We start from the raw sequence: 72,089 nt of genomic DNA on the forward strand, positions 1-72,089 counted from the left end.
TACTGTAAAGGCAATGGGCCCTGATCACATCCCAGCAATAGTATTGAAGACCTGTGTGACAGAACTTGCCACGCCCCTCTCCGAGCTCCTCTAGTATAGTTTCAACACTGGCATCTACACGACAATGTGGAAAATGGCCCAGGTATGTCCTGTAAACAAAAAGCAGGGCAAATCCAATCCATCCAATTACCGTCCAATCAGTCTACTCTCCATTATCAGTAAAGTAATGGAAGGGGTCACCAACAGGGCTATCATTGAGCTCCTGCTCAGTGATGCCCAGTTTGGGTTTCACCAGGGTCACCAGGTCCTGATCTCATCACAGCCTTGGGTCAAACATGGGCAAAAGAGCTGAATTCCAGAGGGCAGGTCAGTGTGGCAGCCCTTGACATCAAGGCTGCATTAGACCAAGTATGGCATCAAGAAACCCTGGCAAAACTGGAATCAATGGGTATCGGGGTGGGGGTTGGGGGGGCGGGGCTTGTGGTAGGGGGGTGGTAACACTCTGCTGTTTTGGGTCATACCTGGCACAAAGGTAGATGATCATGGTTGTGGAGGGTCAGTCATCTCAGCTCCAGGACATCTCTGCAGGAGTCCTTTATGATAGTGTCCTTGGCCCAACAATCTTCAACTGCTTCAACGATGACCTTCCCTCTGTTATAATGTCAGAACTGGGGATGCTCACTGATGATTGTGTTCAGCCTCATTCACGACTCCTCAGATACTGAAGCAGTCCATGCTCAAATGCAACAAGATCTGGACAATATCCAGGCTTGATCCGACAAGTGGCAAGTAACATTTGTGCCACACAAAAGCCAGACAATGACCAACACTAATAAGAGACACTCTAACCACCGCCCCTTGACATTCAACAGTATTACCATCACTGAAACCAGGACCATCCTGGACAAAGCAACCTGCTTGACTGTCACTACATCTACAAACATTCAATCCCTCCACCACTGGGACTTAGTAGCAGCAGTGAGTACTATATACAAGATGATTGCAAACATTCAGTAAAGATCCTTGGACAACACCTTGCAAACCCATTAACACTTAGAAGGACAAGGGCAGCAGGTACTTGGGAACACCATCAGCTACAAGTTCCCCTCCAAGCCACTCGCCATCCTGACTTGGAAATATACCACCGTTCCTTCGAAGTCATTGGGTCAAAATCCTGGAATTCCCTCCTTAATGCATTCTGGGTCAACCCACAGCAAGGGGACTGCAGTGATTCAAGAAGACAGCTCACCACCACCTTCTCAAGGGCAAATAAGGATGGGCTATCCATGCTGGCCAGCCAGCGATGCACGAGTCCCACAAATGAATATAAAACGAAGCTGTTTTTTCCCTCGATTGGCAGCATCAGCAATGCTGATGAGGATGGGAGAAAGCCTTATTTGTGACTGAATATCTGGGGAAACACATTTCGACAACGTCTCTATTCATCTGAAAGGACAGTTTCGATACCCATTCCCATTGGATCCCCCTCACAGCCACAAACTTTCTCTGAGTTCACTTCCCCCTTTCCCGTCTCCAGGCAGGGGATTTCCCTCACTCTGTGACTGTGTCTGATCCCCTAACCCTGTTGAGCGGTTTCCATCACTTCCCTGTCCCGTTCACAGCTGGTCAAGCTGCACCGGTCAACTCTTTGCTACCATCTCTGATTTACAGCTCTATTAGAATGACTGTGCAGCAGAGACTTTCAAGCTTTAAATTTGATTATCGTAACATCTTGCAATCGTTGTAACCTTTCAGCACCATGCCAATGTTATCATTCCCTCATTATTCCCCCACCCCACACCTTTAACTGCAGCTTCCATCATCTCCACCCCTCCTCCTGAAGAAGGGATCACCTCCGGATGCTGCCTGGCTTCCTGCGTTCCTCCAACCTCCTGCTTGTCTACTTTGGATTCCCAGCATCTGCAGTTTTTTTTCGGTCTAACTGAAGTTATTCACTTCAATTCATTCAGGTTGAACAACAGTTCTCTCCTCTGCACTGCTCCCATTCAGCCAGCAGATGTCAGAAGGCCACAATTGTTATTGGAAGTTGTTCTTTGTGAATATATTAGGGGGCCGATGAGCAGAGCCCTCCATTTCTGTTCCAGAGGCAGCTCTAACCACCAAGGATTCTCATGTGCTGTTAAGGTAAGGCTTTTCAATTTATATTTCTTGTGTATCGTGTGATTGATTAAAAGGTTAATTGAAAAAGACCATAGCAGAGAAGTACTAGAAATTATTTAACTCATAAATTTGTACAACTCAATGAAATAAGTAGAGATGGATGGTCAGGTGATGTGCTGTAGCTGTATAATGTGGGAGCTGGCTGATCCCATTGTGAATGGCAGTGACCACATCTGCAGCAAGTGTCGGTTCTGGATCAGAATTGATCATCTGGAATCTGAGCTTCAAACACTGCAACACATCCAGGAGGGGCAAAGGTACCTGGGCGCTCTGTTTCAGGAGGCAGTCACACCCAGTAGATTAAGTCATTCAAATTCACTTAGTGATCAGGGACAAATAGGGTGTGACTGTATGTGAGGCACGTAGGGGGATCCTGAGTTCAGAAGTGGAGGAGCCTCAGTCCTTGACATGTCTAGCAGTTATGAGATTCTTGCTCCCTGTACGGATGAGGGAAAGGGCTATGGACAAGATGACCCAGCTGACCACGGCACCATGGTGCAGAAAGCCATTCAAGGGGAGAAGCAAAAAGACAAGTAGTTATTATAGGGGATTCTACAATTAAGGGACAGAATGCAAGCCGTATCGGGAGTCCCACATGTGTGGTGCCTGCCCGGTGCCAGGGTGCAGGGCATCTCCGACCGTCTTGAAAGGATATTGGAGCAGGAGGGGGAGGACCCAGTTGTTATGGTCCATGTCAGGACTAACAACATAGGCAAAGCTAGGGTGGAGGACCTTGTTTGGGGATTATCAAGCGCTAGGAAAGAAATAGAAGTACAGGTCCCCAAGGGTCATAATCTCCCCATTACTGCCCGAGCCACGTGCCAATTGGCATAGGGATAAGGAAGTTAGGGAAGTAAACATGTGGCTAAGGGATTGGTGTGGGAAAGAGGGATTTCATTTCATGGGGCTTTGGCATCAGTTTTGGAACCAGATGGGATCTGTACCGATGGGACGGTCTCCACCCGAATCGATCTGGAACCAGTGTTCTAGTGAAAAGGATAAATAGGATGGTCAGGAGAACTTTGATCTTCTGAGTTGGGGGAAAGGGAAAGGGAAAGCGAGAGGGAGTGTGGAGTTAAATGGAAAGATAAGCAGCAGAATAGCTTGTGTGCAGGTGGGTTTCAAGTCAAGGCAGACCAGGAATGCAGCAAAAAGGAGCAATAACTTAGGGCATCTTATGATTTCCAATATCTCTAATAATGATAAGAAAATTAGCATTGGGGTATTTTACCTGAATGCTCATAGTATTTGTAACAAAGTAGATGAATTAACAGCACAAATCAACGCGAATGATTATGATGTGGTAGGCATCACAGAGACGTGGTTGCAGGGGCTTCAGGACAGGCAGTTAAACATCCAAGGATTTATAACATCAAAAGGACAGGGAGGTGGGCAGAGGGGGTGGGGTTGCCTGGAGTTAAGATTGAAATTAAATCTACGGCACTGAATGACATTGGGTCAGAGGATGTGGAGTCTGTGTGGGTGGAGTTGAGGAGTCACAAGGGCAAAAAAATATATAATGGGAGTTATGTACAGACCTCCTAACAGTGGTCAGAATCACGAGCGCAAGATGTACCAAGAAATAGATAGGGCATGTCAGAAAGGCAAGGTCATGGTGATCATGGGGGACTTCAATACACAGGTGGACTGGTGGATTCAAAGAAAGGGAATTCATGGAATGCTTACAGGATAGCTTTTTGGAACAACTTGTGATGGAGTCCACAAGGAAGCAGGCTATTCTGAATTTAGTGTTATGTAATGAGCCAGACTTTAGAAAAGATCTTAAAGTAAGGGAACACTTCGGAGGCAGCCATTATAATATGGCCGTGTTCGGTCTGCAGTTTGAAAGATAGAAGGCAAAATCAGAAAATGCACAGCAAGTCAGGCAGCATCCGAGGAGCAGGAGAATCGACGTTTCAAGCATAAGCCCTTCATCAGGAATGAGGTTTGTGGGCCTTAGGGGGGAGCGGAGATATAAATGGGAGGGGGTGGAGTTGGGGGTAAGGTAGCTGAGAAAGCGATAGGTCGATGAAAGTGAGGGAGAAGGTGATAGGTCGTGGAGGGGTGGAGCGGTTGGATGAGAAAGGTGATGGGCAAGTCAGGAGGGCAGTGCCAAGTTGGAGGCTTGGGACTGGGATAATGTGGGGGGTGAGGGGAAATGAGGAAATTGTTGAAATCCACATTCATGTTGTGTGGTTATAGGGTCCCAAGGTGGAATATGAGGCGTTCTTCCTCCAGGCATCGGGTATTAATGGTTTGGCAGTGGAAGAGGCCCTTGATGGAGTGGGAGTGGGAGTGTTCAGCCATGGGGCAGTGGGGTTGGTGGGTACGGGTGTCCCAGAGATGTTCTCTGAAACGATCCGCAAGAAGACATCCTGCCTCCCCGATGTAGAGGAGATCACACCAGGTGCAATGGGAACAGGAGATGACATTGGTAGGGGTACAGGTAAATTTCTGTCGAATGTGGAAGGATCCTTTCGGGGGTCCCATCTATCCTCTTCACCCCCAAGCCCAACCTATCACCTTCTCCCTCACCATCATCTACCTATGGCTTTCTCAGCTACCTCCTCCCAGCCTCACCCTTTCCCATTTATCTCTCAATCCCCACCCTGCAGCCCACAAGCGTCATTCCTGATAAAGGGCTCACGCCTAAAATTCCTGGTGTCCGGATGCTGCCTGATCTGCTGTGCATTTTCAGCACCACACTCTCGACTCTGATCTACAGTCCTCACTTTTCCCTCTCAAATGTGAAAGTAGGCTAGCCAGTAATATTAGAAATAATAGTAAAAGTTTCTTTCAATGCATAGGAAACAAATGAGAGGCAAATGTAGACATTGGGCCGCTCCAAATTGATGCAGGAAGACTAGTGCTGGGAGATAAGGAAATAGCTGAAGAACTTAATAAGTACTTTGCATCTATCTTCACAATGGAAGACATAAGTAATATCCCAACAATTAAGGAGAGTCGGGGGCAGAGTTGAGTACGGTAACCATTACAAAAGAGAAAATGCTAGAAAAGCTAAAAGGTCTAAAAATTGATAAATCTCCTGGCCCCAATGGACTACATTCTTGGGTTCTGAGGGAGGAGGCTGAGGAAATAACGGAGGAGTTGGTTGTGATCTTTCAAAAGTCACTGGAGTCAGGGAAAGTCCCAGATGATTGGGAAAAAAAAATCGCTATTGTAACCCCCTTGTTCAAGAAAGGATCAAGACAAAAAAATGGAAAATTATAGGCCGATTAGCCTAACCTCCGGTGTTGGTAAAATTCCAGAATCCATCGTTAATGATGAGATTTCTAAATTCTTGCAAGTGCAGGGTTGGATTAGAACAAGTCAGCATGCATTAAATAAGGGGGGATTGTGCCTAACAAACCTGTTAGAATTCTTTGAAGAGGTAGCAAGTAGGTTATCTATCCAGACTTCCAAAAAGCCTTTGGTAAGCTGCCTCACAGGAGGTTGCTGAGTAAGGGGAGGGCCCATGGTATTCGAGGTGAGCTACTGGCATGGATTGGGGATTGGCTGTCTGATAGAAGGCAAAGAGTTAGGATGAAAGGTTCTTTTTCAGAATGGCAGCTGGTGACAAGTGGTGTCCCACAGGGTTTATTGTTGGGGCCGTACTGTTCACTTTATATATTAATGATCTGGATGAAGGAACTGGGGGCATTCTGGCGAAGTACATCAATGATACAACATTAGGTGGACAGGCAGATAGTACTGATGAGGTGGGGAGGCTGCAGAAAGATTTCGACAGTTTAGGAGTGTGGTCCAGGAAATGGCTGATGAAATTCAACGTGAGCAAATGTGAGGTCTTGCACTTTGGAAAAAGAATACAGGCATGGACTATTTTCTAAATGATGAGAAAATTCATAAAGCCAAAGTACAAAGGGATCTGGGAGTGCTAGTCCAGGATTCTCTAAAGGTTAACTTGCAGGTCGAGTCCGTGATTAAGAAAGCGAATGTAATGTTATCATTTAACTCAAGAGGGTTGGAATATAAAAGCAGCAATCTGCTATTGAGACTTTATAATACTCTAGTTCAGCCCCATTTGGAATATTGTGTCCAGTTTTGGGCCCCACACCTCCAGAATCAACCTTATGACAATCCTCTTTCCCCTCTCTAGTCCAGTCTATCCTTTCTGAAGTAAGGAGACCAAATCTGCACACAGTCCTCCAGATGTGGCCTCACCAGCACCTTGTACAGCTATAGCATTACCTCTCTGCTTTTAAACTCCATCCCTTCAGCAATGAAGGACAACATTCCATTTGCCTCCTAATTACTTGTTGTACCTGCAGACCGACCTTCTGCAGTTCATGCACAAGGACACCCAGGTCCCTCTGCCCAGCAGCATGCTGCAGTTTTTTAACATTCAATAGTCTTTTTTACTGTTATTCCTACCAAAATGAATGACCTTTGCCCACTCACTGAAGCCATGTCCCTTTCCAAAGTTTCACAGTCCTCTGCACACTTTGCTCTACCACTCATCTTAGTGTCATCTGCAAACTTTGACACACTACACCTGGTGCCCAACTCCAAATGATCTAAGTAAATTGTGAACAAATCCCTGAGGCACATCACTAGTCACTGACTGCTAACCAGAAAAGCACTCATTTATTCCCACTCTTTGCTTCCTGCTAGTTAAACATTCCTCTATCTGTGCTAATACATTACCTGTAACGCTGTGCATCTTGGGGGTGGGGTGCAGGGGGCCAGGGCAGGGTCACGCATGTGCTCCTCTAGACAGGAACACCCATATCTGGGGTAGGGGAGAGCCTCAGATGTGCGCTCCTCTGGGCAGGAAGACCCGTCTCGGGGTTGTGGGCAGGGGGGAATGGGGCAGCGTCGCTCATGCTCTGCTTAAGGAAGCAGCTTGATATCATTGACATTGAACAGAGAGTGACAGCAGCAATGTTAAACCCACTCTGAGTATTGGGTGATTGTGATCTGAGCACAAAGATTTATTTCAACAAAAAAGAAATGTTGAAATGAGGAGAGCTCCCCCATTGCTGTCTCCATAATGCCATTAGACATAGGAGTGGACGTAAGGCCATTTGGCCCAGCGTGTCCACTCTGCCATTTAATCATGGCTGGTGGACATTTCAACTCGGCGAAAGTGAGGACTGCAGATGCTGAAGATCAGAGTCAAGATTAGCACGGTGCTGGGAAAGCACAGCAGGTCAGGCAGCAGCTGAGGAGCAGGAAAATTTAACATTTCAGTCAAAAGCCCTTCTCCCCATATCCCTTAATCCCTTGCGAGACGAAGAATTTGTCAATCTCTGCCTTGAAGACATTTAACTTCCCGGCCTCCACTGTGCTCCGCGGCAATGAATTCCACAGGCCCACCACTCTCTGGCTGAAGAAATGTCTCCTCATTTCCATTCTAAATTGGTCTCCTCTAATTCTAAGGCAGTGCCCACGGATCCTAGTCTCCCCACCTAATGGAAACAACTTCCCAGCATCCACCCTTTCTAAATCATGCATTATCTTGTAAATTTCTATTAGATCTCCACTTAAGCTTCTAAACTCCAATGAATACAATCCCAGGATCCTGAACTGTTCATCGTATATTAGGCCGACCATTCCAGGGATCATCCATGTGAATCTCCATTGGACATGCTCCAGTGCCAGTGTGGGATTATATTCATTGGAATTTAGAATAATGAGGGGGAATCTTATAGAAGCATATTAAATTAGGAATGGAATAAATACGATAGAAGGAGAGGGGATATTTCCACTGGCGGGTGAAACTAGGATAAGAGGGCATAGCCTCAAGACTAGGGGGAGCAGATTTAGCACTGGATTAAGATGGAACTTCTTCACCCAGCGGGTTGTGAATCTGTGGAATTCCCTGCCCAGGGAAGTAGTTGAGGCTTCCACAGTAAGTGCTTTTTAAAACAAAGATAGATCATTTTTTGAACAGTAAAGGCATTAAGGGTTATGATGGGAGGATGGGTAAGTGGAGTTGAAGACATGAAGAGATCAGCCGTGAGCTTATTGAAGGGCAGAACGGGTTCGAAGGGCTGGATGGTCTACTCCTCCTTGTTCTTATGTGACGCACATAGATATAATAATCAAGTGACTTCCAAGCACACATTGTGTGCCAACATTTGATAAAAACAGAAGAGAGAAAATGCATACATACACACGGACTCATTTAAAATATGTCCAAAATATACACACTGTCCCTGAGACACATTACAAAATCACACAGCAACGTTGCATCAACTGACAGCTACAGTGTGTTAACTACACTCTCATATTCACGGAGCAGAAGCTGACAGGCATAGATAGATAACCACACTCACGTATTCCTGAAGAAGGGCTCATGCCCGAAATGTCGACTCTCCTGCTCCTTGGATGCTGCCTGACCTGCTGCGCTTTTCCAGCAACACATTTTCAGCTCTGATCTCCAGCATCTGCAGTCCTCACTCTCTCCTAGATAGATAACCACACTCACGTATTGACATAGCCAAATCTGACAGGTATAAATTGATTAGGGGAAAGTGAGGATTGCAGATGCTGGAGATTAGAGTCGAGTGTGCGGCGCTGGAAAAACACAGCAGATCAGGCAATATCCGAGGAGCAGAGGAATCAAAGTTTCAGGAAAAAGCCCTTCATCAGGAATGAGGCTATGAGCTGAGGGAGTGGGGGTGAGGCTGGAGGGAAGGCAGTTAAGAGTGTGATAGGCAGATGTAAGTGGAGGTAATGGTGATAGGTCAGACAGGAGGGCAGAGCAGGTGGTGGGAAGGAAGATGGACAGGTAGGATAGGTCTTGAGGACGGTGCCAAGTTGGAGGGTTGGAACTGGGATAAGGTGGGGGAGGGGAAATGAGGAAACTGGTGAAATCCATATTGATGCTGTGGGGTTGATGGGTCCCAAGGCGGAAGATGAAATGTTCTTCTTCCAAGCATTGGGTGGTGAGGGAGTGGCAATGGAGGAGGCCCAGGACCTGCATATCCTCGGTGGAATGGGAGGGGGAGTTTAAGTGTTTGGCCACAGGGCAGTGGGGTTGGTGGGTGCGGCTGTCCCGGAGATGTTCTCCAAAGCGCTTTGTGAGTAGGCGTCTAGTCTCCTCAATGTAGAGGAGACCACATCGGGAGCAACGGATACAATAAATGAGATTGGTGGATGTGCAGGTGAAACTTTGATGGATGTGGAAGGCTCCTTTGGGGCCTTGGACAGAAGTGAGGGAGGAGGTGTGGGCGCAGGTTTTGCAGTGGCAGGGAAAGATCCCAGGATGGGAGGGTGGGTTGTAGGGTGGCGTGGATCTTATGAGGGAGTCATGGAGGGAATGGTCTTTACAGAAAGCAAATGGGCTGGGGAGCGAAATATACCTATGGTGGTGGGATGTGGTTGTAGGTGGTGGAAATGGTGGAGGATGATGTGATGTCAATGGAGGTTGATGGGGTAGATGGTGAGGACCGGGGGGGGGGGGGGTGGGGGTGGGGGGGTCATGTCCTTGTTGCGGTTGGAGGGGTGGGATGTGGATGAGATGCGCTGGAAATCATATTCAGCTGTGTGGGAGGGGAAATTGCAGTCTTGAAGAAGGAGGCCATCTGGTGCGTTTTGTGGTGGAATTGGTCCTCCTGGGAGCAGATACGGCAGAGGCGGAGGAATTGGGAATTCAGGAGATAGGGTGGGAGGAGGTGTAGTCCTGGTAGCTATGGGAGTCAGTGGGTTTGTAGAAGATGTCAGTGTTGAATTGATCACTGTTGATGGAGATGGAGAGGTCCAGGAAAGGGAGGGAGGTGTCTGAAATGGTCTAGGTGAACTTAAGATCGGGGTGGAATGTGGTGGTGAAGTTGACGAACTGTTCAACCTCCTCATGGGAGCACAAGGTGATGCAGAATCAGTCATCAATGTAGCGGAGGAAAAGGTGGGGATTGATGCCGTCATAACTATGAAAGATGGACTGTTCCTGGTAACCAACAAAGAGACAGGTATAGCTGGGGCCCATGCGGGTGCTCATGATCACTCTTTTCAGCTGGAACAAGTGGGAGGATTCAAAGGAGAAATTATTGAGGGTGAGGACCAGTTCAGCCAAACGTGGTGGGGACGTCGGGTGAGGAAGAAACAGAGGGTTTGGAGGCCTTGGACATAGCAAATAGAGGTGTATAGGGACTGGATGTCTATGGTAAAGATGAGGCGTTGGGGACTAAGGAAATAAAAGTTTTGGAGGAGGTGGAGGGCATGGGTGGTGTCCCGAACATATGTGGAGAATGTCAGGACCAGGGGGTATAGGAATGTATCAAGATATGTGTAGGTAAGTTCTATGGAACAGGAGCAGGCCAAGATGATGGGTTGGCTGGGGTAGTCAGGCTTGTGGATCTTGGGTAGGAGGTAGAAAATGGCGGTGGGGCTTTTCCAGACCATGAGGTTGGAAGCTATGGGTGGGAGATTCACTGAGTTGATGAAGTTGTGCATGGTCTGGGAGATGATAGTTTGGTGATGGGGGAATGAGGTCGTGGTCAAGGGGGCAGTAGGAGGAGGTGTCTTCTGGCTTTAATGGTCAGTACACCAAACTCCCAATCCTCCCCCAACCCCACTCCCCCTTGGTATAAATTGATAACTAGCCTGACACGTTCACTTCGGAGAAACTGTCAGGTATAGATTGTTAACACATTTATGCAATGCATGCAGCAAACTCTGACAGGGACAGATTTATAACTAAACTCACAGGTTCAAATAGAAGAAACTGCCGGGTAGATACTAATAATGCCTCTTGCATTCCCAGACCAAAAATAATTACAGATAGCATACAACAAATGCATTTACACATTCACAAATCCAGAAATGGATTGATGCATTAATCGCATGCACATAGCACAATCTGAAAGGAAGACATGGAGAATAACACTCATTCTTTCAGACAGTATAAACTGACATGTACAATTTGATAACTATGGTCACATATTGACAGAATCTGACAGGTAAAAAAAATTGATAACTGTGCTGATATTGACAGAGCAGAAACTGACAGGCATCATTAGACAACCACAATCACATATTGACATAGTCAAATCTGATAGGGAGAGATTAACTGCTACATTCACATATCCACTACAAACAGATTGACGAGAACAGATTGATTTGTATATTGATGTATTCATACAGCAGAGTCCAAAAAATACAGGCTGAGAACTCCACTCTCTCATTCACATTGCTGAAACTTACAGGGAAGAATAATAAATGCATTCACACCTTCACAAACCTGAAATTGACAGGTACAAATTAATAACTACATTCTCAGATACACAGAACAGAAACTGACAGGTGCAGGTTAGTAACAACACTCTCACCTGTAAAGCAGAAACTGACAGGGAGAGATTGATACCTACGCTCTCAGACATAGAGCCATAGAGATGTACAGCATGGAAAAAAACCCTTCGGTCCAACCCGTCCATGCCGACCAGATATCCCAACCCAATCTAGTCCCACCTGCCAGCACCCGGCCCATATCCCTCCAAACCCTTCCTATTCATATACCCATCAAAATGCCTCTTAAATGTTGCAATTGTACCAGCCTCCACCACATCCTCTGGCAGCTCATTCCATACACGTACCACCCTCTGTGTGAAAAAGTTGCCCTTTAGGTCTCTTTTATATCTTTCCCCTCTCACCCTAAACCTATGCCCCTCTAGTTCTGGACTCCCCGACCCCAGGGAAAATACTTTGTCTATTTATCCTATCCATGCCCTTCATATTTTTGTAAACCTCTATAAGGTCACTCCTCAGCCTCCGATGCTCCAGGGAAAACAGCCCCAGCCTGTTCAGCCTCTCCCTGTAGCTCAGATCCTCCAACCCTGGCAACATCCTTGTAAATCTTTTCTGAACCCTTTCAAGTTTCACAATATCTTTCCGATAGGAAGGAGACCAGGATTGCAGGCAATATTCCAACAGTGGCCTACCCAATGTCCTGTACAGCCACAACATGACCTCCCAACTCCTGTACTCAATACTCTGACCAATAAAGGAAAGCATACCAAACACCTTCTTCACTATCCTATCTACCTGCGACTCCACTTTCAAGGAGCTATGAAGCTGCACTCCAAGGTCTCTTTGTTCAGCAACACTCCCTAGGACCTTACCATTAAGTATATAAGTCCTGCTAAGATTTGCTTTCCCAAAATGCAGCACCTCGCATTTATCTGAATTAAACTCCATCTGCCACTTCTCAGCCCATTGGCCCATCTGGTCCAGATCCTGTTGTAATCTGAGGTAACCCTCTTCGCTGTCCACTACACCTCCAATTTTGGTGTCATCTGCAAACTTACTGTTTTGCACATCAGAAACTGACAGGGACAGATTGGTAAAAAGAATCACTCATTCACATATCAGAGACTGACAGGTACAAATGTACTGTTTCACACAGCAGAAACTGACAGGTTCAGATTGATAACTACACTCTCATATTCACACAGCCGAAATTGACAGGGACACATTGATGATTGCACGTGGTAAAAACTAACATAAGTAGATTGGTAACTAACCTCACATATCTACATCCCAGAAACAGTCAAGGTGTGATCATTTTGCGAATATGTAAATATACTTCTCAATCAATCTTTATTAGTTTCTAATATGTGGACACATGAGTGTTGTTATGAATGTGCACCTGTCAGTCTCTGCTATGTGAATATGCCACCAGAGAGGACAGATTGATCACACACATGCACAATGCATATCCTGACAGGCGCAATTGGATATGCAGACTCACATATTCACCAAATGGGAACAAACTGGTATGTATCAATACCGAAACTCATTTCCACGTAGCCACCTAACGTCGGGTAATCACAATCATGGAGCAGTGCGGGTGTTGGTTTCTTTCTAGATCTTCCTTAATTGTATGGAATAATTATTTTTAAATCTCCAGACAAAAAGCAGTTCAGGGCTAGGGTGGAACCTGTTCAAATTGCTGCCTTTAAATAAACAATCCTAATGATTATTAACTGAATACTACATCAATCAGACTTAGATATTGTCAGACTTAGGTAATGTTGATAACGCTCTGTCTTCCTCCAGGCAAATATTTGAAGGATGAAGACAATGTCGTATTTCTTTGATACAAAGCCAAGTGTGAGCAGCACCTTCTAACAAACAGCAGGTATGTTCCCACTGCCAGAGTGGAGACTGTCCTTCCCATTGATACTGCACAGATTTAATCAGACTCACATTGAGCTCAATTTCCAGAGAGGTATGTTCAAACCAAGGGCCAAACACCATGAAGGGAAATGCAAGTTTATTGTTTGATTTCCTTCCATTCATAATGCAGACCAACCCATTTCCAATAAGTTTCAGCATTTTTCGTCTATTGATACTTTGAAGGGGGAAGACTGAATCCTCATCCATGATATATACTCAGCCAATGAATCAAATCTACATTTATTAAGAGCATTTTTAAACTAACAAACAAGGTTTAAAATAGCAATTCTGCTATGACATGGATTCAACAAACTTACGTGAGATAGTTGTTAAATACAGACACAGAACGAAACTGCACTCACACAAATGAAGAGATTTAACAAAAATAAAGAACAAATCACACTTTCATTTTGTTTACTAATAACTGCAAAGGACAGAATTACTCCATTATCCCATACATAGACACAATAAATCAATTGTGGCGGTACAGTGCCTCACAGCACCAGGGTCCTGGGTTCAATTCCCGCCTGTCTGTGTGGAGTTTGCACGTTCTCCCTGTGTCTGTGTGGGTTTCCTCCGGGTGCTCCAGTTTCCTCCCACAGTCCAAAGATGTGCAGGTCGGGTGAATTGGCCATGCTAAATTGCCCGTAGTGTTAGGTGTATTAGTCAGGGGTAAATACAGGGTAGGGGAATGGGTTTGGGTGGGTGTCTCTTCGGAGGATCGGTGTGGGCTTGTTGGGCCGAACGGCCTGTTTCCACACTGTAGAGAATCTAATCTAATAAATGACTTCCATACACAAAAACAGAAATAGCTGGAAAAATGCAGCAAGTCTAGCAGTATGTGTGAAGAGAAAGCAGAGTTAATATTTTGGGTCTTTCAGCCCATTGAGTCTGCACTGGTCTGAAACAACCCATGAACAATTCTATTTTTATTCCATTTCCATAAATATATAACAGTGGCAGAAGCGATGCCATTTTTTCTTTATCCCAACTTTATCCCTCAGTTTCTTCAACTTGCAGGGATTGATTTTTCTTTTGTTCTCTCTTCAACATAAAGACACATTTTAATAAATGTATACCTTTATTTTCAAATTTGCTTAATTGTTCTTCGAAGGGCCTTGTTTTCCTCTTGATCCTCCCTATGAAATATTGCACAAAACCTGATGTCATGTTATCACATAATCAGTATAATCAAACACTCATCTTTCAAAACAGTGGGGAAAGACAGATTTAGCCAAATCAAGAAGATTAGTCAAGCTCCTTATATTGTTTTTTACTAGAAGATTCCAACAGTATTGTTTCTTCAATAAGTTTAGTTTCACTGTTCCAAATTTCTCGGCTGCATGGCTGCCTTTCTTCCTCCCCACCATAAACCAACACCAGCATATCAGGAAAGGAAAGTAACAACACTGTACACGGCAGGATAATGTCCCAGCTACAGAAGAAAGGAGAAGTGAATGAGCCAAATCTCTTTCCGTTATTGGGATCACTGTGATCAGTCAGCCTCAGTGCAGTTTATTTGTTCATTACAGTTTCCCTTTCATACTAACATTGAAAATTAACATCCGCCTTTACTTCTGCAGTATTCAATAAATGTGTCACTATGCATAGTTAACATAGGTCTATTCAGTTTAAAGTTGTGACGGAGAGGGACAAAACTGGTCCACTGGTTCAAGTCGTACACTGGGGCAAGATGAACTTTGATGGAACTAGACAGGATCTTGCAGGGTTTGGTTGGAGAGGTTTATTTGTCGGCAAAGGGACCTCCGGCAAGTGGGAGGCCTTTAAAAGTGAGATAGCTAGGATTCAAGGTCTATATGTTCCTGTGAGGGAGAAGGGCAAGGCTGGCAGGAGAAGGAACTCTGGATGATAAGAGATAATGGAAGAGGAAAGGGCGGGATGAAAGCGCGCACCAAGGCGAAGTCTCGGTCGTCCCGGGCTGGCCTGCAGTTCCCGGTGGGCCGTATTCACAGGCTCCTGAGAAAGGGCAACTATGCTGAGCGGGTGGGGGCCGGAGCGCCGATCTATCTGGCTGCGGTGCTGGAGTATCTGGCGGCTGAAGTCCTGGAGCTGGCCGGGAACGCGGCCCGGGACAACAAGAAAACCCGCATCATCCCCAGGCACCTGCAGCTGGCCGTGCGCAACGACAAGGAGCTCAACAAGCTGCTGGGAGGGGTGACCATCGCTCAGGGAGGGGTGCTGCCTAATATCCAGGCCGTGCTGCTGCCCAAGAAAACCGCCCCCACCAAAAAGTGAAGAGGGACTGTTCTTGATTCTGACAACCTAAAGACTCTTAAGAGCCGCTCACAATATCAGAAAAAGAAACTAGACCCCCACCTCTGTCAGGTTAATCTTATTTTTGCCTTAAACCAGCTGTACATTTCCATAATCTGCATCCCCTGCATTTTCCTACCCCATTCTATGCATCCTAATTCTTGCCTAACCTCATTATAATTGCCCTTGCCCCATTGGTAACTCTTGGCCTGTGGCATTTACCTAACGCTTTTCATCCCTAAACTAAACATAACTGAATTATGGCCACTCTCTCCAAAGTGTTCACCTACAACTAAATCAAACACCTGGCCTGGTTCATTACCAAGCACCAGATCCAGTGTGGCCTCCCCTCGTGTTGGCCCGTCGACATACTGTGTCAGGAAACCCTCCTGTACACATTGGACAAAACTGATCCATCCGACGTCCTAGAGTTATAACATTTCCAGGAGAGAGTGAGGACTGCAGATGCTGGAGATCAGAGCTGAAAATGTGTTGCTGAAAAAGCGCAGCAGGTCAGGCAGCATCCAAGGAACAGGAGAATCGACGTTTTGGTCATAAGCCTGAAATATTCCTGAAGAAGGGCTCATGCCCGAAATGTCGATTCTCCTGCTCCTTGGATGCTGCGTGACCTGCTGCGCTTTTCCAGCAACACATTTTCAGTTATAACATTTCCAGTCAATGTTGGGGAAGTTAAAGTCCCCCATAATGGCCACCCTGTTCCTTTCACTCCTACCCAGAATAATGTTGCTAATCCTCTCTTCCACCTCCTTGGAGCTCTGCGGAGGTCTATAAAGAACTCCAAGCAGTGTGACCTCTTCTCTCCTATTCTAACCTCAGTCCACACTACCTCGTCAAATATTTTTCAGTCACCATTATATTATCTTTGACTAATAAGGCCATGCCTCCACCTCTTTTACTGCCTTGCCTGTTTTAAATGGAAACTCTAAACCCTGGAACCTGCAACATCCATTCCTCACCCTGCCCCATCCGCCGCCAAATCCATAGAGTGCGGCCCTTGCGGTTCAGAGTGTACAGCACATCCATGGGGGGTAACCGTCTTGCGTTCAGCGTGTTCAGTATAGATGACTACATCCCTGATCACACTCTCCAGGAAAACCCTTTAATACCCCCTGGCTCTCTCCGTCGATGAACCTCGAGATGCGCTTGACCCCGCCACGGCGAGCCAGGCGCCGGGTGGCTGGTTTTGTGATGCCCTGGATGTTATCCCGGAGCACTTTGCGGTGTTGCTTCACTCCACCTTTCCCCAGGCCCTTTGCCTCTTTTACCTCTCCCAGACATCGCACTTCTTCACTCAAGCCGCTGCTGAATGAGAGCGGAGCTGCCTCCCCTTCCCTGATGACACAGCCCGGCCCGGCCCTGACTCAGAAAGGGACAGAGAGTGAGAGACAGTCCCAGCAGGAAAGGGAGGGACAGACTGAGCCCAGAAATGGCTCTAACCATCCAGCTCCTCCTCCAGCCCCGAACTGTGTCTGTAACTGAACCTTTCCCCACAGTGGTCGGGAACTCAGTGCTCAGCGGCAAACCGACAAACTTCAGCCTCATGTTCATAGAGAGGAAAAACAAGAGCTTCCTAAAAACAGTTTGTTCCAATTAATCGCCATGTGCCGTCCTCTCTCTAACAAGAGGAGAGAGTGAGAACTGCAGATGCTGGAGATCAGAGCTGAAGATATGTTGCTGGAAAAGCGCAGCAGGTCAGGCAGCATCCAAGGAGCAGGAGAATCGATGTTTTGGTCATAAGCCTGAAATATTCCTGAAGAAGGGCTTATGCCCGAATCGTCGATTCTCCTGTTCCTTGGATGCTGTGCTTTTCCAGCAACATATTTTTAGCTCTCTCTAACAACACAACACCGCTGTTTCCATTTCAATACCAGCTTCTCCTCCTGCTGCTGAATTCAACCAAGTAATTTCTTCGGGATTATGTGTGAAGCGGGGTTTCTGCACCAGTGTTCCTCTCTTAAGACACTTTCTCTGAATGTGGGAAATGGAAACACTGGAAGTGTCCCTGAGCTGGTGGTCAGTGACAGTGACAGTGAGAACGGGACCTCACGCTGAATCATTGTGGAGTGTGGAAGAGGGGTAGGATGTAAAAAAAAATTGCAAGGAAGTGCACATTCGAGCTTTTCAAAAACACCCAGAGGATTTCAGCGAGCCCTCTGAAGAAGGCTCAGTGGTTAGCACTGCTGCCTCACAGCGCCAGGGTCCCAGGTTCGATTCCAGCCTCAGGCGACTGTCTGTGTGGAGTTTGCACATTCTCCCCGTGTCTGCGTGGGTTTCCTCCGGGTGTTCCGGTTTCCTCCCACAGTCCAAAGATGTGCAGGTCAGGATGAATTGGCCATGCTAAATTATCCACAGTGTTAGGTGCATTAGAGGGGAAATGGGTCTGGATTGGCTACTGTTCAGAGGGTTGGTGTGGAATTGTTGGGCCGAAGGGCCTGTTTCCACACTGTAGGGAATCTAATCTAAACTTTGGACGTGAAATCAAACATTGGGACACCTCCCCTGTTCCACCAGAGCCCCAGTTTGTTTTTGACACAGTCTGCTCGATCAGCAGGGCTCAGGACTGACAGTCTGGTCCCCGGGCTCTGTCTGTTAAATAGAGTTGGCTGTAATTCCTGATGAAGGGCTTATGCCCGAAACGTCGAATTTCCTGCTCCTTGGATGCAGCCTGACCTGCTGCGCTTTTCCAGCAACACATTTTCAGCTCTGATACTCCAGCATCTGCAGACCTCACTTTCTCCTGTGAGAGCCAACCGTCAACTTTTAGTTTATATTGAGCTCAGAAATCAATCATTATTGTCGAGCATAAAAAAGACATTAAATGTCCATTCTTGGGGCAGGGTGGTGTTTACCTCAGGAAGGACAGACCTGTCCTGGGGGGGAGTATTCGAAATGTTCTCTACACAGGATCCTGGGATGAGGGGAATTATCCAGCCAGGAGAAACTGAGCAAACTGGGCCTATAATCCAGAGAGTTTAAAACCATGGGAGTTTATCACAGTGAGATGTCATTTTATTGAGGGGGCCGATTCCCTTCTTAGAATCTCCAGAGTGTGGAAACAGGCCCTTTGGACCAACAGGTCCACACTGACCTTCCAAAGAGTATCCCACCCAAACACATTCCCTTATCCTATTATTTTAAACCTCCTTGGTCTAATGCATTTCACAAAGGGGTTCCATTCTGCATGGAGGGTCCTTCAATCAGGCGGTTGTCAGTCTATGCAATTGTCTCCCCCAAGGGAGCTGTTCTGTTGTTGATTATATTTAAGACAGAGGTCAATAGAAATTTGGGTATGAAGAGAATTAAGGGACGTGGGGGTATGGAACTGACCGAGAAGATCTGTTAGCGGGCGACACAATGGCTCAGTGGATAGCATTGCTGCCTCACAGCACCAGGGTCCCAGGTTCGATTCCAGCCTCGGGTGACTGTCTGTGTGGAGTTTGCACATTCTCCCTGTGTCTGCGTGGGTTTCCTCCCACAGTCCCGCAGCTCAGGTAAATCAGCTATGCTGAATTGCCCCATAGTGTTCGGTGCACTAGTCAGAGGGAGATCGGTCTGGGTGGGTTACCCTTTGGAGGGTCGGTGTGGGTTGGTTGGGCCAAAGGGCCTGTTTCCACCCTGTTGGGAATCTAATCTAATCTAAACTGAATGGCACAGCAGCTTGAAGGGCAGTACAGATAACGGAGGGGGCTTCACAATAAGAAGTTCAGCCTGTCCTTGTGACTACGCCAAACACACGCATAGTCCATGGCGACACAGTATGATCATCCTGGGCACTTAGGATGAAAGCTGCTCAACACAAAGAGGTGGGTCTTTTGGCAAGAGATGCAATTATTGTCCCAGATTGGTTACTTCCATCCCATAATTGGCAAGATGGAGGTGCCGTTAGGGATCTCATACCACAAAGAGCCTGTACACCTGTAATAACAGGGACACATTCCTCCTGTAGGCATACACATGTGATGCAAGGACCCATAGGGGAGCAGTGGCAGTTGGTAAGTGCACCCCCATCCTAATATTAGAGGAAGTCCACAAGCAACTAAATAATAGTCAAAAGAAATGTTATGTCTGGCAAACGCCTTACAAGTATTCCATACTCCTTTGTTGGGATTTGGAAGGGGAAAGAGGTAAAAGAGTAAAGTTTCTGCCTTTTCTCTTTAGCGATGTGCAGATTTAAACCTCTTTGAATAGAGGCAAGGCTTACCTGGGCCACAAATAACACAACTGAAATCAAACCAGCAGAAAACACCTTGACAGGGTAAAGGCCATTGACAATTGTCCTGTAAACGAACTGTCCGATCTTCTTAATGCAGGTGACCATTGCGACAGTCACTCTTGGTAACGTTACATGCATTGAAGGAATCAGTCTCTCGGCACACAAGAACATCTTTTCGGCATGAATGATGGACAGAGTCTGGTCGCTCAGGATCACACGGGTAACTCCCTTCTTCAGCACCAATGCCAGCGATGATGAGTCCATAGTGCAGGGTAAGTTCGATCTTCATCATCTCCCCCCCCCTTGCAAGGGGCTCATCTGATGACCTTGTAATGATGGAGGTGCCCGGCGACCTTATCAGCGGTAGGGGTGATGAGGACAACTTGGAAGGACCCCTCCCATCATGGTTGGACACTGGGGTGTATCCATTGTAATAGAGTCTAAGCCCAAGTGTGTACAAAATACAGAATCAACTAAAATACTCAGCAGCAAAAAAGAAACGCAAACGTGTCCAGCAGGAGTGACCCACATTTTGGTTTGCGTATTGAGTGAGTACCCTATTTGAGGCCAGAGTTTGTGCTCTTCAGTAGGGGGCTTCCCTTGTGATTTTGTACCTTTCCCATGTCTGGCATACCTCCCCCCATATTGTCTCTATCTGGGCTTTGCTGGGGATCCAATGGGACCATAGGTTTGGGTGTAAGGCTGGTTGCCTGGCAGCAGCATCCACCTGCTCATTACTTTGGAAACTGTATCAGTTGCCTCAGCATGAGGTGAACATCTTAATAACTGTGAGATTGATTGGACAAAAAGCATTACTATAACGCAGCCCCATGGAGGTTAAAAATCCTCAATGTTCCCACAAGGTTCCAACATTGTGGGTCACACCAAAAGCACAACGAAGAGTCAGTGTACATTCGCAGATTTTCCTGTTGCTAGAACGCAAGCATGTCGATTCCCCATGTTAGCTCCAAGGTAACATTAAAGACACATCACTCCCCAGTGGCCACATTCCCATAGTTAGAGCAAGGGCTAGCCATTTGTCCCTAGGGGATTTTGCTGTCTGTTCCCAATCCCAAAGGTGTAATATTAAACCTGCCTGTCCCCATTTCCAGGGTCCCCCCAGGAAAAGGTTGCTCAGCAGTGGTCGGTGAGTGGGCATCTGAGGTAGGTTACACCCCCAGTGGGTATCCTGGACTGAACCAACCCTGTCAGGGCTGGCACACAGCATTTGGGTTTGCGAGGGCGCTGGATATAATTGGTTTTACCTGTAACTTGCATTGTGGTTCAGTCTGGTTCTGGCAATCCCAATAGAAAACTAACCGCTAACCTCATTTGTGACTGGAAATTCCTGGACTAGTTCATACTGTTTGTCTGGTTCATGTCAGTGACACCAGGAGGAAAACATTGCAAAAACATAGGGTTAAACAAAGGTGATCAAGCTTCTTGATTATTTTTCAATTGTATACCACTTCTGTTAGACAGATAGCCACATATTTCAGTATTTTAACACAAGCCATTCATATTCAGGCTAATCCCAGAATTTTGCTGCATTTACATCAGTATCACCCCTTGGACACACTGAGCAAATTGGGCCGGTTTCTTCTTGCAGTCAGGGGCATGCTTCATTCACATTACTCTAATTGTCAGGATGGGCCCTGGTTTAGGATGGCACAGGCCACTCACCCCCATGATATCAGCTATGAAAACCAGATAGTTTCAAAAGGAGGAAAGGTTTGTAATGGGGAAGGGGGCAGTGTGCTGGGGACAATCAGGAGATGTTAGGAGCTCAGGAATAAAATCCCCATCCTCAAATCAAGTCGGTATGCCAGACATATATTCTACTTGGAATCAGTGGCCTTACACTGTTTCTCCTGTCCCTTTTATTTTTTCATGTACCCGTTCAGTACATGAACACCTCCCAGCTTTTGGGAGTTCCATCTGCAATACATACCTCTATTCCCCAATCTCATGGCCAGGAAGGCATCTTTCCATTCTTCAGTTAGCAAAGAATGAATGCAGCAATGCTTCAAATTAACCATGAGGCAATGAGAAAGGTCACTGACAATCTGTAAAGGAATAAAACGAAGCAATCCTGCCAGTTAATTCTGATTTTGTGATTCAGGGCTAATACAATTGACTAAGTTTTTAAAAATTATTATCTGTAATTCAGAGGTGCAAACTGAACAAGTGACTAAGACATTTTAAATGTCATCAATATAAACCGGAAATTCATTTATTCAGTATTCACTATTTAAAATGTAAAATGTGTACAGTTTTCCAACTCTGAAATCCATTGTAATTACCCAGTTCGAGTTTCTTAATTTAAATTCCAGATTAGGTTCTATAAGTGGTTCTGACCGGTCATTGCTCATTGACAATGCTATAGGGCTGTGAAATGACTGCAGCTGCCTTCAAAGGTGTTGTCTACTCACATGGTAACAAAATACTTCCCATGTACAAATAAGGGCCGACTCCAAACACAGAGTAACCATAGGATGTTAACTTTGTTCCATGGTTTATCACAACCTAATGCTGAACTGAAACTTCAACTGTCATTGAGGGAGGGGAATTGATATAAAATAAAGGTACGACTTGCACACCATAATCGCCAATGAAACACAGAAAAGTAAGTGGAAATAAACGAATCTGAAACAAATTAAATCTTTTAGTATAATTTTCTGAAAACAATGCTGTTGGTTTGGGATATTTTGGATCTGTCTTTATGCTTCAGTTTTACAACATTTAACTAAATTAAACAAGGTTCATGCAATTCCTCCACTCAATGAGCAAGCGTTAAAGTCTGAAGTGATTTTCCTCAATGTTAGGTTTAGATTATAAGTAAAATTGAGCAGAGACCTGCTCTCCTACTGGAAGGGAATGATTCTGCACCTGAGGCCCAGGTATAGTGCTACTGCTTTACTTCCTTTAGTCAATTATTTCATTAATACAACACGTAGGGGTGAAATTGTGGGGAATTTGAGAGCAAGTTTATACTGATATCAGATGGTGCAGAATCAAAGGAGAAATTTTTTTTAAGATTATAATGTCATCTTCTCCGTATTAAACTGATTTGAAATTGAGTAAGATTAGCTTTGATGTGAGCATAAAAGTGATTAGTTAGAAACTGACAGTAGGGCAGTCATGGCCTGTACGAAGAACAAGGGTTAACATTTCATTTCATAATCACTGATGGATCCTTAAACTTCAAAGAAATCTTGTTAAATTCTCAAAATGCAAATCAAACTCAAAAGTCCCCGATCTCGAGCTCCGGGGTAAAAAACACAAACAAGCAAACGTGCATCCAAACCGAATGTGAAAGGGTTAAACTTTCTGCAAGCTGCAGGGATTCAGTGCTGATTTTCTCACACACACACAAACATTTTAAGGTAATGAAGCACTCACATTCCAGGAGTCAAAGTTAGGGAGTTTTAGCCTCATAAGTCTTGGCTGTAGCACACAGCTGCTGAACCAACTGTACAAGGATTGTATCACTGGCCAGCTTTCTTCCTTTTAAAACACGACAAAAGCAACCACCCTCTATATTTCATAAGCAAAGAACAAACACCAAAACAAACAGACAAACAAGACAAGACAAGCCAAACAAATACAGAGAAGATAATCTCGACCTAAAACTTTCACCAGTCAACAACCTGACAACAAACAACAAGACTAATGATTTCTCCAAAACATTCAACATTTGTGCGTTAGCACTGCTGCCTCACAGCGCCAGAGACCCAGATTCAATTCCCGCCTCAGGCGATTCTCTGTGTGGAGTTTGCACATTCTCCTTGTGTCTGTGTGGGTTTCCTCTGGGTGCTCCGGTTTCCTCCCACAATCCAAACAAAAAACGTGCAGGTTAGGTGAATTGGCCGTGCTAAATTACCCGTAGTGTTAGGTGAAGGGGTAAATGTAGGGGAATGGGTCTGGGTGGGTTGCGTTTCGGCGGGTCGGTGTGGTCTTGTTGGGCCGAAGGGCCTGTTTCCACGCTGTAGGTAATCTAATCTAAAATTCTAAAACCCAGACAGTTTCGATATAACATATACTTCGTTGTTTCATCTATCACAGTACAATTTGAGAATCAATTTAAACAACACCAATCCAATCAAATCCGAGTCCCTGACTTCTCTCTCTCATTTATTTTAGAAAGAGTCCCTGACTCTATTTCGGATCCGCAGGTCCCCGACCTGTCAGTGGGGGTCCCTGACTCCCTGAGGTCCCTGACTCCTCTTTAATCTTTTCTGAACGAATTCTTACCAAGGCCGATCCTCCTCGGGCTGGCCTGAGATGATGAGCAGCGAGGGGTTGAGTCAACCGCGACCTGAATGAAAGGAAAGCCAAGCGGGTAAAATACACCTGTCTGGTTGGCCGATTCCTCTAAACTCAATAGTGGAGGACTCAAGACTCTTCCACCGCTGCCTACAATCCATCCCTGCCGAGTCCAAGTCACAACACCAGATGAAGATCTGGACCCCTGGAGGGCGGTGGGGGTCTCTCTGTTCCATGATCGGTCAATAAACAGTCACAACTTAGATCTGGTCCTTTAACACTTTATTTCTCATACGGCCGGGCACAAATCATCCAGAAACACAGACCTTAAACACTTCGGTGTTCCTCAGAGGAGCTGCGCACATGGCTTAAAACAAAGACATTTTTATACTTTTCTTACAGAAAGATACAGGCCATAATTGTATAGTACGTTACCAATAAACTTACAAAATAATCGTAACTGACAGCTACACGACCCAATGATGTTTCCTAGGAACCAACTTTGTTTTCGAACACTTAAGCGACCCTTAGCTCACAAACCGAGTCTTTGCACCTGCACTTGAAGGTCAGTTCGGATGGCCAGTAATGTCTGATCTAATCCAGTTATTTCTATGCTGTAAAAAAGTATTGCCTGCTAATCTTTGTTGAGGCAGACTATGGTTAGTCTTTCCTCCCACAGGCTGTGGTTAGTCAATTATGCAGCTATAGCAGGATTAAAAGCAATTTTATGCAGCTTTTAGCAGAATTGTCAATTGGCAGCTTAGAAGCCATTTTGTCATATTATTTGCATTGAGAAGCCATTGTATTTCCACCTAAGTTAGTCAGAGCATGTTGTTCCTGACAACAACTGGTTACCTCAGCCTGTATTCAGATTTCACACACACACAAACCCTCTCTCATACACATGCTCTCTCTCTGGCATGCATACCTCCGCCGCCCCCCCCCCCATCACACCCATGCACACACACTATGCGCACGCACACACTCTCCCACACTTTCTCTCTCTCTGTAATACATACACACACACACACCTATGGGTAAATTTGCATTTGGATAATTGTATTTGCGGATATTCCATTTTGTTCAAAAAGCACACAATCAATAGGCAGTCAATATTTTTTATAATCCATGTGACATTTTATAAGTTACTCCTCTGGAAACAGAACCAGTGATTCAAGATTGGAATACATACAGACTCTAACCGCACACCTTTAATGCATTGTCTGAGCTGAGTTGTCACTTTGTTTTGTAAAGCCATAAATTATCTCGGAAATTTAACTTTGTGAGAAACGAAGCTCACTCACGTCAATAATTTCAGTCCGAGACAAGATCTGAATCAGTAGTGTCATTTATTTTGCTCTTGCAAGAGGGGTGTGGTGTCCACCGTCCACAAGGCAGGGACAGACACACACTGAATTCAACTAGTACACAATATTTATGTAATTTGGTTCCTATTCTTTCATCTCATTACTCCTCCCCTGTTGACATCTCCCACTTCTCTGAGACCGGCACCCATTACTCTTGTTTATCTCTTGCCTTATCCGGCCTTGACTATGACAAAATGCTTATTTCTGGCCTCAAGGCCGTTTGGCCACAATGTGGTGCATTGTTAGGTATATCCTCCTTTACTACTATCTGTTTCCCTCATTTATTATGACCTTATGACCTCATGATAGTGGTTTGTTCTCGTTTTTGCAGAAGCAGGAACCAGATGTTTATAACTCCTGTTTGTACATGTATACCTGGCTTCACCCCCTCCCCTCACAGCACCTTGTCTATTTGTCTGTAACATCTACCATTGTTTGCAGGCACATTTCACTCTTGTATGCATATTTTAGCTAATACAAAAACAATTATATGTTTCTTTCACGTAGTTTTCATTCTTGTTTACTCAGCTCTAGGCTGAAACAATTATACACTGGTGTGAGTTCATTTACCTTGCAAAAGTAATTATGATTGCAGAAGTAACACTGTTTTACCTGTATCCCACAACTTGAAAGAAGTTCTGGGATTTACATATTAATAAACCGAAACCTGCAACCCATGCTAAAAGATGAAAGACTGAACAACAATCTAGATTTGTTCAATACATCGCATCACTTGTATGACAGTATGACCTTTTGCTATAAATTCTGTGTCCTATGATCCTGCTGCTGAAGGAGCAGCGCTCTGAAAGCTTCCAATTCCAATTAAACCTGTTGGACCTGTTGGTGTTGGGTGAGTATTTTAAAAAACTTTACCTTATTTACAGAATAGCACAGCCTGCGCAGGCGCAGTACCATGTGTGAGTGGAGCATGCGCGACCTCACTCATGGCGACGGGGCAGTAATTTCTCCCGCGGCTCCGGCACTGATAATAGGACGAGGAAGCCGTCGGATAAACAGAAAAGTGTCGTTAACGTATTGGGTAAGCCGCGACTTCCCGGTGTCGAAACTCGACATCGCCGTCGCCATCTTAATTGGTAACGACGGGCGATAAGGCGCAGGGGGAAACCACGTCATGTGAGGTGAGGCGCATGCGCAGCGGCCATGTTCGCGGGCCCGTGATCACATGACACCAGGTTAGACGCTAATAGGTCTATTTAAAATCACGAGCTTGCCAACGGCCGGCCCCTCGTCACGTGACAAGTGACCCCGACCAGAATTAATGGACACAGAGAGGGAGATACCGGACAGATAGTGTGAGTATCGGCTGTTGTTCCTACTCAGTAGCAGGCCAGCCCCAATGTTAGCTGGGCTCGGTATAGTGTGAAAGGGTTTAGAGGGGGCGGAATTCTCCAACAAACATCCCGTGTGTCTGTTCAGGCCCCTCTGATGGAGGCCGGGCCGGACCCCGCTTCAGGGGGAACTGAGGGCGGCGGCTGCTGCTGCTGGAGGCCACCCTCCAACCCCCTGTGCTGCTGCGACAGCTCAGGCAGCACCCGAGCGGCAGGAAAACCGGCCCGCGGTCCCGGGGAATGACCTTCAGCAGGAATAGAGGCCGGGAGCCGGCAGGGAGCAGGGGGGAGGGGTAAAGGGAACAGTAGGTGGATGGGGGAGGGGAGGGTAGCAATGAGTACGGTAGGGGGGTGGGGGGGTTATAGGTCAGAGGGAGGAGGGTGGGGGAGGGAGTAAAGAGTACAATGGGGGGGTGGGGATGGAGGTGATAGGTCAGAGGGGGGAGGGTGGGGGAGGGAGTAAAGAGTACAATGGGGGGGTGGGGATGGAGGTGATAGGTCAGAGGGGGGAGGGAGTAAAGAGTACAATGGGGGGGTGGGGATGGAGGTGATAGGTCAGAGGGGGGAGGGAGTAAAGAGTACAATGGGGGGGTGGGGATGGAGGTGATAGGTCAGAGGGGGGAGGGAGTAAAGAGTACAATGGGGGGGTGGGGATGGAGGTGATAGGTCAGAGGGGGGAGGGAGTAAAGAGTACAATGGGGGGGTGGGGATGGAGGTGATAGGTCAGAGGGGGGAGGGAGTAAAGAGTACAATGGGGGGGTGGGGATGGAGGTGATAGGTCAGAGGGGGGAGGGAGTAAAGAGTACAATGGGGGGGTGGGGATGGAGGTGATAGGTCAGAGGGGGGAGGGAGTAAAGAGTACAATGGGGGGGTGGGGATGGAGGTGATAGGTCAGAGGGGGGAGGGAGTAAAGAGTACAATGGGGGGGTGGGGATGGAGGTGATAGGTCAGAGGGGGGAGGGAGTAAAGAGTACAATGGGGGGGTGGGGATGGAGGTGATAGGTCAGAGGGGGGAGGGAGTAAAGAGTACAATGGGGGGGTGGGGATGGAGGTGATAGGTCAGAGGGGGGAGGGAGTAAAGAGTATAATGGGGGGGTGGGGATGGAGGTGATAGGTCAGAGGGGGGAGCGGGTTGATGGGAACAAAGATTGGCAGGTAGGACAGGTCATGCGGGCAGTGCTGAGCTGGAAGGTTGGGATTGGGGTGAGGTAGGGAAAGGGCAATTTGATGCCCTGGGGTTGAAGTGTTCTGCGGCAGAAGATGAGGCGTTCTTCCTCCATGCGCGGGTGGTGTGGGAGCGGCGGTGGAGGAGGCCCAGGACCTGGATAGTGGAAAGGAAGATAGGCAGGTAGGACCTGGGGGTTGCAGTGAGAGAGACAGAGACTCAGAGATTCTTGTAGAGAGAGGAGGAAAACTTCAAGGCAGCCATCCTTGCAAGAGGATTTGCAGTAGGTCAGGCAGCACCCAAGGAGCAGGATAGTCGAGTATAAGCCCTTCATCAGAAATGTGGGGCTACCCCAGCACTGCACGTTTTGACCTTAATTTCAATTAATGAAGCTGAACAAGTCGTTGCAATGTCGGTGGGGGAATAATTTGCAGACTGAAATTGTAGCTGTTACAAAATGGTAAAGTACAAGAATTGGCATGGAATCAAAGTTCTAAACAGGCAGAAGGTGGGTTTGAAGAAGATTAAATGTTATTTGGCCAGAGCGGTCTGGGAGCAGATTCCTTTAATGTGAATGTGTATCAGATCAGTGGGATATATTTAAGGAAGAAATTGGGAGAGTTCCAATAAAGTCAAAGGGTGGTTAAAAATAAATCCTGGTTACACAGGATTGAATAAAGAGAAAAGTGGAGGTATTTGGCAAGTACCAAAAGTTCAAAATAACAGAAGTACAGAATGTGTAGAGCAAAAAGGTGGTGTGAAAGGATAATGGCAGGCAAAATGAAGGAAAGTGCTAAGCTGTTTTACAATAAAAGCAAACCTTTTATGGTCCACAATAGAAAACTTGCCATGAAACCAGATGATGTAGGTCGCAATCAAAACAAATACTTTGTCAGTGTTTACCAGTTAAATGGATAGCGTGGGTATATAAATTAGGAAGAAGGCCCATGATATAAATAAAACAAATTAGCATAGAAAGAGCGATCTGATTTGTCTTGCAGATGTAAAAGCAGAAATCTCCAGGGGCAGATGCAATCCACCTCAGGCTATTGAGAGAGGCAAAAGCAAAAATAGCAGGGACATGAACAATAATTTTTAATTGTTTTATGACCTCAGGAGGGATGCTAAAAGACTGGAAATCAGCTAATGTGATATCATTATTCAAGGAACAAGGGATAAAGCAGGAAGTTACAGGCCAGTCAGCCCCATCTCAGTGGTGGGGAAACTATTATCAGCAATTCTGAGGGGCAGAATTAATCTGCACTTGGAGAGGAAGGAATTAGTCAAGAACGGGGGCACACTGCTCCCTCACAGCGCCAGGGACTCGTTTTTGATTCCATCCTGGGGTGACTGTCTGTGTGGAGTTTGCACGTTCTCCCTGTGTCTGCATGGGTTTCCTCCCACTGTCCAAAGATGTGCAGGTTAGGTGAATTGGCCATGCTAATTTGCCCATAGTGTTCAGGGATGTGTAGGTTCGGTGCATTATTCAGGGGTAAATGTACAGTAATAGGGTATGGGAATGTGTTTGGATGGGTGACTTGTTGGGCTGAAAGGCCTGTTTCCGCACTGTAGGGATTTGACGATTCTATAACTTTAGGGATGGTTTAGTTAATGGGAGGTCATGTCTGACCAGCTTGATTTTTATTTTGAAGAGGTAATCAGGTGTGTTGATGTGAGCAATGCATTCAACGTAACCTACTTGGACTTCACCAAGACTTTTGATAAAATCCCCCGTAGAAGACTGATGCAGAAGGAAGAGTCCATAATACCCAAGGAAATTTGTCTGGTTGGATCCAAAACTGGCTGACTGGTAGGATGCAAACTGTGATACTTGAGGCATGTTTTTGTGACTAGGAGCCTGTGTCTTGAGGGACTTCTTCTGTTTTTGATATAAATAAACACTTTTCTGAATGAATGTTGGAGGGTTAATCGGTAAGTTTGCAGGTGGTAAATAGTGTGGCAGACAGCCTTCTCTGGCACAGAGCGGTTGTGCAATTTAGGCCAATACTTTCTGAAACGTGAAAGAATGCGAAATATCTAGTATGCTGAAGAGAATTGACAAAGTAGAAAGGATATTTCTTCATGTGGAAGAGTTCATAATGAAAGGTTGTAGTTTTGGGATAAGGTTTGGTATATTTAACAGATAAGGAGAAATTACTTCTCTTAGAAGATAGTGAATTCCACAGGTTCACAATCCCGGAATAATGTGAATGGTGCAACATTGAGTAAATTTAAGGAGGTAATTTAAAAAAAATAATAATGGGTTGAAAGTTTATGGGCAGCAGGCAGGAGAGTGAAGTTAAGGTGAGATGAGATCAGCCATAATTTTATGAATTTTATGACTGAATTGCCAGTCCTCCTCCCAGTTCTTATGTTCTTAGATTACAGGAAGGCTGGTCAGATAGGCTGGTCAGTAGCAATTGGAATTCAATCCAGATAAGTGTGAGGTGATGCACTTGGGCAGAGCAAACGAGTCAATGGAATCCATGACAAATAGCTTTGATCCTCAGTCCTACAGGGTTCTGAGGGGCCTTGGTGTGCATGTCCACTCATTCCTTAAGGTAAGAGGACCGGTTGATAAAGGGCTTAAAAGGCACATGAGACAATTGGTTAGATCACAGCTAGACTGTTGTGTGCAGTTCTGGATTCCACATGATAGGAGGGATGTGATTGCACTGTAAAGTGCACAGAGGAGCTTTACCAGAATGGTATCTGGGCTGGAGAGTTTTAATTATGAAGAAAAGTTGGATAGGCTGGGATTGTTCTTTTTGGGGCAGAGGAGGTTGAGAGGGATGTGGTCGAAATGTACAAATTACAAAAGGCTTAACAGAATTTGAATCTGGATTCCCAAAACATTCCCTGGATCTCTGAATTAATAGTCTAGCATTGATACCATTTGCACTAACACATTCTCCAGATGTTTGACTAACCAACAATATAGGAACTGAGACATTGTTCTACATTTGCAGTAAGGAGACCTTTATAAGACAGATGAGGGTAGGTGTGCCATTGTTGTTGCTTCTGCCTAGGTTGATGCTTGGTGCTGTGTCCAGTTTCATTCCTTTGGACTTTTTTCTGTAGTGGTTTGGTATTTTATAAAATATTTTAATAACAGATCACTTGGAAAACAGTGGCTGGGTTAGACAGTTAGCAAAGGAATGAGGTAGAGTTGATTGGGGTGGGGTGTGGTTGGGGTGTTTCTTAGATAAGGTTTTTGACAAATTCCAACAGAAGATATAAGAAGTGATTTGGGCGTTGGGTAGTTGTATTGAAATCTATCAAAGACCATTTGCAGGTAGAAAGAAAGAGTAGGAATACATGGTCTTCATCTGAATGGCAGTGGGGTGCCATCAGACAATAAAATGTAGGAGTAGAATTAGGCTATTCATGCCACTGAGTCTGTTTTGCCATTTAATCATGGCCTATATTTCTTATTCCATTCTTCTGCCATATCCCCATAACTTTTGATCCCCTTACTAAGCAAGAACCTATCTGTCTCTGTCTTAAATACAGTCACTGATTTAGCCTCCGCAGCCCCCTCTGCAATGAGCTCTACAGAGTCACCGCCCTCTGGCTGAAGAAATTCCTCCTAATCTCAGTTCTAAAGGGACATCCCATCACCCTGATGCGGTGCCCTTAGGTTCTAGTCTCTCCTGCTTGTGGAATCTTCATCTCCAGGCCTTGGAGTAGTCTGTAAGTTTCAATCAGATCGCCACTCATTCTTCTAAACTCCATAGAGTCCTCAACTGCTGCTCATATGACAAGCCCTTTATCCCCAGGATCATTCTTATCAACCTCCTGTGGACCCCCTCCAATACCAGCAATTCTTTTCTTAGAAAAATAGGTCTTAAGACTGCTCACAATATTCCAAATGTGGTCTGTCCAGAGCTTTACACAGCTTCAGCAGTTCTTTGTTCTATTCTAGCCCTCTTGAAATGGAACAGTGGTTAGCACTGCTGCTTCAGTGCCAGATACCCGGATTCAAATCCTGCCTTGGGTGACACTGTGGGCTTTGCACATTCTCCCCATGTCTGCGTGGGTTTCCTCCACGTACTCCGGTTTCCTCCCACAATGCAAAGATGTGCAGGTCAGGTGAATTGACCATCCTAAATTGCCCATAGTGACAGGTCATTTGTTAAGGGTAATGAATCTGTGTGGGTTACTCTTCGGAGGATTGGTGTGGACTTGTTGGGCCGAAGGGCCTGTTCCCATACTGTAGGGAATCTAATCTAAATGAATGTCAACTTTGCTTTTGCCTTCCTAACTGCTAACTGAACCCACATGTTAACATTAAGAAAATGCTCAACAGGGCCCCCAGGGTATCTTGCAATTCAAATTTCAAAGTCATTTCCCACTTGGAAAATATTCAAGGTCTCTGATATTCACTAATGTGTATAACCTTACACTTTGCCACATCGTATCCCAAATGCCACTTCTTTACCCATTCTGCCAGCCTGTCCAGGTTCTTCTGCAGCTTGCCTGCTTCCTCAGTACCACCTATCTTTATGTCACCTGTAATCTTAGCAGCAATGTCCTGAGTTCTTTCTTCCAGATCATTGTGTGACCTGAGTCATTGCGGTCCCAACACGGACCCTGTGGAACACTACTGGTCACTAGCTGCTATCCTGAAAGAGAACCTACTCTCTACCTTCTGCCAGTCAGCCAATCCTTCTCTCCATGCTCCTTCCTTGCCCCTAACAGTTTTCATCTAGTTTAGCAGCCTCCTATGCAGCACCTTGTCAAAGCCTTTTGGAAATCCAAATAGGTCACGTCCACTGGCTGTTCTTCATCTAGATCAGAGTGGTGGTGGAAAAGCACAGCAGGTCAGGCAGCATCTGAGGAGCAGGAAAATCGACGTTTCGGGCAAAAGATTCCTGATGAAGGGCTTTTGCCCAAAACGTTGATTTTCCTGCTCCTCGGATGCTGTCTGACCTGCTGTGCCTTTCCAGCACCACTCTGACCTAAACTTTGGTTTCCAGCATCTGCAGTCCTCACTTTTGCCTGTCTTTTGAGGAGGTAATGACCAAGGTAGACAAAGAATTCTAGCATCTGTCAAGGATGGCCTGCAGTGATTCCTTTACAATCCTCTCCATTATTTCCTGCAGAAATCTGGGGTGTAGTCCATCTGATCTGTGTAATTTATCCGCCTTCTGACTTTTCAACTTCCCCAGCACTTTCTCCTTATTAATGGCCAGTAGACTCACCTCTGACTCTCCAAGTTGTGGTATGTTGGTGGCAGTCTTCCACTGAGAAAACTGGAGAGTATGTATTCAGTTTGTCAACCGCTTCTTTGACCCCATGACTAATTCTGCAGCCTCACTTTCCAATGCCCACCGTTGCTTCTCCCTTAACTCTTGCAGTCGTCTTTTATATTACTAGCGAGCTTACTGTCACATTTCACCACCTCTTATTGCTCTCTTTGTGATCCTCTGTTTTTTAAAGGCTTCCCCATTGATAAGTTGTGTAACCGCTGAGATTTGGTTCTCAGCCCTGATCCCCTTGCAGCTAGGGATAAGTGCTAGGACCTGAGCTATTTACTGAATATATTAACGATTTAGATAAGGGGAACTAAATGTAATATCTTCACATTTGCAGATGGCACAAAGCTGTGCGGGAGGGCAAGCTGTGAGGAGGATGCAGAGATACTTCAGTGTAATTTGGACAAGCTGAGTGACTGGGAAAATGCCTGGCACATGCAGTGTAATGTTGATAAATGTGAGTTTTAGTATCCTTGTTTTGAGGAAGGGTATTCTTGCAATAGAAAGAATAGATAGTAGCGAAGCTTTACTGGGCTGATTGCTGAATGACAGCTGACCTCTGAGAGGTGGTGGGTGAGGGTTGGGGGTTCTCATTGAAACATAAAATCGTAACAGGATTAGACAGGGTCGATGCAGGAAGGTTATTGCTGATGCCAGGGGAGTCCAGAACAGGGGATTACAGACTAAGTGTACAGGGTAAACCATTTAGATCTAAGGCAAGGAGAAATATCTTCTGTGATTAGCCTGTGGGATTTGTTCTTTTACTCATTCACAGGATGAGAGCATTGCTGGGTAACTAGCATTTATTGTCCATCCCAACAGGCAGTTAAGAGTTAGCCACATTGCTGTGGGTCTGGAGTCACATGTAGACCACACCAGGTAAGAACAACCGTTTCCTTTCCTAAAGGACATTAGTGAACCAGGTTGGTTTTTACAACGATCGACAATGGATTCCTGATCATCACAGGGCTCTTGATTTCAGATTTTTATTGAATTCCAATTCCCATCCTCTGCTGTGGCAGAGTCGAACCTGGGTCCCCAGAACATTACCTGGGTCTCTGGGTTAAGGGTCCAGCGATAATACCACTAGGCCATTGCCTCCCCATTTACTCCCACAGAAATCAGTCAATTTCAAGCAGGAGTTAGATATAGCATTTGGGTGAAGGAATCAAAACATATGGGCAAGTAAACAAGAATATGCTCTTTGAGTCGGATGGTCAGCCATGATCATATTGACTGGCAAAGCAGGGCCAAAAGGCCCCCTCTTACTATGATATTCTATATCCCTATAGACAGGGAGCCAGGAAGAAACTTCTCCCCTTGTTGGAGGGGGGCTCATTCCTGATAAAGGACTTATGCCCGAAACATCGACTCTCCTGCTCTTTGGATGCTACCTGACCTGCTATGCTTTTCCAGCACCACACTGCTCAATTCTGATCTTCAGCATCTGCAGTCCTCCCTTTCTCCTTGCTTAAGATTTAAGGTCGGGGAAAGCAGTTTTAGAAGGGATGTGAGGCAAATGTTATTGAAGGATGTTGTGGAACTTGAAAAGGTTCAGGAAAGACTTACAAGGACGTTGCCAGGATTGGAAGATTTGAACTACAGTGAGAGGCTGAATAAGCTGGGGCTGTTTTCGCTGGTGCGTCGGAGGCTGAGGGATGACCTGATTGAGGTTTACAAAATCATGAGGGCCATCGAAAGGATAAATAGACAAAGCCTTTTCTCTGGGGTCGGGGAGTCCAGAACTAGAGGGCAAAGGTTTAGGGTGAGGGAAAAAAAATATAAAAGGGACCAAAGGGACAACTTTTTCATGCAGAGGGTGGAATGAGCTGCCAGAGGAAGTAATGGAGGCTGGTGTAATTGCAGCATTTAAAAGGCATCTGGATGGGTATATGAATAGGAACTGTTTAGAGGGATATGGGCCAAATGTTGGCAGATGGGACTAGATCTGTTTGGCATGGACGAGGTTGGTGGGAATCTGGAACTCCCTGTGAAGGTAGTTGGATCGGAAACAGTCATAACATTGAAGAAGTATGCCAAAGAGTCTAGGCCAGTGCTGGAAAATGGGAGAATAGTTAAGTGGCTGTTTCTGACTGGTACAGCCTTGATGTACTGAAGACCCTCTCTGTTTGTCCACCTCTATGACTGTCGGAACTTGTACAGTTCTGTTTACCCTATATGTCCTTTGTCCTCCTTGGAGGATGAATGTAACGTTGCAACTCAAATCCGCGATCCCTCAAACCATTTTGATAAAAGCCCAAATCATCCACTCAGGGACCCTCGCGTTGTTAAAGTAGATATTTTGAGACGCCCCAGGGAATCCCTTGTGGACTCAGACCAATAAGCCTCTCGTGGTTCGTCCCAGAGATCGTACTCTTTGGAAGTCTGGAATGAATAAAAACCTCTCCTGGGCAGTTTAATTTTAGTTATCCCCTTTGCTTGCTAAAACCATCCCTGTTACAACAGAACACTGATGCATGTAAGCTAAACTAACTAGATTCTAGTACCAGCTCAAGTGCCTGAGCAGGCAACTCTCATGTCCTGATATCAAGTGGCTTCCTTTATACAAAAGTTTACAAAAACACTGCATGTTCTTAATTAGACAGGTAACAGTGAAACAATAACTTGTAAGAAAGAAAAATTAATAGACAGGACTGTGTAAGCTTGACTAATCACTCCTACAGGCCCTAAGCCATTCATCAGATGGGAGAAAACATACCCAGCCAAGTTAGGCACCTGTTAGCGAGATAAACTCCTATCATAGAAGTATCAGTCTGAGCTAAATGGAGAGTTCACAAGGTAACCTTGCATAGCTTGCATGTCAGATACAATTGTTTTACAAAATGGCTTCTTAGCAAGGGGAGCAAACTTTTGATAATAAAACGGCTTCCTGACACATTGTGCCAGAACTGCTTCGATGTTATGCCGAGAATAATTTCTAAGCTTGGAGCAGACTCCTGCTTTTTAAACACTGAATCATTCTGTACCTGAGGTTGAGATGTTACCATAGGGTTGCATTTAAGCTGATTCATTAGTCTGAATTGAACATGCTTTCTGTTCAGGGTTGTGATTTAAATTCAAATAAGGCATAAGATCTGATTAGTTAGAATTGACAGTGGGGCAGTCTGTAAGGTCTGTAGAGTGGTCTGCAAGAACAGCAAGTAAGTTAAAGCTTCATTAATATGATCTTTTACAGAGTTTGTGTTTAATAACTGGTATTGGCTACTCAATATCATGCAAAAAGCAATTAAGTTCAGCTGTGAATGCTATCACTTGGTGACCTGTTTTACAGATTCAGTGATGTTCAGGCAAATGTTCTTCATTGCTTTAGAGCATCTTGTTATCACTTGGTGAGCACAGGTGTTTTAATCTTCTACATGCCTTGGGTTCTTTCTCCCCCCCCACCCCACCCCTTTTTTCTGACCCTCCCTGCCTGTCCTGTCTGTTTTCTAGTGTGCAGCAAATGTGTTCTATGTCATTATTAGATTAGATTACCTACAGCGTGGAAACAGGCCCTTCGGCCCAACAAGTCCACACTGACCCTCCGAAGAGCAACCCTCTCAGACCCATTCCCCTACATTTACCCCTTCACCTAATACTATGGGCAATTTAGCATGGCCAATTCACCTAACCTGCACATCTTTGGGTTGTGGGAGGAAACCGGAGCACCCAGAGGAAACCCACGCAGACACGTGGAGAATGTGCAAACTCCCCACAGTCAGTTGTCCGAGACGGGACTTGAACCCGGGTCTCTGGCGCTGAGTAGAATTACATTTTAGTCTAAATGTTTAAAGACCAGTTTTAAGGCTGTAGACTTTCTTACCATCCTTCGGAATGTGTGGGTGATCACCAGTTTGTACACACCCAGATGCTGTGTGCTTGTTGGGTGAAGACATCACACCCACAACAGTTGCACAATGCCATCACCTGCTTCCCATGGATTTCCTCAAATGTGGGATTTTTCTGACTCTAGTGCTTCTGATATCTTTACAGATGCATGCTCCAGCGGGAGACTTTCACATTGTAGATTGTTTGAATGGTGAGTAGTTTTGACTATTTTTCTATAAGTTTCAGCTTTTTGGTGCTGCCAGTTATCTGAGAGAGGATTCAATTCTCTGGGATTCCTGGAACTTCCTTATTCATATTCGCCCATTGCTCTGTTTCCTATCAGACATCCCTGATCAGCTCCCTGCTATTGTCTCACTTCCTCTGTTGAATGTTTCAGCGCTTGTTTGCTGAATCTGAGGTTTCTATCATCATCTATCACCCAACTAAGTGCTGCTGACTTACCCGCTTCATCTTCCCTCCGTATCTCTCTCTGTCGGGAATTAGAGTCATAGAATCATACAGTTTGGAAGAGGCACTTAGATTTCATGGTGCACACTCAATGGATCAATTTGATTTACAGTAATCCCACTTTCCAGCACTTAAGTTATGACATTTCAAGTCTGTTCAGAGTATCTTTTTATTAAAGCTTGTGAGGTTTACTGTTTCAATTACCGAATTCTGAATACCCACCACCTTCTGGGTGAAAATACCAAAGTTCATGAGATTCCTTTGATCTCCTGTCCATCACCTTGAAATTATGTCCTATTGACCCTTCAACCAAAGGGATCAGATGTGTTCCATCCACATTGACCTTGCCCCTCATAACCTTACAGGAACGGGAGTAGGTCATTCAGTCCCTCAAGCCTTCTGTTTTTTTATATTTTAATTAGATTAGATTACTTAGTGTGGGAACAGGCCCTTCGGCCCAACAAGTCTACACCGACCCTCCGAAGAGAAACCCACCCAGAGCCATTCCCCTATATTTACTCTTTCACCTAACACTATGGGCAATTTACCATGGCCAATTCACCCTAACCTGCAAGTTTTGGAGTGTGGGAGGAAACCGGAGGAAACCCACGCAGACACGTGGAGAATTGCAAACTCCACACACAGTTGCCTGAGGTGGGATTGAACCCGGGTCTCTGGCGCTGTGACCTGCATTCAGTCCATAGACTACAGTGTTCTGACTTTAAGTGTTCATCAAGATGCTTTTAAATGTTGAGAGAAACTCCATCCACTACCCCCTCAGCCAGTGCATTCCATATTTCGCCTACTCTTGGGGTGTATTTTTGTTTTCTTCTTAGCTCTCCTATAAACCACTTACTCGTCACCTTTAAATTATGCCCTCTGGTGTTTGACATGTCTGCAATGGGTAAAAGATTCTCATGCTCTACACTGTCTGTCTGTAATGTCAGGTTTATATATACCTGAAACAGACCCCCAGCCTTCTCTGCTGCTGGGAAACCAAACCCAGTCTCGCCTTATAACTGACTTTCCACGCTAGGCAACATCCTTGTGAATCTTCGCCACATTAACAAAAGGATGTGGACAGGGTACAATGGGAGTTCACCAGGATGTTGCCCGATATGGAGGGCGCTAGCAATGAAGAAAGGTTGAGTAGATTAGGATTATTTTCGTTTTGAGATCAACTAGGTGGCATGGTGGCACAGTGGTTAGCACTGCTGCCTCACAGTACCAGTGATCCAGGTTCAATTCCTGCCTCGGGCAACTGTCTGTGTGGAGTTTGCAAGTTGTCCCCGTGCCTGGGTGGGTTTCCTCCAGGTGTTCTGGTTTCCCCCCTCAGTCCAAAGATGCGCAGGCTAGGTGAATTGGTCATGCTAAATTGCCCGCAGTGTTGGGTGTAGGGGAGTGGGTGGGTTGTTCGTTGGAGGGTCAATGTGGACTTGTTGGGCCGAAGGGCGTGTTTCCACACTGTAGGCAATCTAATCTTTTTTTTAAAAAAATGAAAGTAGGACTGCAGACGCTGGAGCTCAGAGTTGAGATTGGAGTGCTGGAAAATCTGGAAGGGCTTATGCCCAAAACATCGATTCTTCTGCTCCTTGAATGCTGCTTGACCTGTGCTTTTTCAGCGCAAAAACTCTCGATTCGGGGAACCTGGTTGAATCATACAAAATCATGAGGGGGCAGACAGGGTGGCTCGCAAGAAGCTTTTTCTCCAGAGTGGGGGACTCAATGACATGAGGTCATGAGTTCAAGGTGAGAGGGGAAGAGTTTTAAAGGAGATATGCATGTGGGAGAGCTCTTTACACAGAGTGATGGGTGCCTGGAACGCATGTCCAGCTGAAATGGACAGTCAGGCACGATAGCATCCTTTCAGATGTATCGAGACAGATACATGAATGGGTTACAGACCCTTAGAAAATAGGTGACAGGTTTAGGTGGAGGATCTGGTTCGGCGCAGACTTGGAGGGCAAAAGTGGTCTGTTCCTGTGCTGTAATTTTCTTTATTCTTTGTTCTAGAATCTGGATTGGCTCAAAGTTTCCATAAAGCTTTTTAGCTCGGATGCTGGCTGTCGTACTTATGGGTAAGTTGCCCAAACTGGGAAGTTGATTTGCAGATGTTTTGTCCCCTGTCTAGGTGACATCTTCAGTGCTTTGTAGCCTCCTGTGGAGAGCTGCTGTCCTGTCTCTTCTGGAATTTGTTTGGTTCCGTTCCCGCTACTTCTGGTTGCCGGTTCCTGTTGTTCGTTGTAGTGGCCAATTTATTGGGTGAGGTCGATGTACTTGTTGATGGAGTCCATGGATGCCTTGAGAAATTCTCTGGCTGTCCTCTGTTTGGCTTGTCCTATGATGGTTGTGTTGTCCCAGTCGAATTTCTGGTACTTGTCATCTGTGTATCTGGTTACTAGGTACAGCAGGTTATGGCGTTGAGTGGCTCGTTGGTGTTCGTGGATGCAGATTGCTAGTTGTCTGCCTGTTCTTTATAGCGTTTCATGCAATCTTTGCATGGAATCTTGTTAGTTAGTCTTGCACTTGATGGGTATATGGTCTTTTGTCCTGCTGTGTTGTTGTCTGAGCTTGGCTGTCAGTTTAGGAGCTGTCATTAATCCCAGTGGTTGGAGAGTCTGGCTGTCAGTTCTGAGATTTTTAAATGTAAGATGATGTAACATGTCCTCATTACGTTGTTTGTCTGTTAGGCAGGTGCGGATGAAGTTGTGGGGATAACTGTTTGTAGCGAATACTCTGTAGAGGTATTGTTCTTCCCTTCATAGGTCAGCAGTGCTGCAATGTGTTGGAGCCCTTTTGAGCAGGGTCCTAATGCTGCAGCTTTTGTGTGTTCAGTGCAGGATCTGGTTAGCGTGTATGGTACACTTGTGTTTTATGTTCTTTCGACCATCCCATCCAGGAATGGGAGTTGATTGTTGGTTTCCTCTTCTCTCGTAAATCTGATCCCTGTGAGCATAGTGTTATCATCTGGTGTGTTCTCGGTTTTCTGTTCTCTTAATCATTAAACACAAGGTTGGCAGAAAAGTGTGTTCGTAAATGGGTCTCTTTTAGATTGTGACAAGTTGGGACCCACAAGGTTTTGCTGAGCCACATCTTTATACAGTTTATATCAGTGACTTCGATGAGGGAAATGAAGTCATGGTGGTTACATTTTGTGATGATACAAAGCCAGGCCGGAAAGGTGATTGTGAAGAAACCTTAATTTCCTGACATCAGTCTGCAGTCGTCTTTTTCGAGTGATCTTTTCAGATGAAGTATGATACAGCAAAAAGTGATCTTGTCCACTCCAGGAAAAAGCAACAATCCAGAGAACATGTGCAGGGAGATCCAAGGGGCCTAGTGGGTGACACTCAAAACAATAATATGTAGTCACAGCAAATGATGAAGAAAGCTCATAGAATGTTATCCTTTGTCAGGAGAGGACTTGAGCAGAAAAATAAGGAGTTTATGATTCAGTTGTATAGGACAGTAGTAAAACAACAACTCAGCAACAGTGTGTAGTTTTGGTCTCTTTATTGAGGAAAGGATATAAATGCAGTTGAGTGGGCTCTTACTGGACTGATACCTGAATGAGTGAGTTGTCCGATATACTGGATAGACTATTATATTAAGACGCGTGTAGAAAAGAGAGAGAGGTGACTTGGCTGATGTGTTTAATGGGTTTTAACAAGTGAATATGGGCATATTTCCTCTTATGGGTAAGTCCAGAATGGAGGAAGACTGATCTAAAATGCAAAGTCTTTGTTTTAGGACCAAGATGAGGAGTTTTCTTTTCCCCTGAGAGTAGTGCACCTTCTGAGCTCTTCGCCTCAGAAGACGGTGGAGACTGGGTCATTGAACAGTTTTTTAAGGTGCAGGTGGATAGACTGTTCTTCAGCCAGGGCATCACTGGTTACTGAGTGTAGCTGAGAATTCAGAGCATGAACAGATTGGTCATGGTCTTATTGTCTGGAGTAGACAAGAGGGGCCTGTGGTTCATATGTTGACTTTTGTGTTCATACATTTCACACTGAACCATTTTGGGACAGATACATGACTGTGATTTTGTGGGGTGACTCTCTCTTCCATTATTTTTATTCTAAATTAATTCCACAGGATATTAGGAGAAGATTCACTGTCAGGAAACTGCAACCAAACATTACATCAGGATTTCATGGTGTCGCCCACTTTGTTGTAACCTGAATCTCATTGGGTTTTGAACATGGAAGGAGAAAGCGTTGCTAACAGAGATGAGAAACTGTACGCATGTTGCCTGTGTACACAAGCATTCAGCCGATCATCTGACCTCTCGAAACATAAACGGAGCCATAAGGAGAAACCATGGAAATGTGGGGACTGTGGAAAGGGATTCCGATCTCCAACTGAACTGGAAACTCATCGGCGGAGTCACACTGAGGAAAGGCCATTCACCTGCTCAGAGTGTGGCAAGGGATTCACTCAGAAATCCCACTTGCTGCGACACCAGCGTGTTCATACTGGGGAGAGACCATTCTCCTGCTCTGAGTGTGGGCAGGGATTCACTAACTCCTCCAACCTGCTGATACACCAGCGAGTACACACTGGGGAGAGGCCATTCATCTGCTCTACATGTGGGAAGGGATTCACTTTGGCATCCAGCCTCCAGACGCATCAGCGAATTCACACGAGGGAAAAGCCATTCACCAGTTCCTAGTGTGGGTAGGGAGCCCCAAGCAGCTGTAGAGCCCTGTGTGGACTTATGGGAAATTGGTCCGATTCTGTTGATTTACAACACATTGGATATTGTTTTCAGTTCAGAATAATCAAGGATTAATTTTAGTTGAAAAATCTAGAGATTGAAAGTTTTATTCAGTTTGAAGGAAATCTGACTGGGCTCAGAATCCAGTTCAGTTTCTGTGCGGCATAGAGCTCGGAACAATTCAGGAAAAGCTGCCACCTCCAGTAGAATAGTGTAGTTTGTGCAACCTGCCATCCAGGAGTGTCTGATTTTAGTTCTGAAAGTTTTAGAGACAGAAAATATTTAACATCTGAAATTTGAGAGTATTTGTGAAAGAAACTTCTATAGTTTACAGGGAAAGTCTGGGCCAAATTAATTTGGATACAGATTTGATAGTGAGGTGTAATTTCTCTGTGTACATTACCTGTGTGCTGGCATCAATCAGGAGGGCTAATCGAATATCTGTCCTTATTTCATGAGGGGTGGGGGGGGGGGGGGGGGGAAGGTGTTGACGTATACAAATAGGGCAGTCTTCCTGCAACTGTAGGTGGTGTTAGGGGAACCTAATGTCAAATACTGATCGTAGTTTTGGTTCCCTTTTTAAAAGAAAGATCATTTTGGAGGCAAGTTCAGAGAATGTTCTTTAGGATGACCCTGGTATGGAGGGATTGTCTTGTAAGAAAAAGCTAAATGGATTGGCGTTTTGAAGTGGTGTTTCAATGAATGAGAGGTGATTTCATTGAAATTTACTGGATTTTTTTTAGGGTTATGATAGGGTCAATGCTGAGATGAATTTTTCCCCTCATGGAAGAGCTTGGAGTCAGACGCCATAGTTTCCAAATGTAGGGCTGCCAATTTAAGGCAGCTATGAGGAGGCATTTCTTTTCTCATTGTGTGTGTTTGGAATTGGTTGCCACAGAGAATCCTAATCATACAGGATGAAAACAGACCCTTTAATCTAAATTGTCCATGCCATCACATCCCAAACTGAACTGCCTTTGGTCCATATTCCTTGAAACCTTTCCTATACATGGTGGCACGGTGACACAGTGGTTAGCACTGCTGCCTGACAGCGCCAGAGACCTGGGTTCAATTCCCACCTCAGGCAACTGTCTGTGTGGAGTTTGCACGTTCTCCCCGAGTCTTCGTGGGTTTCCTCCGGGTGCTGTGGTTTCCTCCCACAGTCCAAAGATGTGCAGGTCAGGTGAATTGGCCATGCTAAATTAGGTGAAGGGGTAAATGTAGAGGAATGGGTCTGGGTGGGTTGCTCTTCGGAGGGTCAGTGTGGACTTGTTGGGCCGAAGGGCCTGTCTCCACACTAAGTAATCTAATGTACCTGTCCAAATGTTGCAATTGTACCATATCTGCCACTTCAGCTGGTAGCTCGTTCCACACACTCTTTACTGTCTGTGTGGAAAGGTTGCCCATCAGGTCCCTTTCTAAATCCTTCCCCTCTTACTTTAAACCTATACTCTCTCCTTTTGGGCTCCCATACCCTTGGGGAAAAGACCGTGGCTGTTCACCTATGCATGATTTTATAAACCTCTAAAGTCACCTCTCCGTCTCTGATGCTCCAGGGAACTAAGTCCAGCCTCTCCTTATAACGTAAGTCCTTGTGTATACGGAAGGCTGAAATAGATTGATTTTTAATCAACAAGAATAATGGGGCAATTCACAAAGTGGACATAGTGTCAGATCAGCCAGAACCTGTTGGATGGCAGAACAGGCTCGGAGCTGAATGGAGAGTGTGTTGCTGGGTAAGCAAGGTCAGGCAGCATCCAAGGAGCAGGAGAATTGATGTTTCGGGTGTAATCTCTTCAGGAGGGGCTGAATGGCCTACTGCTCCTATTCATGGTCTTACTATTGATGCCGTTGGGAAATAAACTGAAAACATTGTTTTACTGTATTTAAGCAATTGTTTAAATGATCTTGTTTCTCAACAGTTTTATTTCTCTGTTTGTCTTGTGACTAATAAACATCTGCTTTTCCTTTGGTGAAAAATCCTTGCTGCCTCTCATGACTCTGTTTGTGACTGACTGCCACATTAACCGAATTAAATGAAAATTGTAAGCCAGGACTACAAGGAAGAAACAGCCAGGTGTTATGGCATTTGTAAGAGAAAGGAAAGCCAGTGAGAGCAGTGGTTTTGATCACCTAAGGTTAGTGTTGGGGATAAGTAAATCTTATGCTAAATCTCCTAAACAATGTTAGGAGAGGAGACCTTGAGCAATTAATTAGCTCTATTCTGGGTTGGGAAATTACATCTTCGTTCAGAGGGGTCTGATGCAATTCTAATAAAATACAGAATGCTACAAGTTATATAGTAAAACAGAAGCCCACTGCCCATTATTTACACAACCTGGGGGCAGTTGTCCGGTTCCAGACCTATGTTTCTTCATGTTTACAAAACTGTTATACCGCAGGTTCAGCTAGGCAAGAACGCCTGATAATGGACAGAGTGAAACAATGCATCAAACTGTTGAAGGGGCCAGAGGAGCAGAGCCAGCCTGCAGGCTATCAAAACAGAATTCCTGAGCCAGGGCTCAGACAGCACTATGCTAGCAGGCTACATTTTACTGCAAACATTGCTTTGTGACAAAATGGCTTCCACACAGTTTTGTCAATTTTGGTGAAATTTTCCCACAGTCCTTTTTTTGGCAAAGAACAGATTGGGAGTGTCAGCAAAAGGGGGAATTTACCCAGAGTCAGAGGGTGGTGGTTGGAGATCTGGCAGATAGATCTTGGGTTCAGTAAGGAAAGGGGCAGAAGGCTCCAGGAACTTGGAATAATCATTGGGGGTTTCATCAGGAAGAGGAAATCTGGGCATGTGCGAGATCGCTGGAGTGGAGAGCCACAACAGTGAACTGAACAGTACTCTATTGTCTGTCTGCAGGGTTACTTCGATTTCTAGTCAAGCAGTTCCAAAGGCAGGGGAAAAGAAAGCTGAGAGGCGCTCAAATTCCACAAGAACTCGCTTGGTGCAAGTTTGGGACGGATGGGGATATGAGTACCTACCCAGCAACTGGAGTGGCTGCCCTTCTGTGTATACAGAAAGGAATTAAACTGCAATTCCCATTTATTAGCGGTCATCAGGCTATCCATTGTGCCCCATCAAACATAGTTTTGTGAAAGAAAGGCAGTTTTGTGAAAGAAAGGCAGTTTTGTGAAAGAAAGGCAGTGGTGCCGATCCGGGTTCAATTCCCACCTCGGGCAACTGTCTGTGGAGTTTGCACATTCTCCCCGTGTCTGCGTGGGTTTCCTCCGGTTTCCTCCCACAGTCCAAAGATGTGCAGGTCAGGGTGAATTAGCCATGCTAAATACCTGTAGTGTTAGGTGAAGGGGTAAATGTAGGGAGAATGGGTCTGGGTGAGTTGCTCTTCGAAGGGTCGGTGTGGACTTGTTAGGCCGAAGGGCCTGTTTCCACACTAACTAATCTAATCCAGTCTAAAATGCGGAGCGATCAGGCTGCGCCGTTCATGGACAGAGGCTGAACAGGTGTCTCTGACAGTCCTGGGGAGGGGGGGTTGCTCTTTTGCATTGCATCACATCAGCCACATTCAGGCCTCCACTTGACTTTGACAGTGTGGGTGCCCAGCAGGACTAGGAACAGACCTTTGCACCTCCGCTCTGATTTGCCCCGGTCCTCATTCTTAGGCTTGGAGTACCTGTGAATGTAAACTTTGAAGAGATTTGGTTAACTGCTGCAGATATTCCCACTTGTCTACCACTATAGTTGCAGCAGTATCAGTCATTGGGATGGTTTTGATTCATCTAAACACCATTTGCTATTATTAGACAATATTCATAATGTATTCAAGGTAATTTTATAAAGGCAAGTTACAGACGAGTAAAGGGTTCACCTGGCAAGGAAGTGGTTTAACAAATGCAGGGCATCCCTTTTTTTTTAGCCGCATTCTGAAATCTGGGTTCCACCAAGTTTGTGGTTGTGGTTCTGTTCACCGAGCTGGGAATTTGTGTTGCAGACGTTTCGTCCCCTGTCTAGGTAACATCCTCAGTGCTTGGGAGCCTGCTGTGAAGCGCTTCTGTGATGTTTCCTCCAGCATTGATAGTTTGTCTCTGCCGCTTCCGGTTGTCAGTTCCAGCTGTCCGCTGCAGTGGCTGGTATATTGGGTCCAGATTGATGTGCTTATTGATTGAATCTGTGGATGAGTGCCATGCCTCTCGGAATTCCCTGGCTGTTCTCTGTTTGGCTTGTCTTATAATAGTAGTGTTGTCCCAGTCGAACTCATGTTGCTTGTCATAGAATATTAACTACTCCTTGCCCAAGTGTGTACACTAGTGCATATAATCAACTAAAATAAGCAGCAGCAAAGACAGCAGCTGGGTAGGCATCTGAGGTCGGTTCACCCCCAGTGGGTATGCTGGTCTCAATCAACTCCATAGGAGCTGGCCCAAGGCATATAGGTTTTTAACCTGTAACTTGGATTGTGATTCGGTCTCATTCTGCCCATCCCAGTAGAAGACCACTGCTCACCTTACATGTGACTGGGAATTCTTGGACTAGTTCATATTGTTTGTCTGGATCATGTCGACAAAGCCAGAAGGAATACATGGCAAAAGCTTAGCTTAAAAGGAAGGTGAGCCAGTTTCTTGATGAATTTTTCCTTTGTGAGCTGTATACCGCTTCACCAGATAGATGGCCACTTATTTCCGTCTTATAACAACAAGCCATTCTTATTCCAGTCACTCCCAGAACTTTTGCTGCCTTTACATCCGTATTGTTCTGTGGACATATTGAGCAAGTTGGGCTGGTTCAGTAACATCACTGATTCCCAGGATGGCACACATTTCTCACCCCAATAATGTCGACTATGGAGCTGGATCCTTCATCTTCAGAGCAAGACATTAGTTTGTAATCCCTTGTAAGGGAATTTTATAATCGGGGGTATGCTGGTGACTATTAGGATAATCCTCATTTCCCCTCCCTCAAAAAGGTCGGTACACCAGACATTGGGTTCGGGTTCCAAGTAGAATGTAAGTTCTCTTTATTTTTAGTCATAATTAGTCAACACCACTAACTGCCTTTTTATTTTTAGTGTTATTGGTTTAACCTTTTTATTTTTCAGCCTTAGTACCTTACACTGTTTCTTTTGTTCCCTTTGTTTGTCTACCCATTCACATTCAGCTTTTAACTTCTCCCAGCTTTTGGGAGTTTGATCTGCTGTACGTACCTCCAACCCCTTATCACATGCATAATTCCTCCAACTGGGCAATAAGCTATCTTTCCATTTAGTATCAGCTTTCTGCTTCCATTGCCTCATGGTTAATTTGAAGCGTGAGGCAATGACAGTGGTTACTAACAATGTATAAAGGTATAAAACCAATCGATCCTGCCAATTAATTCAGCTAATACATTTCAAACCAATTGTATTAACTAATATAATCATTATCTATAAATGAGAGATGGAAACTGAACAAGCTATTTAAGAGTCATGAACATCGATACCATTACGTCGAGCCGCCTCCTAGGTGGTGCACCCTGACTATGTATTTTTTCTGCCAGTGCGTAACCTCAACTACAACACGCAGCTCCCATTTGTCGACTCTGATGGTTTGGAGGTCGCCCTCAAGACGCTGCCTGTCTTTTACCAGGACCTGATCACTGTCTGGAACGTGGTCAAAACGCATCATGCCTACCCTCCAGCAGGAGTAGCAGCTGTCGTCAGGAATCCGTACCTCCGTATTCACGGGTTCGAGTGGCTGTTGGAGGGGAGGGCCGTGGCAGCGAGGGTGACCAGGCTTGGACATGCTGGATGCCGGGGGCCTGGGCTGGATGCTGCCGCAGGACGTAGCGAGCAGGGCAGCGGTAGACGTCCGGTAAATGGCCACCGCTATCCAACACCTTTAAAACGGCAGTGCTCAGACCCGACGTAGTGCACCGGTTGTGCGGTGGGATCCCGTCCGCGCTCACCCAGCCCAGACGGAATTTCACATTGGCCCCAAGGTCCCGTACTGCCCGCGGCAGCCTGTGCCCCACAATCTGAGCTGGCTTCAGAATTTTAATTTTGCCCCTTTTAAGGATTTAAAAAAGCGGACCCTCTATTGAGTGCTGCTGCACACCATCCATCTTTTCTCCCTCATCCACTGCCCATTTGCCACGGGGCGGTGGGTGTCCCCAGTGGTGGGCTCTCTCAGGGATCTGGGGTGGAGCAGTCCCCTGCAACCGCAGATTGCGGTGGTTCACAGACTCCCAGCCCAACTGCCTGTTCTGTGGCGCTGTGGAGTCCGTGGACCATGTGTATATTGGGTGTGGGCGTTTGCACTCCCTTTTTGATTTTCTTAAAAAGCTCCTCCTCTGCTTTTGGTTGCACTTCAGTCCTACACTCCTGAGCTTTGGGCACCCGGTACGCAGGAGGGAGGGCAGGTCTGAAGACCACCTCGTGGCTCTACTCCTGGGCCTGTCCAAACTGGCTATAAGAGGGTCCCAGCAGCGTGCCGTGGAGGGGATAGTTAGGGCCGACTGTCTGCCCCTTTTCCGTGGTTACGTTAGGGCCTGGGTGTCCTTGGAGAAGGAGCATGCGGTCTCCACCGACACCCTGGAGTTGTTCAGGGAGAGGTGGGCGCCGCATGGAGTGGAGTGCATTATTTCCCCCTCCAACGCTATTTTGATTTAAGCCCTGCCCTCCACTTCACTGTTTGATCACACAGCATTCCCCTTGATGTGAAGTGACAAGCAGTGCCCTGGCCACTCGGCTGTTTCCTGTCTTCCTGGTGGTGGAAACTGAATAAAGATTGGTGTACCTTGTGTCTTTCACTGTGTCTCAAGCCTGCACATTCACACACAAAAAAAGAAAAAAAAGTTCATGTTTTCAAAATCTGATTTTATAATGTATATTGTTTCCAACTCTGAAATCCACCGCATCTGCTCCCAGGAGGACCAGTTCCAATACCCTACAACCCAGATGGCCTCCTCCTTCATAAACCGCAATTTCCCCCAGACGTGGTTGACGATGCCCTCCACTGCATCTCTTCCACTTCCCACTCCTCTGCCCTTGAGCCCCACCCCTCCAATTGCCACCAAGACAGAACCCCACTGGTTCTCACCTACCACCTCAACAACCTCCATACACATCGTATCATCTGTCGTCATTTCCGCCACCTCCAAATGGAGCCCACCACCAGGGATATATTTCCCACCCCTCCCCTATCAGAGTTCCAGAAAGACCGCTCCCTCCACGACTCCCTCGTCAGGTCCACACACCCCACTAACCCAACCTCCACTCCCGGCACCTTCCCCTGCAACTGCAAGAAATGCAAAACTTGCGCCCACACCTTCCCCCCCCCCTTACTTCCCTTCAAGGCCCCAAGGGATCCTTCCATATCCACCACAAATTCACCTGCACCTCCACACACATCATTTACTGCACCCGATGTGGCCTCCTCTACATCGGGGAGATAGGCCGCCTACTTGTGGAACGTTTCAGAGAACACCTCTGGGACACCTGGACCAACCAACCCAACCACCCCGTGGCTCAACACTTCAACTCCCCCTCCCACTCCTCCAAGGACATGCAGGTCCTTGGACTCCTCCATCGCCAGACCATAGCACCACGATGGCTGGAGGAAGAGCGCCTCATCTTCCGCCTCGGAACCCTCCAACCACAAGGGATGAACTCAGATTTCTCCAACTCGTCTCAGTCAAATCCCTCGAACTCAGCACCGCCTTCCTAACCTGCAATCTTCTTCCTGACCTCTCCACCCTCACCCTCACCTTGACCTCCTTCCACGTATCGCATTTCCAACGCCCGTCTGCCAAGTCCCTCCTCCCTATCTTTTATCTTAGCCTGCTTGGCACAGCCTGCTTGGCACAGCCTCCTCATTCCTGAAGAAGGGCTCATGCCCGAAACGTCGATTCTCCTGCTCCTTGGATGCTGCCTGACCTGCTGCGCTTTACCAGCAACACATTTTCAGCTCTGATCTCCAGCATCTGCCGTCCTCATTTTCTCCTCGGACTATGGTGAGGCCACAGCTGGAAAAATGTACGCGGTTCTGGTCTCCGCACTATAGGAAGAATATGAATGTATTGGATGGAGTGCAGAGGAGATTCGTCCAGGATGTTGCCAGGGGTGGAGCAGTTCGGCGATGGAGAAAGCCTGGATTTTTTCTTTGAAGCAGAGAAGGTTGAGGGAGGACCTGTTGGAGGTGTGTAAGATTATGAGGGGCATGGACAGAGGGGATGGGATTGTTCTGTTCCCTGAGGGTCAACAACAAAGAGAAAAAAGAAAATTAACCCAGAGGGTGGTGGATTTGGGAATTTATATTTTTACCCAGAGTGTGGCAGGTTCTGGAGTGCATTGCCTGGGAGGGTGGGTGAGGTGGGAAACCGCACGAAAAGCACTTGAGTGAGAACTGGAAGTGTCAGAACATTCAAAGCTACGGGGGCCTCGTGTGGGAAAGGACCACAGGGTGTCTCGTGTACTATTTTCTGAAGTGTGAGATGAAGAGTGTCAGTTCCCCACCAACTGATTTGGTATCTGTAGTTATACCCGTTGCCACTAGATGGAAGACGACTACATTGCAGCACACCTCAACGTATGTCTTTCAAATGATTCTGTTCATGCCTCAAGGTAATTGCTTCACTGCTGTTGCCCCTTCTTTCAGCTGGCTGTGTCCACCCTACCTTCTGGAATCCAATCTCCAAGCCTCTAATTCTGAGGACTGTTTTACAATAAAATAATGGAAATACCATGGTCGGACACAGACATCGTGCGCTGAAGGGCTTGTTCCTATGTTCTGTGGAAGTGTCCATACATACACCTGTCTGCTTCCATAGGGCAACACACAGATAGGAGCCATTTTCTATTTTGCAGTTGCTAACTGCAAATTGGAAGTAAGCGGACATTTTTGCTCCTGGAGTTTGGCTATATCGGGAGAGAAAAGTGGTCAATCAAAATGTTTTTTTTAAATTCAGTATTGTGCCGTTAAAATAACCAATAAATGACCTGTGCTCACATTCTCTGTAGATAGATTGTTAACCTGACTGTAGCGTCTTTAAACACACAGCTTTGTGAATCCATTTGACTAGCTGCTCACTGTTGTATTGTTACTTGAAAGAATGAAGGATTCATGTCCAATTTGACAAACAACTCTTTTTGGTAATATTGTGTGAACAGGTTAATGGAACTTCATAGATTTGTTGGCTTAAAGACTTGTTCTCTGAGTTAATGCAGTGGCTATGAAAATGTGATGTGTGAGATTAGACCCCAGCTCTCCTTTATCTCAGGGAGGGACTGAAGATTAGCAATGACTGAGTCAGGCCTCATCAAAGCAAGCACGTTCAGTAGAGATATGAATTGAATTGAATTTATTGTCACATGTACCGAGGCACAGTGAAAAGCTTTGTCTTGCAAGCAACACAGGCAGATCACAGAGTTATGTCCTGGTATTTTGTGCATTTTCCTCACTTCTAACCTCTCAATCACCTGAAGATCATGAAATGACCCAATCTCTTATCTTAACCCCTCTGATGCTCCAGTGGTATAGCTTGTCACCAAGGGAAGAAAAACTCTCTATTACCGGTAACTCACTTCCTGAATCCCCAAAGCCTGTCCACCAACTCCACAAGTCAGGAGTGTGATGGAATATTCCCCATTTGCCTGGATGGGTGCAGCTCCAACTCAAAACTTCCAGGGCAAAGCAGCCTGTTTGATCAGCACTACATCCACAAATGTCCACTCCCTCCACTGCTGACTCTCAATAACAGCAGTGTGTTAATACTACAAGATGCAATGCAGGAACTCACCAAAGATCTTCACCAGCATCTTCCAAACCGACAACCACTTCCATCTGCAAGGCCAACAGGTGCAAGGAAACACCACCCCCTGCAACTTCTCCTCCGAACCACTCACCATCCCACTTAGAAATAGATTGGCCCTTACTTCAGTGTCACTGAGTCAAAATACTAGAGTTCCCTCCAAAAGGGCATTGTGGGTTATCTAACAGCTTTTACAACATTTGCAACCTCTTACATTGATGCATAGCCATGATTTCAATTTGGGGTGAATTCACTGTGACTCTGATCTTCAGCATTTGCAGCCTTCACTTTCTCCTCCATGAATTCACTTCTGACAGGCACATCGGCAACACAGACTGAAAGTAGCGTCTGAGAACCATGCAAAAGTTCAGATACAATGACGTCTGAAAGAGTAGGCTGGTGTTTTGAATAAGACCATAAGATCAAAATATAATAGGAACAGGAGAAGACCATTTAGTCCCATGAGCCTGTTCTGTCTTTCCATAGGATCAGGGCTGATCCCATTCTCCTCACCTCACCTTCCTGCTCTCTCCCATGATTCACTGACTGATCAAAAATCTGTCTCAGCTTTCAATTTACACAGCTCTCTGCGGCAAGGACATTCAACTTTCTGAGAGAATAAATGACTCTTCATCTCAGTCTTCAGTTAGTGCCCCTTTATTCTGAGATGTTTCCCCTTGCTCCTAGATTCTCCAGTGAAGGGAATCACCCTCTGAAAGCGTTGACTGTCAGTCCTCTATCTGTTTCAATTAGGTCATCTCTCATTCTTGTAAACTCCAGCAGGTAGACTTCCAACCTGTTTAGCCTCTGCTCAAAAGGCAATCCCTTCATCCAAGTGAACCTTTTAACGGCTTTCCTTAAATAAGGGGACAAATGTTGCTCCGGATCTGGTCTCCCCAGCACCTTATACAGTGGCAGTCAGATTTCCCTGCTCATCCTTCAATCCCCATGAAATAAGGGCCAGCATTCCATTAGTACTTCCTGATTACCTTGGCACAAGTCATTAGCTTTCTGTGTTTCATGCACACATGCCCCCCCCCTTCATTGTTCTAAGTCCCTTTGTTCTACAGCTTTCTGCAGTTTTTCTCCCTTACAAAATGAAGAATCTCTACTTTCTGTCTTGGTTATTACAGCCAATTTCAAAGTGGTATCTGTTCATCTCTGCCTCTGAAGTCGTGGCAAATGAGTTCAGAGTAAAAAGAGCAAAATACAACAGAATCAGAACAAGGTGGATAAGCATCAATTCTACTCTCATTCAGGTATACTGACCAGATCATCCAGTCTGACAGCCAGCTGAGTGTTGCAGAAAATATGTTTCTTTCCAGATGACATGCTAAATCTGAAAATGCATAGGCAAGTGAAGGGGGCTGGGGGAGAGGAGGTGCAGTTACTCAGGTGGCTGGTTTGAAATGCTGAGGAAAACCAACAGCATGGGTTCAAATACCAAAGGTGCTGAGGGTACCATGAAGGACTGAATGGGGATGACATCATTTAAAGTTGAAAGGAAGGAGGGTTAGAGCAGGATTTGAGGATTGCTTCACCCATGTGTAGTGGGGATCTGGAATGCTCTGGTGGTTGATACGGGAATTTAGACAATGATATCCACATCCTGGGAATGTTTTTTTTTTAAATCCACAATGAGGCATTTGACTTCAAACATTGCTACTTTGAAAGCACATGCTCAAGTCAATTGCCCTCTTTATTGTCCCTATTTAATAAGCTATTATGTAGGTCATTAGATTTGATTTCATCCTGCCTCGTTAAAGCATGGGACAGTATAAAACATGTTAGTGGGTGGCCCGGTGGCACAGTGGTTACCCTCACAGCGCCAGGGACAAGGGTTCAATTCCCGTCCCAGGCGACAGTTTGTGTGGAGTTTGCACATTCTCCCCGTGTCTGTGTGGGTTTCCTCCGGGTGCTCTGGTTTCCTCCCACAGTCCAAAGATGTGCAGGTCAGGTGAACTGGCCATGTTGAATTGCCCACAGTGTTGGGTGCATCAGTCAGGGGTAAATATAGAGGGGGGTGGGTTTCTCTTCAGAGGGGCGGTGTGGACTTGTTGGGCCGAAGGGCCTGCTCCACACTGTAGGGAATCTGATCTTAATCTGTGGCTAACTTGTGGTAGGTCAGCTTTTCCAAATATTTCAGGAACCTCTCCCTCAGTGTCTACAAATTCTAGGCACTACATATACATGAACCCATTCACATCTCTGAATGTACTTCTGTCCAGTCCAAACCTTTGAATAACACATCAGAGGTGAGTCTTAGTCCTCAGTGATAAAGTTGCGATGGCAGATTATATGAATTAGGCCTTTTTATAAAACCATGGACATGGTGAGGTCACCCCTCAGCCTCTGACACTCCAGGGAAAAACAAATCCCAGCCTGTTCAGCCTCTCCTTATAACTCAAATCTTCCAACCCTGGCAACATCCTTGTAAATCTTTCCTGAACCCTTTCAAGTTTAACACCTTTCCTGCAGCAGAGAGACCAGAAGTGAACATAGTAGCTAAAACTGGCCTCACTAATGCCCTGTACAGCTGCACTATGACCTCCCAACTCCTGTACTCGATGCACGACCAGTGATTAAAATGTGCCAAATGTCTTTTTCCGCACCTTGTCTACCTGCATTTCCACTTCCAAGGAACTAGGCAGCTGCACCTCAAGGTCACTGTACTCAACAACGCTCCCCAAGGCCCGATCATTAACTGTGTAACTCCTGCCCTGGCTTGCCTTACCAAAATATAACAGCTCACTTTTATCCAAATTAGACTCCATCTGCCACTCCTCAGCCCATTGACCCATCTGACCAAAGTCCCATAGTAATCTGGGATAAATTTTTTCACTGTCCACTATATCACCAATTTTGGTGTCATCTGCAAACTTAATAACCATACTTCCTACAGTCACATCCAAGTCATTTACATAAATGGCAAAATGCAGTGCACTCAGCACAGATCCTTGCAACATACCACTGGGCACAGGCCTGTGACTCCTGCTTTCAAGCCAATTTTACATTCAATTGTCGAGCTGTCCCAGGATCCCATGTGGTCTAACCTTGCTAACCAGTGTACCATGGGGAACTTTGTGAAATGCCTTGCTGAAGTTTATATTGATAACCTCATCTCTGTCCCTTCATCAATCTTTTGTTCCTTCTTCAAAACACTCCATTGGGTTAGTGAGGCACAATTTTCCACGCATAAAGCCATGTTGACTATTCCTAATCAGTTCTTGCCTTTCCAAATACATGTAAATCATGTCCCTCAGCATCCTTTACAACTTGCCCACCATTGACATCAGGGACATTGGTCCATGGCTTTTCCTTACCACCTTTCTTAATTAATGTGATGCCATTATTTAATGTATAGTCTTCAAGCAACTCATCCGTACCTATCCATGATATAAATATCTCAGCAAGGGGCCCAGCTATCTCTTTCCAAGCTTCCCACATAGTTCTGGGATACACCTGATGAATTCCATGGGGATTTATCCACCTTTATGTATTTTCAATCGACATGTACTCTTTGAATACATCAGGATTTGAGGCACTAAAGAAGCAGAGGCCTGCTGGTATAATCACTAGACTATTAATCCAGTGACCCTGGTCATGTTCTAGGGACCTGGATTCAAATCCTGCCACAGCAGACGAATGAGTTTTAAAAACAAATCTGGTTTAAGAGTCTAAAGACGGCCATTGTAACCGCAGGAAATGCAAAACTTGCACCCACACCTCCTCCCTTACCTCTCTCCAAGGCCCCAAGGGATCCTTCCATATCCGCCACAAATTCACCTGCACCTCCACACACATCATCTATTGCATCCGCTGCACCCGATGTGGCCTCCTCTATATTGGGAGATGGGCCGCCTACTTGCGGAACGCTTCAGAGAACACCTCTGGGACGCCCAGACCAATCAACCCAACCACCCCGTGGCTCAACACTTTAACTCTCCTTCCCACTCCACCGAGGACATGCAGGTCCTTGGACTCCTCCATCGCCAGAACATAACAACACGACGGTTGGAGAAACAGCGCCTCATCTTTCGCCTGGGAACCCTCCAACCAGAAGGGATGACTCAGATTTCTCCAGTTTCCTCATTTCCCCTCCCCCCACCTTGTCTCAGTCGATTCCCTCGAACTCAGCACCGCCCTCCTAACCTGCAATTTTCTTCCTGACCTCTCCGCCCCCACCCCACTCCGGCCTATCACCCTCACCTTGATCTCCTGCCACCTATCACATCTCCATCACCCCTCCCCCAAGTCCCTCCTCCCTACCTTTTATCTTAGCCCGCTGGACACACTTTCCTCATTCCTTATGAAGGGCTTTTGCCCGAAACGTCGAATTTCCTGTTCCTTGGATGCTGCCTGACCTGCTACGCTTTAACTAGCAACACATTTTCAGCAAGGAAATCTTCTCACCTTCCCTGGTCAAGCTGACATGTAACTACAGACCCCACAACAATCCAGCTGCCCTCTGGGTAATTAGGGATGTACTTGTCAGCATGCTGTGAATCAACAACCCATCAAATGACGTGATAATGTGATGGTGTTGAAATAAAAGGAGGAAGCAGGGTGTACATTCTCGCAGAGTGAATCCTCTGATTTTGATTTCAGAACAGTTACAGAAGTTGAACTCTGCTGAATAGCTGATTTTCATAGATACGCAGTTTCCTCTGTCTCGCCAGCATAGTTTGACATTGTCCCGGTGACTAATTCCCTCAGCAGTTTCAGGTAAGTGGGTAGTTTACATGTATCTGCCTGTCCATCTCTAATCTATCCTCAGTCTCCTAATCACTCAACTATGTCTTGTGTAGCCATAGTCTTACCAGACCATAGGCTGCTCTTTTATTAGAGAGAGGTGACTTAACCTGAGAGTCCTTCATGGTAACCTGAAACTGGTGATGGGAGTTGAACCCACACTGTTGGTACCACATTGCTCTGCAAAACAACAAACCAGCCAACTGAACTAAACCAATTCCCACTTAACTATATCTCCTGTCTGTCTATCTCTGTAACCATTTATCGATATGTCTGTCTATCTATCTATGTAACTTTAAAGTTTGCTAAGTGAAGAGATTTTCACCATATCTATGTGGCTTTGAGCTCACGTCCACATTTGTGTTTCTCCTACGCCGAGGCACGGGAGTGTGTGTGTCGGAACGCAGTGTGAGACTGTTTCTGAAAGGGATGGAACAGCTGAATTATTGTTTATTGTAGTACATTCCCGCACTGGGTGGTATCTCGAGTTTTTCGTGTGTATTGCTTGCCATGGGATAGATTATAGAATCATACAGTCAGGCAGCACAGAAGAGGCCTTTGGTCCATCCAGTCTGTACTGCCAAAGCTACACTATCAGCTGGGATGGTATTGAAAGGTGGAGCAGGCTTGAGGAGCTGAATGGCCTCCTGCCACTCCTATTTCTTCTGGACTAACCCAACATGAGTCCCACTTTCCAATGCTTTGATTCTTATTGGAAGCTATTAACATTACAGTGAATGATTTCCTTCATTGAACGGTACATTAAAAACAATTGTCCTCAGATTCCACACGAGAAATTCTCAAATTCCCATGTCACCACTTTCCCATTTGCTTTTTCCATTGGCCTCTCTTGCACCATTGGTCCTGACCTGCTAATCCCAAATTCCGGTGGAGTGTCTTGGTGGGGAGATGAAGTCGCACAAGATTCTTCTCTGTCCACTGCATCCGACCATAAGTTGTCTGCTGTATTCGTTCTGCAAATATAATTTGTGTTATGCACTAACAATCCGGATGATAGGACTGAGGACATTGTTGCTACGTTTGCAGATGACACAGAGATAGGTGAAGGGACAGGTTGTGTTGGGGGGGTGGGAAAACTGAAGAAGGATTCAACAGACCAGGAGGATGGGCAAAGAATTGGTAGATGGAACTGAGAAGGATGAGGATGCACTTTGGGAAGAATAGAGTCGAGATTCTTTCTAAAAGGGCTTCAGGAATTGAAGTACAAAGGGACTTTGTAAACCATAATCTTGGTAACCTTAAGTAAATTGTTCAAGTCTCTTTCTCTCTCTCCTTCCTTCTGCTTCTCATTCACACTCAGCAGCACCCCCCCCCTCCCCCATTGCACGCAAAACCTGTACATCTGTTCTCTCTATATATCACAAATTTCTATCATTTACCTGCAATAATCCCGCTCTTGAAGAAAAACATGTTTTAGGTTAAAGCGAACAATAAATTATGCTATTTACTCTCCCAATTCCACAATCTTATTCTAATATCAAGTCATGTTTCAAAGTGGAATTTTCGAATCTTGGCTATAATATAACTGCAGAGGGGTGACCAAAACATGGTGTTAGTATAGTCCATTATGAATCTAGTCAAAAATCCAGTGAGTCTTACAGAGTTTGTGAGTGAGGAGCAGAGCTATTACTATAATATATGTCAGTGACAAATGTGGGCACTGCCTGTATTGAACTGGACTCAGATTACTCTTGTAAACATCTACTGCAGGAAATTAGAAGTGATTTAACTTCAGTCAGGGTTCATGGCAAGTTTCGGCAGTGTGTCTGGTAGATGGTACACATGACTGCTATTGAGGGTCAGAATGTGGTGCCAAACAAGCAGGGGGCTGCTTTGTCTTTGGATGGTATTGAGTTTCTCGAGTGTTGTTGGAGCTTCACTGATCCAGGCAAGTGGGGAGTATTCCAGCACATTCCCGACTTGGCTTGTCAATGGTGGACAGGTTTTAGGGAGTCAGGAGGTGAGTTATTTGCTGGAGGGTTCTGACCCCCTGAGCTGCTCTTGTAGCCCCTGTTTTACATGATGAATGGTGAATGCCATTCCCGCCCCCACCCCCCCACCCCTCCCCAGGATGTTGATAACTGGGGGATTGACTGATGGGTAACACAAAGGGTGATGGTGAAATTCTCTCTCAATGTTAACCCCTGGGCTGTTGAGGGTGAGGGCACTCAGTGATGTAACATCATTGAACATCAAGGAGGAATGGTTAGATTCTCTCTTATTGGTCATTGATTTGCGGGGCTATGAATGTTACTTGCCACTTGTTAGCTCGAGCCTGGATGTTGTCCAGATCTTGAAGTATTTGAATGTGATCTGCTTCAGTATCTGAGGAATGGCAGATGGTACGAAACATTATCAGAGAACATTCCACTTCGGACCTTATGATGGAGGGGGGGAAGATCATTGATGAAGCATGGTTGGGTCAAGGACACTAACCTGAAGAACTTCTACAGAGATATCCTGGAGCTGAGATGACTGACCTCCAACAAATACAACCATCTTCCTGTGTGTCAGATATGGTTCCAACCACTGGAGAGTTTGCCCCCAATACCCATTGATTGCAGTTTTGCTCAAGCTCCTTGATGCCACACTCAGCCAAGTGCAGCCTTGATGTGGAGGGCTGTCACTCTCATCTCCCTGCTGGAGTTCAGCTCTTCTGTCCACTTTTGAGCAAAGACTATAGTGAAGTCAGGAGCTAAGTGGCCCTGGCGGAATCCAAACTGGGTAGCACTAAGCAGGTGATCTTTGCTGAGTTCCTGTCTGTATGCATCATTTCCATAATAATAACTCCCCTGCTCCCAATCCAATCTGATGGGACTCAACCAAATGCTGTTCGTTTGGGAAACTGGTTCACTGCAGAACTTTAAGCAAGACAAATCTGCCACGTCTGGCTTACACGCGACTCCAGGTCCAAAAGTATTGGAGGTGAATCTGAAATGTGCTCTGACATGTCCTACTGAGCCGCACGGTGATAGGTTTGCAAAGTCAGATAAAGTGAATCAAAAAAGGGCAAATCTATCTTCATTTTTTTCTCCCTGTGTGCTGTACCCTCAAAGTTGTCCCCCATGCAGTCTCAGAGATAGCGTCAAATTTCAGAAGGGTTATTTATGTTTAAAACCACACAGCTTCAGGGTTGGTTAAAAAAGGGAAGTAACCCTTCCTCTCATTCTCATGTTTTCCGTATCCCTCCCTCCCTTGCTCAATGTTAGTGCCCTCGCTGACTTTTCATGCGTTTCAATTTTATTTTATCAGTATTGTTACTGCGAGCTGGAAATGGCCTGCGGACTTTGGGAAACAGCCTAGCTCAGATTGCCAATATTTCTTACTGAAGGTTTAGTGCATCTCCCAGTGATTTACAGAGATCAAATAAAGGCACGGGGAACGAGAATGTCACACATAACAATCTCAAATAATTGCCCGTGGCTTTACAGCAAAATTGGGGGAGCTTTACCACAGGCTAATCGATGTTCGTATCCCTGTCCAAATGTCTTTTAAATGTTGTAACTGTTTCTGCAGCTACCTCTCTCTGATAGTTCATTCCATGTACAGACCACCCTGTGTGAAAAGGCTGCTCCTCCAGACCCTCTTAAATCTTCCTTTCTCACCTCAAAGATATGCTCCCTGGTTTTGAACCACCCTCCCCCACCTCAGGGAAACGACCTTTGCTATTCACCTTATCTATACTCCTTGTGATTTTATAAAGTTCTGTAAGTTCATCCCTCAACATCCTATGCTCTGGGGAAGAGAAAAAGTCTCAGCCTTTCCAGCCCATTTAATAATATTATTTCTATAGCAAGGCAAGCAGAGCTGTACACATTACTCCAAAAATGCCCTCACCAACGGCCTGTATAACCTCAACATGACATCCCAACTCCTTTACTTAAGATTACCTACCATATGGAAACAGGCCCTTCGGCCCAACAAGTCCACACTGACCCTCTGAAGAGTAACCCACCCAAACCCATTCCCGACCTACATTCATCCCTGACTTCAGAGGGTCAGTGTGAACTGGTTGGGCCGAAGGGCCTGTTTCCAACTGTAGGGAATCTAATCTAATGCACCTAACACATGGGCAATTTAGCATGGCCAATTCACCTAATCTGCACATCTTTGGATTGTGAGAGGAAACCGGAGCACTCGGAGGAAACCCATGCAGACACAGGGAGGACGTGCAAACTCCACACAGACAGTTGTCTCAGGCCGGAATTGAACCCAGGTCCTTAGTGCTGTGAGGCAGCAGTGCTAACCACTGAGCCACCGTGCTGCCCAATAATCTGGCCAGTGAAAGCAAGCATGCTAAGTACCTTCATCACCACCCTGTCTACCTGTGACGTCATTTTAATGGAGCTATATCCCTGAATCCCTAGGTCTCTATGTGTGACATCACTCCCTAGGGCCCTACCAGTATCTACAAATATCCCATCATGGATGAGGGTGGCATGCAGAATCTCAGCAAAAGACAAGGTTGACACACTGCAAAAGTCTACAGCTAGAAATGCGGGTTATCTGGAGAACTGTAAGCAGTTTTGCTCCCCTTAGTTAAGGGAAGATATCATTATATTCAGAGGCAGTTCAGAGAAGGTTCACTATGATGAGCCCCAGGATGCAGGGATTGTCTTTTGAGCAAATGTTAAACAGGTTGGGATTCTACTGCCTTGAGTTTAGAAGTGTGAGAAGTGATCTCCCAAATGTGGGCCTGACAGGGTCAATGCTGAGAGGATGTTTCCTCCCACTCATGGGACAGTCTAGGGCCAGAGGACACATTCTCAGAATAATGGGACTCCAATTGATGACTTAAATGAGGAGAAATTTCTTCTCTCAGAGGGTTGTCTTTGCCAGAGAGAGCTGTGTGTGGGGACAGAGTCCCTGTGTATATTTAAGACTGAAACAGATAGATTCTTGATCATTGTGTGAAAGCTCAGCCACGCTACCTGGCTTTCTGTGAACGCCTGTCCAAGAACAGAGAACCACCACTTAATTAATACACTTCAACAGTACTGTTTTTATTCAAGACTATCAGTATATGAATATACTAACAAGACTTGGGAGAGAAAAGCCACTCAGACCACACTGGTTACTAGAGAGTGGATTCTCTCACCGTAGATAGGGAAAGTTGTTACATTTATACATAACTTCTCACGCAATACAGAGTCCCGTGTCATTAAGCTATCGCAAAGTATATTAATCAAAGTATACTTAATTGTAAGCTTACACATCAAAACATGCTTTAAATCTAACACACAGACACCAGCACCCATCTGGTTAGGATCTTAACACTATCTTTAAAGTCTGACATTAACTCCCATTATTTTTCTAACCCTTCAAAGCAACAGTCAAATCTCAGAGATGCTCTTTAAATGTAAACATTCAAACCTCATTAGTGTGTTACAACTAGACCGTAAGGCTCCAGTACTCTTCTGATGGCTGCCCTTTGACCTAATGCTGGTACTATGTCATTCTCAGATCTGTGGGATTGGACATGTTTACCCAGCCTGTGCAAGTTGCTGTATTAGCAATTTGTTCGCTCAGGATGCTGGGCAATATAGCCAATGTGCTTCAGCCATTTTAGTTAACATTCTAAGCTCCATTTTCTATATGGTCACTATATCTATTTCCAACTTATCATTCCTCCCTTTTTATCATTTCATGATAACCTTCAGATATTACTACATTGAAGTCGAGCAAACTCTTTTTCTGTTTCTACATCTAAATTGCCATCAGTCAAAAGTGTAGGTGTCAATCTGTTCTCCTGTGTCCATATAGGGCTTGTCTCCTTTTTACATCGGTGTTGTGCGGGACAAGTTTGACAACTTCTCTTAATAAGGGCCCAAGCGATTCGAATACTAATACAAATGCCAAGAATGATGGCCAGAATGGAGAGAATGTCCAGCCCAATAGACTTTAGCCATCCCAACAGCTGACACAGTAGGTTCCACCAGGCACAGGCCTCCTTTGAGTCTGATGGTCCAGGTCATATGCTTTAGTGGCAACATCGTTAATTAGTGAAGTGTCATTATATACAGCCGAGCTCTCATCCTCAATATAGGTACAACACTCCGGGCCAATAACTGCACATGCTCCCCCTTGGCTTGCTAAGAGATAATCTAAAGCCATCCTATTCTGTAAGGTCATCATTCGCAGGGCAGTCTGCTCGTGTTCCAAATGATCCAGGGCATCAGCAGTGGCCTTAGCCATTTCCTCAAGCTCGTGACTGAGATCACGAATCTGGTCCAGAGCTTGCATGACCCCATAATTGGGCAGAAGGGCGCCAAAGAATCTGCTCCGAAATGTCTGTTGGTGGAACAGATCTCTCCTGCCTCGAGCATGAGGTTTGTAATTTGAATTAAGATCATGCCACTTCTTCCATTCGCTGTTAACCTCTGGGGTTGAATTCAATAACCGGAATGCTGGGAGGTGATATATCAGCGCACAGGTGCCCTTAAAGTTAATGGGTAGGTATTCATAGGCTGTGTGATTGCATAACCAAAATGTCCCGTTAAGTGCAGGCGTAATACAGTGTTTAGCGTGGAAGAGGACAGCACCCATGCGGCTTGTAGGGGCGTCGGGACGAGTCTTTTCATTAACACAAAGGTCCCAATCGTCCTCCGGGAGGCCCCCAAAGGGGTCTGACCTGGTTTGATCATGAGATATTATTACCTGGCATCTACTGTCTTCTAAGTCTCCCATGGCATGTTTTCCTGTATCACTATGAATGCACCATTTAAATTCTGGCACCACTGCTACTACAAAACCTTTTGGTACCACTTGCCAGGTGTCATAGCAACGCCTGAGGTAACCATACTGGATTGGGTATTGGTCAGAAATGTCTCTATAGGGAATAATTTTTGGGGTTTGTTGGGTACGCCTGTAGGTAAGACTGCATAATTCATCCTGACCAGTAGGGGCCGCCATCATGAGGAATCCGGACCCTACCGGGTGTGGGCCTGGGACACATCCTACTTTGGTATTCTTTCCTTCATCAGTCTGATTGTCAAGATGAGTTTTTACTTTTTCAAGGAAGCCAGTAAAGATGTTGCCGGTAAGGCTCGTTGCTTCCGGTAAATTGCTTCTTTTCTTTCGGTGGGTCTTAAGAAAACGGTGCAGTGTGCGGACGAGATTTTTTAATTTTAAGTAACTGGGAAAGTTGAACAAATAGTCTCTAGGGTCCGCTGCAGTATTATTCACAAAGGCATGGCAGCACGTGCGTGTATCATTTAAGTACGTATAGGTATCCTCGGACTTGGTGCCATTTCCTCGTAGGCATACATACATTACTTCCTGGCAGATGCCAGTATTATGAATTGTTATATTACTGGGACATTCTGTCCTAGCATCCAGAGTTATAATATTATATCCAGGGCACCACTGTTGAAGTCCTGTTAGGTTTTGCAAATGCTGTACACAATCCTGTGACCAGGCAATATTTTGGACAACTATGCTGCTATAATTAGAAGTGGCCTTAGAGTAATCAGGAAAACCAACCAAGGGACAAATTGTCTGGTTAAACCCACTGTTACCTGGGCCATGACGATCACACGTGGCATTCACTCTGACCTGAACTATTCTCATGGGGCCTGTGTTATTCAGCGTTATGCTATTCTGCTGTCTCCATACCCACCAATCCCTGATGAGGTTGCAAGGGGTAGCTAGGGTCTGACTGGACTCACTTATATTATTAGACTGGGTACCTATCACTCTGGACAGTGATAAACTCATTGGGGGGGGTGCTAATAGTCATATTGTCACTCATAGTACTCACGAGATCCCTCGGGACTATTACTGTACCATTGGGGCCATCAGAAGCAATATGTGGTGCCATACTCACAAAACCATTAGTCATTTTAGTAGTAACATCTGTAAAGTGTGAAGTCATCGCGGGGGAGCCTGTTTTTATCCACGTCTCCGCGGTGGCTGCACTAGAGTTGCTTGTAGGCCCTTAGAGAGTAGGGAGTGCACCACTGGTGGTGTTACTGGTCTGCATTGATGTCCGTGTTCCTGTTAGGCAGAGGCCAAAGAGAAAGAGGATAGGTTTCATCGTTTCACTTTTCTTCAATCTTCCTTCCTTAGTGGCACCTATGTCACGGGAAGAGAAAATACATACAACAGTAGCTGCCCCTTATTATCATTCCTCCCCAATAAGCTTGCAATGGTGTAGGCTGATCCAGGCTTTACGACCCTCAACCATAACAGCAGTAGGGGTGGTAAGGAGGACTTGAAAAGGGCCCTCCCACCGGGGTTCCAGGCCATGCTTTCTGGCAAAGTTTTTGATCAATACAAAGGTGCCAGGTCGGATGTTTGGGGGCAACGGCAAATCCGACCGCAAAGGCCTGGCAGCTTTAACCATCGCATGGTTCATGCCTAAGGCATCAGTTAAGGATAAAACATAGGAGATCATCCCATCTGACATCTGATGTATGTCAACAGGAGAATCAGAGAAGTCAGAGCTAAAGGGAGTGCGGAGGGGCCGCCCATACAAAATCTCGGCGGGGGAGAGACGGTGGGCTCCTGCCGGGGACACCCGGAGTTGAAACAAGGCAATGGGCAAATTTTGGAGCCACGAGAGACCATTGTCAGCTGACAGTTTGGCCAATTTAGATTTCAAGGTCTGATTAGCACGTTCCACCACTCCCGCGCTCTGAGGGTGGTAAGCACAGTGGAACTGCTGCTTGATATTAAGAACTTTACAAAGTTCTTGACTAACAAGGGCCACAAAATGAGGGCCGTTATCAGAACTGAGTGTCCGCGGCACACCAAATCTAGGAATAATCTCCTTGAGTAAAGTCTTAACAACAGTGTCAGCCTTGTTATCGGCTGCAGGATAAGCCTCAATCCATTTACTAAAAACATCTACAATAACTAAAACATATTTACACTTGGCCGTTCTGGGTAGCTCAATAAAATCCATTTGCAACGTATCGAAGGGGCCTTCAGGCAGCGGGGTTCTACCCTGTTCACAGGGGACCCCCTTGCCGGGGTTATGCTGCATACATGTCAAGCATTTTTTAGTTTGTGCTCTAGCCAATTGCAGAACACTGGGATGCCACCAAGATTCCCAGACTAAATCTGCAGTTTGTCTAGCCCCACAGTGGGTTAAGTGATGGACAACATCAACCACCCAGATGGCTAAAACATCAGTCATACACACCTGGCCTGCTGGGGTTTTCCAAAGACCGTCAACGTCCTTGAAACATCCCAGATCAGTCCATTCATGAAGTACATTGTCAGGGGCGTCCCCCTGTAAAGCAACAATATCAGCGGTGGAGGGAGGCTGCTTGTCAGGAACTGAGGCCCTAATAGATTTCCTCTGAACCATCATTAAGGAGCCAGGGAGCTCCGTAGCCTGTTTAGCAACTTCATCTGCCTGTTTATTTCCCATAGAAACCGGATCTGTTCCGGCAGAGTGCGCGGAACATTTAATAATGGCCAATTCGCGAGGACTTTGAATGGTCTGTAACAAATTAATGACTTCCTCCCTGTGTACGATAGGAGTCCCCGACGAGGTGAGAAAACCTCGATTTTCCCATAGTGTCCCAAAATCATGGGCAACCCCGAAGGCATATCTAGAGTCAGTATATATATTAGCTGTAAGTCCGGAGGCTAGCTCACATGCCCTAGTTAATGCAATTAATTCAGCTTTCTGAGCCCTTTTGGTTTTGCCAGCCTGGGACATAAAAATCCGGTTCCAGCTGATAGCCTCTATTGTCAGACTGCAGCTGGGGACCGGGTAATCTCCACAGCCCTTGCTGCTGTGTCTGCTGGGGAGGGGTGGGAGGTTGCCACAAGGGGGCCATGGTATTTTGATCACTTTCCCGTACAACAAATTCAGATTTAATAGGTTTTTCGGCCTTAGGACTGTCACCCTCGCCCCATAATGCTTTAATTGCCCTAGCTGTATCCCCCTGTGAGGAATTGATCCAATTTAAGTTGTTAGTTTTCCATCTATCTTGTGTAGGTTTAGGCAAAGTGTTCATCAAAAGACTATTGTACTGTTGTGAGACAGCCCCCGCTCCCAAAGGGAAAAGAGGGTCCCCAGAATATGTGCCATAAGTTTCATTAAACCTCTGTAAGTATTCCTCTGCACCCTCCCCCTTTTTTGGTTTTAAATCAATAATTTTTGCTAAGTCAACCGGTTTTCTGAGGACCTGCCGCATTGCTTCTTTAATTTCCTGCTCCTGTTGTTGTTGATTCGGGTGTTGTGCTGTAAAGGCAGCCCAACTGTTGGCACCAGGGGGCATATTTAATATTTCTAAAAATTTTGTCCACTTCAAGCCAATAAACACAACCCTCAAAAAATTCCAGATATCTTCTCCCACTGCCCCGTAAGCCTGCCAAATGCTTTCAACTGATTCACACCATTTTTGTGGATCCTTATCTTTGTCAGGGAGATTCATAGTCAGTGCCAAAATTTCCTGCGGTTTCCATGGCGTAAAAATTTCTAGGGTAGGAGGGTGAAGAATCGCAGCGACAGGAGGGACAGCGTTCGGCTGGGCGGGGACTCTTACCCGTCCCGCTTGAGGGTTAGGAACAGTACGCATAGGGAACATGTGACCTGAGGGTTCCTCTCTCTCTGAACTGTCATCGTCAGCCTCCTCTGTCCAAGGGTAGGGCAATTACTGTTCAGGTTCACACTGTGGTGGAGGCCGATATCCTTTTATACCTGTGCTTGGGGTAAGACTCCTTTCACTACGTGCCTCCTGGGGTGCTGTACCCGATGGAGGGGGTTGGGGAGGGGATTCCACATTCCTAGAACTAATTCCCTTATCCTCCCATCCTGCACCCAGCCTCAGGTCTGACAATGCCGTCTCCACCGCTTGGTTGGCCAACCGTTTGTTCTTATTAATATTTTCATCAAAATTTGCACATGCAACCTTGAGCTCATGGAGGGTCAAAGGAAGCCCATCCTTAGTGACACTTAACCCCCTTTTTGTAGCATTATGTAACCAACTGTTGTAAACCTTCTGCTCGTGTTGTTGTTTAGCTTCCTCTTTCTTTTTTAAGCATGCATCTCTTAGTTTAGCCATAATTTTCTTACCCTTCTTTCCCCCGTTCCCTTTTTCCATACTAACTCCGTAGCTCTTTTTACAATCTCCAATTTCCACGTACCTCCTGCAAGCCATTCATCAGGTCCCAATTTTTCTGTTAGCCATCCTGACAATTTCCTGAGTGACTGTGCATCCTCAGGATATTCTGCGCAGACTGTTACAATTAATGATCCCGGATCCTCACATTTATCCATAAACTGTCCCATAATATTCCCTAAACTTTCCCTAACCTTTTGTGAGTATTGCTTTTATGAGATCCTGCTCAAGGGACTTTAAACCCACTCACACACACACGTACGTATCTAACTATTCTTACTTCTTACCGCGCTCCCAGCGCCTTTTTTGTCCTACCTTCTATAGCACTCCCAGTGCTTTTGTGGTGGTCCCTTTAAAAAGCTGTTCACTGGTTCGTTCTGGATCCCGTCCGGTAGCAGCTCCTGCTGCGGTGAGTTGGATCCAGGTCCGCCCCTGACTTGGGGAGACACTAGTCGTGAGTCCCAAACGGTATACTCACGTCCTAGTTGGGCCCGTGTCCACCTTGCCACAGCAAGACCGTGTCCTGTTCAACCGTCACCAGGAGCCGCCTTCCGTTGGGATCCCACCGCTGCCACCAAAATGTGAAAGCTCAGCCACGCTACCTGGCTTTCTGTGAACGCCTGTCCAAGAACAGAGAACCACCACTTAATTAATACACTTCAACAGTACTGTTTTTATTCAAGACTATCAGTATATGAATATACTAACAAGGCTTGGGAGAGAAAAGCCACTCAGACCACACTGGTTACTAGAGAGTGGATTCTCTCACCGTAGATAGGGAAAGTTGTTACATTTATACATAACTTCTCACGCAATACAGAGTCCCGTGTCATTAAGCTATCGCAAAGTATATTAATCAAAGTATACTTAATTGTAAGCTTACACATCAAAACATGCTTTAAATCTAACACACAGACACCAGCACCCATCTGGTTAAGATCTTAACACTATCTTTAAAGTCTGACATTAACTCCCATTATTTTTCTAACCCTTCAAAGCAACAGTCAAATCTCAGAGATGCTCTTTAAATGTAAACATTCAAACCTCATTAGTGTGTTACAACTAGACCGTAAGGCTCCAGTACTCTTCTGATGGCTGCCCTTTGACCTAATGCTGGTACTATGTCATTCTCAGATCTGTGGGATTGGACATGTTTACCCAGCCTGTGCAAGTTGCTGTATTAGCAATTTGTTCGCTCAGGATGCTGGGCAATATAACCAATGTGCTTCAGCCATTTTAGTTAACATTCTAAGCTCCATTTTCTATATGGTCACTATATCTATTTCCAACTTATCAATTGGGGAATCAAAGGTAAGGGCAGGAAAATGGACATGAGGAACGTCGTATCATCCACAATCCAATTGAATGGTGGAATCCAACTGAGGGGCTGAATGTCCTACTCCTATTCCTACTTTGTATGGTCTTAGGATAGAGTAGAGTCTTCTCTTGAAACCCAGGTCTGCTGAAATGCTCCCCTCAGTTAATTTAATTCTTCTGTCAAGAAAGACAGACCAGAGATGAAGTCATGGACCTTTCTAGTTGGAAGACGTCTCCAAATGTCATTTAAGATCCCCATGAAGGTTTCGTGGCATCAGGTCAGATTTGGACGTGGAATTTCTGTGCTCATTCCCTCCTCAAGAACCCAGCTGAGGGGTTAGCAACTTGTGGAATTCAGAAAGATCTAGGCCTTAGGGTGTATAGTTAAAATGGACAACTGCTTGGAGTCTTCAGGGGCACATTGGAAGATGTTGGCGGCTGTTACAGACCATGATCAGCATCAATCATGATTCCTCAGAAAATGAATCTTCATCCGAATGCAGCAGGATCTGGAGAGTATTGGAGATTGATCTGAATAATCATCACACAATTGTCAATCAATGGCGGGTTTCTAAAGGGACAATTCAACCATTCACCCCTTCCACTTATTATCTGCTGAATTTGTTCTGTATGGAAACATTGATCAGGAAATGGCAATAAATACCGTGGCCACAGGAACAATCAGAAAATGAGTATTCTCATAGAAACTATGAGCAGGAGTAGGCTAACCAGCCCCTCCAGCCTGCTCCACCTTCCAGTATGATAATGACAAATCATTAAGCTCAATACCCTCATCCCACCCTCCCTTTGTATACCCTGGTCCCTTTCGCCACAAGAACTCGATCCAGCTCCTTGAACAAAGTTCAATGTTCTGGCCCCGATCACTTTCTGTGGCGCAAATGTTTCCAGGCTCCCCACTCTCTGGGTGAAGATATTTCTCCTCATCTCAGTCCTACCACATCTTGTTTAGACTGTGATTTCCTGGTTCTACCCCACCTCTGCCCCATTGGGATTATCCTTCCTGTGTTTATCAAGTCTAGTCTTGTTAGAATTTTACAGGTTTCTTTCAGATTCCCTCACCATTTTTCTAAATTCCTGTGAATACAATACCAATAGATCCATCCTCTCTTTATGCTTGAGCCCTGCCATCCCATGAATCAGTCTGGTCAACCTTCACTGGTCTCCCTCCATACCCAGAACATCCTTCCTCAGATAAGGAGACCCAAACTGCACACAATACTCCAGGGTATACTCTCACCCTGTACAATTGGAGCAAGACATCCCTGCTCTTAGCCTTGAATCCTCTCACTATGAAGGCCAACATCCCATTTGCCTTCTTCACTGCCTGCTGTGACTGGTGTATGAGGGACACCCAGCTCTCTGCCTTTGTCAGTTTGCAGCCATTCGGATAACAATCGTTTTGCTCCCCGAGTGGATAACCTCACATTGATCCACGTTAAACTACATCTGCCCTGCAACGGCCCACTCTCCCACCCTGTGCAGGTCACACTGAAGCATCTCTGCATCCTCCTTCCCAGCTACCCCTCCCTGCCAGCTTTGTGCCAACTCTGAGGGGCAAGAATACACCATTTGGCCCCTCAAACCTACTCCGGCAATCACTGGGATTGTGGCAGACCTCTGAGATCAATACCCTAATCCCACCCTCTCCCCATTGCCCTTGGTCCCTTTCGCATGAGGTGCTACATCTCCCTTCTTCTTGAAAACACAATATTTTGGTCTCAGCCACTTCCGGGTGAACCATCTGCAAATGCATAGCAATCGCACCTCAAGGTCACTTAGGCAGTCTCTGCTAAATTTGAGACATCCAGCATCTTGAAGTGCAAAATTATTTCCTTGTTTGCCTTTTTTAAACCTAGTGACTGATTCTCAGCCAACGTTCACTTTATTTAGACTGCCTTCATTTAAAAACGCAGATAATCTTCCAGATTCTGTTACTGTGTCAGCAGCCAGCATTCACTCATGCTCCACCTTCACCCTGTCTAGTCGACTTGTTTGTCATTCTTTATTGGACTGACTCTCCAGAAGCCTAAGGTAGTAGGCCCTTGGCTCAGATTTGATGCAGTCACCACTAACATGGAACAGAAATAGAATCTCTACAGTGTGGAAACAGGCCCTTCGGCCCAACATGTTCACATTGACTCTCCAAAGACTACGGAATGGGACTATTTGGCCCTGCCATTTTGGCTCTAACCTGTTTTGGCGCTCATTACTTTGGTGCTGAGCTGTTTTGGCACCAACACATATTGATAACCATCGTGTGAAAATTTTGGTTTGTCTCTCTTGCTTAAAATGTTTTCAGCCATTTCTGGTATGGGCTCGACAAGAAAATAGAAAGAAAATTGTATTACAGCTTTCCAATGTGAAGACAGAAGGGCTTAAGTATCATCAAGGCAGTAGATGGCTATTAACAATTGTTAAATAAGAAAATGATTACAAAATGAGATTTGAATCTACAGCGGGTCATTACAGCTTTGACTATCAACTGTTGCTAGTTGAGAAAACTATATCGGGTTGTTAGTCATCCTCTCTTCTTTCACAAAACAAGACTTTTTTTTTATTCTGAATTGGCGCCAAAACAGCTCAGTGCCAAAGTAATGAGAGCCAAAACAGTTTAGAGCCAATACAGTGGGGCCAAATGATCGGCGCCAAATCATACCCCAACCCCAAAGACTAACCCACTCAGATCCTACTACTCTACATTTACCCCTAACCTACACATTCCTGAACACTATGGGCAATTTAGCTTGGCCAATTCACCCGAACCTGCATATCTTTTGAATTGCGAAAAGAAAGCAGAGCCACACAGATGCAGGGAGAATGTAAAAACTCCACACAGACAGTGGCCTGAGGCTAGGATCAAACCTGGGCCCCTGGCACTGTGAGGCAGCAGTGCTAGCCAC

General features: G+C 45.6%; 2 protein-coding genes and 1 pseudogene across 8 annotated transcripts; 2 read left to right on the forward strand and 1 right to left on the reverse strand.

Moving 5' to 3' along the window:
• Positions 1 to 15,186: 15,186 nt before the first annotated feature.
• LOC132833895 (histone H2A, sperm-like) lies at positions 15,187 to 15,576 on the forward strand. Its single transcript, XM_060852555.1, has one exon. It carries the CDS (start codon positions 15,187 to 15,189, stop codon positions 15,574 to 15,576), a length of 390 nt encoding a protein of 129 aa, XP_060708538.1.
• Positions 15,577 to 16,481: 905 nt separating this feature from the next.
• Positions 16,482 to 16,893, reverse strand: LOC132833896 (histone H4-like; annotated as a pseudogene).
• A 9,488-nt stretch (positions 16,894 to 26,381) lies between these two features.
• On the forward strand, positions 26,382 to 42,709 carry LOC132833978 (zinc finger protein 239-like). 7 transcript variants are annotated; one of them, XR_009647132.1, is made up of 6 exons: positions 26,513 to 26,774; positions 29,628 to 29,785; positions 34,056 to 34,112; positions 37,227 to 37,272; positions 39,543 to 39,607; positions 41,625 to 42,709. XR_009647132.1 is itself a non-coding variant. In XM_060852688.1 (3 exons), the coding sequence occupies exon 3, from the start codon at positions 41,731 to 41,733 to the stop codon at positions 42,199 to 42,201; it is 471 nt and encodes a 156-aa protein (XP_060708671.1). In that variant the 5' UTR covers positions 26,710 to 26,774; positions 39,543 to 39,607; positions 41,625 to 41,730; the 3' UTR covers positions 42,202 to 42,709. The 7 variants fall into 7 exon arrangements, 1 of the variants encoding a protein (XP_060708671.1); XR_009647131.1 differs by lacking the exon at positions 29,628 to 29,785 and having other exon boundaries at positions 26,523 to 26,774; XR_009647133.1 differs by lacking the exon at positions 29,628 to 29,785 and having other exon boundaries at positions 26,723 to 26,774; positions 34,009 to 34,112.
• Positions 42,710 to 72,089: the final 29,380 nt, after the last annotated feature.

This window comes from Hemiscyllium ocellatum, chromosome 38 (genome assembly GCF_020745735.1).
Source record: "Hemiscyllium ocellatum isolate sHemOce1 chromosome 38, sHemOce1.pat.X.cur, whole genome shotgun sequence".
Taxonomy (NCBI): Eukaryota; Metazoa; Chordata; class Chondrichthyes; order Orectolobiformes; family Hemiscylliidae; genus Hemiscyllium; species Hemiscyllium ocellatum.

What these genes read in the sequence shown, in the direction of transcription:
- LOC132833895 (XM_060852555.1), top strand. Translation starts at nt 15,187, where the DNA reads ATGATAAGAGATAATGGAAGAGGAAAGGGCGGGATGAAAGCGCGCACC.
- LOC132833978 (XM_060852688.1), top strand. Translation starts at nt 41,731, where the DNA reads ATGGAAGGAGAAAGCGTTGCTAACAGAGATGAGAAACTGTACGCATGT.